The sequence below is a fragment of the Ranitomeya variabilis genome, chromosome 2 (genome assembly GCF_051348905.1).
Source record: "Ranitomeya variabilis isolate aRanVar5 chromosome 2, aRanVar5.hap1, whole genome shotgun sequence".
In the NCBI taxonomy this organism is placed as follows: Eukaryota; Metazoa; Chordata; class Amphibia; order Anura; family Dendrobatidae; genus Ranitomeya; species Ranitomeya variabilis.
Window position 1 is genome coordinate 1,063,915,310 of NC_135233.1, and position 60,948 is coordinate 1,063,976,257.

The 60,948-nt window shown below is 45.5% G+C and overlaps 1 protein-coding gene and 1 long non-coding RNA gene across 2 annotated transcripts; both read left to right on the forward strand.

Moving 5' to 3' along the window:
* Positions 1 to 2: 2 nt before the first annotated feature.
* Positions 3 to 501, forward strand: LOC143810193 (uncharacterized). Its single transcript, XR_013222698.1, has 3 exons — positions 3 to 80; positions 161 to 251; positions 432 to 501. It is a non-coding gene; the product is annotated as an uncharacterized LOC143810193 (long non-coding RNA).
* Positions 502 to 29,589: 29,088 nt separating this feature from the next.
* LOC143809007 (uncharacterized) lies at positions 29,590 to 38,243 on the forward strand. Its single transcript, XM_077292187.1, has 4 exons — positions 29,590 to 29,701; positions 34,984 to 35,134; positions 35,802 to 36,435; positions 37,749 to 38,243. Exons 2-4 carry the CDS (start codon positions 35,121 to 35,123, stop codon positions 38,241 to 38,243), a joined length of 1,143 nt encoding a protein of 380 aa, XP_077148302.1. The 5' UTR covers positions 29,590 to 29,701; positions 34,984 to 35,120.
* The last annotated feature ends 22,705 nt before the right edge of the window (positions 38,244 to 60,948 follow it).

The following is a 60,948-nucleotide window of genomic DNA, read 5'->3' on the forward strand; positions in this document are numbered from 1 at the left end:
AGTGGCATCTACACAACCTGGGCTCTTACAGCTCTACTAGTGCATTTCTCCAAAGAGAGCGCACCCACCACATGCCTGGTGTAAGTATACACCTCTGTCCCCGACATATGTTGCCCATTGCGTCAGATTAATTATTTCCATGTATTGAATCCTATTTCAGTGGCTTCTACATTATTTGGGCTCAAACAGCTCTAGCATTTGTCTATAAGTGGACACACTCACTACTTGAACGGTGCAGTTTATCATCAGGGGTAATTATGCCTTTTTACTTCCTCATCACGCACCACCATTGTTATACAATCACACACTCCTCTGGCCATATTACACCTCTATCCTAGTACCCCTTCATACATGGTCCCCATAATACTACGGGGTAGCCCCCTTAAAACCGCAACATGACGTAGGACTCACTATGACTAAACTCTCACCAGGTTATCCAGATTTTGACCCAGACTGATCCAGGACGCTCGAGCATTATTCAGTGACACATTGAACACTACGGTATGTCTCTTTTCTTTTCTATAATCTGTAGCTCTTGTCTTTTTACCCATAGTCTATGAGACCTCAAATATATCTAGGAGGTCTTGTCGTTAGTACATCTATATCTCTCTCATGTCCCCTATAGATGTCCCAGTCTCATTAAAGGACCCCTTCAGAGGCCACTCTGACATGACCTCTACTCCCTACAATGCGTGATATACTGTGTATCATATATTTGTAAATATTGTAAATATTGTGTCTATACTATATGTCTTATGTATATTTGTTTTCCATCTTTTCTAGCGACACAGTGATCAAGGCCACAAGGTGGCCGAAACGTCTATACTTGTCGCCTCTTCATTTATAATAAAATACACATGATTTTGAAGCATAAATCTTGTTGCAAAGTGTGCAGTGATTAGAGACTTATATACCCTCCTGCAGGCGGACGTTGATCCGAGGTAACAGCCTCCCAGTCCAGAGAAGAGTCTTTTTGAGGAGGATTAGGAGAATAATCAGTATCAGTCACAGCTGAGACGAAACCATGCGAGTCCGTAGCACTCTCTGGCAAGGTGTTCTCAGGGAGCGCGGTAATACTGTCCCTGAGCTGGTCAGCACTACCCCTCTGCCTGGGGGGTCGCTGACGACGAATGCGCCTCTTTTTGGGGGCTCTGGTAGTTGCCCGCAGTGTCTGTTGCACGTTTTCCCCCTGCTTCCAGCAAGTCTCACTGCGGCCTGCACACTCACAACAACTGCGCTGCAGTTTCCTCTCCTCAGAGATTTCCCGCGCTTCTCTGCCCCTGCTTTCGTGCGTTTTGCTTTTTATCCTCTCCTCTCCCTGCGTCACTCTTCCTCCTGTCACATGAGCCTGACTTCCCATGCACCCCTCAAATCCGTCCCCCGGAACCCCGACTCCCGGCAACAATGGTTCCACCCGTCTGCACAGCTCACCAGGTCCCTGTCCCCTACACAGCGATACCTCATTTATATCATTTTTTTGTGTTTTGGCACTTTTATACAGTAAAAACTACTTTATATAAAAATAATTATTTTGCATCGCTTTGTTCTGACAGCTATGACCTTTTTATTTTTCTGCTGATGGAGCTTTACGGGGGCTTGTTTTTTGCAGGATAAGATGATGATCTCAGCGATACCATGATTATTTATATCCGTCTTTCTGATCGCGAGTTATTCCACTTTTTGTTCGGCGTTATGATGATAAAGCATTGTTTTTTGCCTTGTTTTTTTATGGTGTTAACTAAAGGGGTTAACTAGTGGGACAGTTTTATAGGGCGGGTCATTAGACGTGGGGATACCAAATATGTTTACTTTTATTGCTTACATTTTTTTTCTTTTAAATATTTATTTAGTGATAGAATAAATATTTTTTCATTTTTTTTTAATATTTTTACAATTATTTCAAAACATATTTTTTTTATTCATAAATATTTTTACACTGTGTCCCACTAGGGGACAATCATTTTTTTGCAAGCTGATCACTTCTATAACATGCAGACTGTCCTCAGACTACCTGACATGCACTGCAAATGACAGGATGTCTCTCAGCTCTGGAGACCCGGATGTCCTCATGACGACATCGAGTCTCCATGGCAGCGAACAAGACCCCGTGTCATGCCCCCGTGTTAGACCCTCTGCCAGCTCTGGAATGTTGTGGTCATGTTTGCTCACGGTGTGCCAGGGGTTAAAGTGCCAAAAGTGGTTCGTGACCACTCCTGGCAATTAGTGATGGGTGTCAACTGTGAGAATCTGCTGACACCCGGCTGCGATCAGCCGCGCTCCCCCTATGTTTATCCTAAATAGATAAACATATGGACAATGTAAGGTGCATGTGTTGTGCTAGATGTCATAGACATTGAACCTTGGACAAATAGATAGACATGGCATTAATATAAGGTGCAAGTGCACACAAACCTGAATAAATGGTCGCACACGCGGCAGCAAGGGACCCCGACGCGCGTTTCGCATATTGCTTCTTCAATTGGGGAGTACTGTCCATATGTTAATCTATTTAGGATCTAATGGCTAGTCAGTCAAGCACAGCACTTGCACCTTACATTTTTTTCATGTTTACTTAATTTACTTGCATAAGACTTTATTCGTGCACAACACTTCACTTGACATTCATAATTATAATTAAATACCCTTAACACTCAAATGAATTTCCTTTTCTGAATAATATTCTCTGTACAGCACTTTAGTAATGAATTATGCATACGTCCATCTTATAATTTTTTTTTCATTGGATTATAATTGTTTAATCATTTGGACAATACGTACTACAGATTGATTGAATTTTTTTGCTGTATACTTTTTCACTCAGTTTTACCTGTATGGTCCCACCGGCTTGTTTTTCATCTCTACTTTTGCTGTATGACTTTTTAAAAAATTTCCTTTCCTGTTTTTTAATTTATTACTAATATAAATTTTACCTGGCTTAGTACTTCTATTTTTCTGTATATCTTTTTTCTGATTTTCTTTGAAGTTAATCTCTATGAATTATAGCTTCCACCAATCTTTGTAGGAATTATTCATTTTACTACATAGTGTACTGGAAAACAGGAAAAAAATTCCAAGTGCAGTGAAATTGTGGAAAAAACACAATTCTGCCATTGTTTTTTGGGAATTGTTTTTACGGTGTACACTTTGTGGTAAAAGTGACCATACAATACGATTTTCCTCATCAATATGATTACAGAGATACAAAACAGTTGTTTTGTTTTATGGTGGTGAAAAAAAAAAATAAAAGTTGGCAAAATTTATTTTTGGGATTAAGTTACAATATTCTGAGGCCAGTAATACTTTTATTTTTCAGCCAATGGAGCCGTGTGATGGCTTATTTTTGCAGAGCGAGACAATATTTTCATTACAAGCATTTTGGGATAATGTGACTTTTTCATCACTTGTTACAGCTTTTTTTTGTGGAATTACGGCAACCGAAAAAACATAATTTGGTGTTCTTGAATTGTATCCATTTACAGTGTTTAACGATCGGGTCTGTTGTTTTTATATTTTGACAGATTGGACTTTTCTAAATGCGGCTATACCACATATATGCATTTTTTTTATAGTAATATCTTTATTTTCAATGGAAGAAAAATGGGGTGATACGAACTTTTAGTTTGTTTTTTTATTTTTTTCAAACAAATATATCGTTTGGCATTGTTGCCAAAATGTTTGATTTTGGTTTCATCTGACCAGAGCACCTTCTTCCACATGTTTGGTGTGTCTCCCAGATGGCTTGTTGCAAACTTTAAACAACACTTTTTATGGATATCTTTGATAAATGGCTTTCTTCTTGCCACTCTTCCATAAAGGCCAGATTTGTGCAGTGTACGACTGATTGTTGTCCTGTGGACAGACTGCAGTTCATCCAGAGTGATCATGGGCCTCTTGGCTGCATCTCTGATCAGTCTTCTCCTTGTTTGAGATGAAAGTTTAGAGGGACGGCCGGGTCTAGGTAGATTGGCAGTGGTGTGATACTCCTTCCATTTCAATATGATCTCTTGCCCAGTGCTCCTTGGGATGTTTAAAGTTTTGGAAATCAGTTTTGTTAAAGAAATGGTTAATCTTCATCCTTTTTAAATATCAGAAAAATTACAGAAAAACAAGTATTGTGCAAGATGTTATCATCCGTCTCTCCTTGTGGACAATTTCCCGGACATTCCACATAGTAGTGGTCAGAATTTCTCAGAATCGCCGATTCTATGTCTGTTTTTGTCTATCTTGGATACCAGGATGTGTATGACAACTCATTGTATAATATATCTCCTTGCCAATTTATTATGTAACTCTACATTTCCTTTTGATCTTGGGCCTTTAAAAGCCCAGCCCTAAAAATAAAGACCAGAGACTATTTGGACAGACAACGAGTGTGTGTCTCTGATTATTGCTTCATTGCGTAGGTACCTAAAGGACAGAATACCTGAGTAGGTTGGAAATCCCTTCTCTATCAACTTGGAGGCCTTCAGCAGGATAATATAATTTCTCCTTTGACATTCATCTTAGACTGAACAATTGACTGCCTCCTTCCTGAACAGAAAACCAAATCCCGGGTAAGTGAGTAGATTTATTACTCACACAGTTTTCTCTCCTGGAAAGGAGGCTTTCTAGAGTCAGCCTTTCGGGATTTCTAACGGGGAAAGCCCTCAGGTAAAAGAGTATCTGTTATTTGTTTTGTTGTCTCTTGGTTGTCTGTTTTATATGTTTAAGTGCTGTTAACAATTGTTTTTTGTTTCATTATGACGTACAATGATTTTCCATCATTTGTTTTGTCTGTACCTATAATAAGGGTTCCTGTTTGTGTGTTTGTAACGATGTCAATATTTGTTGATACTGTAAATATTGTAATAGAAGTGTCTTGATCCTGCTCTGCTATACTTGTCCTATGTTTGTTCTATTGTTTCTTTCCTTTACCACTGTTATTGTGCTTTTGGTTAGTTAATTATATTAGTTGAGTTTATTGGTGCCTTGTCAGTTGATGATTGATAAGTAGTACTGATAGAGCTGTGCTGAACTGTTCTGATTACACTGGGTTTCTGATATATTGCTGAATCTGTGTTGTGGGGTACAGAGCAGCGCTCAGTATATAAATAGCCTTCTCATTAAAAGCAGTGAGAAGATAAAACTCTCCGGTTAGTTGCTACTTGAAAAAACTTACAGGAAGGTCCTGGGTGGGAGTTTGTAGTGAAGTGGGAAAGAGCACGTGAAGACAATCTATGTGAACATAAATGCACATTTTTGTATGCAATCGCATACTCAGGAAATGAATTAGAGGATATAGTGAACCAAGTAAGAGATTCCACAAATAGATGTGATTTATGTTTTTGTCCATTGGAACTAGAGCATTTTGATAAAATGTAAAAAGAATGAGAAAGTACAGAAGTACTGTGTGTATGGATGTGATAGAAATGTCAGACAAATGCTTCCAATGTGTGCACCACATGCTGTGTGAAAAGTGTCTATGTAAAGTTCACAAGTTTAGGTGCAGAGAGTACTCTTGTCATATAGTAACTCATCCTCATGGATTGATCAGAAGCTGGGTAGATATATTAGACTCTAGATGGTATATGCCAAGGTGGAAAGATAATGTCCCGGACAAATATTATCTTATTGAACCCGGAGTGAGTTCAGGAATAGACCTTGCATATTCAGAGTCTAGTGAGGACTCAGATCTAGATGTATGAGGAGTAAGTATACAGCGCTTGTGGTTGGAACTGCATTGTTCATAGTGATCTACTTTTCCAGGACTATGCATCAGCATCAGGACAGAACAGAGTGGCGGTTTAGCTTATTGCTTTGAAAGCAGGATTGCTGGCCATCATAGACCAGTGGGATCCAGCTTATACATAACAGGGCTGAAGATAGGGGTCGCTACCTTTGACAGCTGTTATTGGGTGCTAGATTAACCAGGTCAGGATAGATTATGGATCCGAGATATAAGATAAAGGACCTGGTGGGAAATAAAGCAGATAAGGATACCGCTAATAATTCTAGAAAAGGCAGGAATGCCAAGAAATGGATGTTTGGATGCTGAGAGATGGAAGCATTTAAGTAAGAAGCATCCCACATGGATTGATAAAAATGACTATGGGATGCAAGTTGCAGTGTGGATCAGAACCTTTGAATGACATAATCCGTATTTTAATACTGAGAAGGATGATGAGAATGATAGTGATGAAGCGCATTTGAGGAGCAGGATGTGTGTAAAGAAATCTGCAGCTTCATCCACCCCTGGAACAGGCAGCCCCTCCTTTACAGACCCAGCCAGTGCAGGCACAAGCAGCCCCTCCTTCATTGAGTCAGACAGAACAGATATCGCCCTCCGCCCCTGCAGCAGGAGGGAGGGAGAGCCCTGTCCCCTCTAACATCATCTCAGCAAAGAATGAGTGTGAAAAAGGAGCAATCTCTAGTTCTAGCTTCTCTGAGTCCCCAGCCTCAAGCTCTGTGGCTAGCACAATACCTTATTTACCTAGTTTTATATCCACCCCTTCATTCCCATCTCCCATTGTGGTGCAAGCCCCGGTGATCTGCCAGCAGCCGCTTCTCCAGCAAGGGACACCATGGATGTTCATGATGGGAGGAGGGTGGATGCCGGTGCCAGGGCAAGTACAGTTAGCATATCCAGCTTGTGAGGCTTCCCCTCCGGGGTATTCAGCTACAAACCAATACCCTGGACTGCCAAAAGGATCCCCGGATAGTTTTTCCACTGCAATAAATAGTCCCCAGCAGCAGGAGGTCCTCACGGAACAGAGTGAAGATAGGTTTCACTTACAGACTACTCCTACACCTCATCCGGGTGGAAGGGAAAAAAAAAGTTGGTCCTAAGCAGAGGAGACAGCAAATAGAGGTGGATAGGAGATGACCAGTCCAGTGAAGGGTTGGTGGGGGCTACAGAAAGTAGTCCCACACACCCACAACCCCCAGTGCACGCAGGCAATCAACAGGATAGGCAGAGGGATAGAAGAGCCATGAGATTCACTATCTGGATCTGGGATAAATGTAACAAGCCACAAGATAATGGAAAAACCCAATATGACTTCTGTGCTATGACTGAGAGGGGTGACACTGCAATAGCCCTCTCTGTAATAAAACAGACCACCAGCAAACTACAGGAGATTGGAGAGGAAAACACAAAGATAGATACCACTACTTGGTATAAACCATGGAGCAGATCTGAGCAACTTGCCATGGCGAATAGTTTCCCAGACCCGTATAAAAATCCCCTTGGGTTTTTATAAAGCCATGGAGGGTACAGCTGATAGCTATGATGCTGCATGGAATGATTTGGAACCATTATGCTGCATCTCTGATAGAGTGCCGCTAGCTGAGAAAATAAAAGCAGTTCAGCTGAATGCCATAATACAGGAAATACCAGCAGACAAGAAAACTAGGGAGTCGGGACAGCAATTTCTAGCCAGATTACTTGTGGTTGCCAAAACGCAGACAGAGTAATTAGCTTCAGAATTACCAGAAGTATTTCAGGGTTCAGAGGACCCTATTGACAGATTTTATGCTAAATGTACAGCGGTGTTCACAGATCATGATTATGGCCTGAAAAATCTTAGGGAAGCTAGGTTTCTTAAAAATATGTTCCTGACAGGATAAGAGAAGACTGAGGCCAGAATGTATCTCTGCTACACTCGATCAGTCGCTTCCCATGTTTAGGAGGATAGAGGACCAGATAACAGTAGGAAAGCAAAAGAAGCAGCAAAAGCCAACCCCTGTTATGGTGAATATACCTCCGGATGTATTTAATAATGCTGTGAAAACTGCAGTGCAGGTGGCAGGTATGTATCACAGGGGAGCAGGGGGAGAGAAGAAAAGGAAAGATGGGATAGTTCACCCAGAGAAGTGTAAACAAAAATAATGGTTCCCCCCAGGATGGGAATCACTTTCACACAATTAAAACGCCTGATTGATATATTGGCGAGTCATACTGATATAAGAAAATGGATATGCCACAACGATTCATGACAGGGAAAACAGTAAAGGGTGTAGGGACAGATGGGGCAGTCCATCCCTTGCATGAACAGAACCCAAGAATGTGTGAATAGCACGTACCACAGACTTGTGTGCCCAATTGCTAGTCTCAGATACATGTCCTAAGCTTGATAGGTGCTGATATCCTGAGTGCAATGAATGCAGTTATTAATTGTTTGGAAGAAAAGTATTACTGTTACAGGCTCATTGTCTGGAGCAACCCTCTCCACTATGATGCCGCTAATTCAGCTAGATGATGAAAAACTGCAAATTAACAAAGATGAGGATATTCAGCAAATGATCGAGCAAATATCAGCTGCAGTATGGGTAAAGGATAAGAGAGATGTTGGTTTGTTAAGGATAACACAAGTATCCATCAAATTGAAGCCAGGTACTGTACCAGTGTGTATTAGACAATATTCCCTGAGCAGAGAGCAACCAGGTATGTCTAATTGAAACAGATTCTTTGCTAATCTTTTTGTACCATGAAGGATGTAAGGTTCCAAGAGATAAACAGCGAAATAAATAAAAAAAGAAATAAATAAAAAAAAAAAAAAGAGGAAAAAGTTGTTTTCTTAGCTCGCTGCATTTCACCTCAGCTGAAACACGTAACACCAGAAAGGGTAAAAGGCCATAAGCTAGGCATTGGTGCCCACTTCCATAAGCGCACTGAGAACATCCCTAGGGCTGATCGGCTATGGTAGAGAATGGATTCCCTCTGCATCACAAATCATGCACCCTCTATTTGATGTGTTGTCAATGTGAAGCAAGGGTCAGCCATACCAACTGACCACAGAAGCAAAAGAGGGGTTTAGGGACCGGAAGGAAGCCATTCTCTCAGCCCCGGCACTAGGAAATCCAAGTTATGACCTTCCTTTCCGTTTGTACTGTCATAAATCCGGGGGGACAAGTTATGGGTGTACTGTTTTAACACAAATAAGTATTTGCAATATGCAAGAGACACCAATCTCTAATGTAAATCTAGAGCTTTATGTAAATGGATCACAGTTTTTTTTATAGCACCTCATAGAGGTTGTGCAATAGTTGATCAACATGAGGTGGTAAAAAGTGAAGCTTTACCTTCTAGGATGTCTGCTCGGGAAGCTGGACTGAAAGCACTCGCTGAGGCATGTATAATGGCAGAGCATTTACTGATAGTGCCACGCATTCGGCATTTTCCATGATTGCGGTCCCATATGGAAGAGAAGAAAGTTTATTGGTTCTTCTGGTAAACCAGTTAAAAATGCTGACTTGGTTTATCAGCTCCTCAGGGCGCTAGCACTGCCAAAGAAAGTTGCAATAATCAAGGTGCAGGCTCATACTAGAGAGCGCACTAGGGAAGCCGAAGGCAACAGCAGAGCTGACCTTGCAGCAAAAGCTGCTGTGCTGTTACCTCTCCCTGCAGAAATATACACTGTACAGGTGTCCGGGGGGATGGACCTACAACTACTTCAGAGCCTGCAAGATCAGGACTCTGCACCGGAAAAAGAAGATTGGCAAAGGCACTCCTGTGTGAAGGAAGAAGATGGTTTGTGGAAAATGGATAGTAAGTACTGCCTTCCTAGGGCACTGTTCCCCATGATGTACGCTCTCTCTCATGTACTATCCCATCAGTCCAAAGACGTAATGGTAAGTCAGGTAAAAGCTAATTGGGTGACCCCAGAATTCCATTGTGCTGCTGCTAGATTCGTATAGGGATGCGCAGTCTGTGTATGCCTAAATATGGGAAAAATGCACCGCCTGACCATTGTACCTGCTCCAGCTACCTCAAATTAATTTCATACAGCTTCTAGAGGTAGGCATCTATGAATATGTGTTAGTATGTATCGACTAGGTGACATTTTTGATAGTATAACTGATTATTTATTTGATGCTCTAAATGTTGAATCAGCCTACATGAAACAGCTTATAGCTATTATTAATCATCATTCTATAGTACATAATTTTGTCACAGCCTCTCAAGGAGGCTTCTGTCAGGTGGTAGGACCTGCCTGTTGCCGCTATATAGATCCTTCCGGACTAATGAGAATTAAGGTACCTTCACACTAAACGACTTTGCAACGAGAACGACAACGATCCGTGACGTTGCAGCGTCCTGGATAGCGATATCGTTGTGTTTGACACGCAGCAGCGATCTGGATCCTGCTGTGATATCGCTGGTCGTTGCTGAAAGTCCAGAACTTTATTTGGTCGTCAGATCGGCGTGTATCGTCGTGTTTGACAGCAAAAGCAACGATGCCAGCAATGTTTTACAATGGTAACCAGGGTAAATATCGGGTTACTAAGTGCAGGGCCGCGCTTAGTAACCCGATATTTACCCTGGTTACCATTGTAAAAGTAAAAAAAAAACACTACATACTCACCCTCTGATGTCTGTCACGTCCCCCGGAGTCCGTGCTGCTGCTCAGAGCTTCCTGCACTGAATGTGTCAGTGCCGGCCGTAAAGCAAAGCACAGCGGTGACGTCACCGCTGTGCTTTAGGGCCGGCGCTTACACAGTGCAGGGAAGCTGAAGGCGAGGGACGCGACAGACACGGCAATGTAAGTATGTAGTGTTTGGGTTTTTTTACATTTACACTGGTAACCAGGGTAAACATCGGGTTACTAAGCGCGGCCCTGCGCTTAGTAACCCGATGTTTACCCTGGTTACCCGGGGACTTCGGCATCGTTGGTCGCTGGAGAGCTGTCTGTGTGACAGCTCTCCAGCGACCACACAGTGACGCTGCAGCGATCGGCATCGTTGTCGATATCGCTGCAGCATCGCTTAATGTGACGGTACCTTTACTCCTGATATAGAATAACATGAAATGATAAAGGGAAGGGGTGCGAAAAGCTAATTCACTGGATGATTTACCCCTCCCTGAATGGCTCTTATGGTTAAACCCCTTGAACCTGTTCAAAGGAATAGGTGGATGGATATCGGGTGTAATTCATGTCCTAATTCAAGCAGCTTTAGTGAAACTAATCATTGCAGTGATGATAAAGGTATTTGTTATGCAATAAAGAAAATTCTCAGTTCTAATTGTAAATGTTTTCCAGGTAAACGTAAAGCTAAAATTGATCATTACCTTGATAATAAAGCAAACCCAAGTGATGACTACCACAATAACTGCACTCCAACCTGAATGCATATTCTGCAACAAGCAAACTTCAGTAGACTTGGCGAATTGTATTTCAGAAGACCAAAGGTCTGATAAAAGACAAAGAGCCCACAGAGAACTTACAAAGACTTATTGACAATATGGACTCTATGAATTATACTAACAAACAAAAACTATATTCTATTTTCTAACATATATTTTAATATATTAACATAAATGTCTGTACTTCTATGTCATAAAAATGTATCTATATCATCCCCTTATAATAATCCCTCGATAGAAATAGGGTTAGAAGGAACAGAAGGTCTGACCCACAAGTATAATTTGAATGGATACACAGCATGTCGGTATCCCATGATATACACTGGATAAGCCATGTATTTCGTGAAGTAGGGTTATCTTGCAGACCTGAGTAACAGGAAGGGTTCAGCTAGGGCAAGGTAGATCAGATGATAAAGAGGGGAATTGTTAAAGAAATGGTTAATCTTCATCCTTTTTAAATATCAGAAAAATTACAGAAAAACAAGTATTGTGCAAGATGTTATCATCTGTCTCTCCTTGTGGACAATTTCCCGGACATTCCACATAGTAGTGGTCAGAATTTCTCAGAATCGCCGATTCTATGTCTGTTTTTGTCTATCTTGGATACCAGGATGTGTATGACAACTCATTGTATAATATATCTCCTTGCCAATTTATTATGTAACTCTACATTTCCTTTTGATCTTGGGCCTTTAAAAGCCCAGCCCTAAAAATAAAGACCAGAGACTATTTGGACAGACAACGAGCATGTGTCTCTCTGATTATTGCTTCATTGCGTAGGTACCTAAAGGACAGAATACCTGAGTAGGTTGGAAATCCCTTCTCTAACAGTTTGTATCCAAATCCAGCTTTAAACTTCACCACAACAGTATCAGGGACCTGCCTGTTGTGTTCCTTGGTCTTCATGATGCTCTTCAAACAGAACCCTGAGACTATTATGGAGCAGGTGCATTTATACGGAGACTTGATCACACACAGGTGGATTATATTTATCATCATTAGGCATTTAGGACAACATTGGATCATTCAGAGATCGACAATGAACTTCTGGAGTGAGTTTGCTGCACTGAAAGTAAAGGGGCTGAATAATATTGCACGCCCCACTTTTCAGTATTTGAATTTCCACAAAAATTTAATATTAACCAATAAATTTTCGTTCAACTTAACAATTGTGTTCCACTTGTTGATTCTTCACTAGTGTTGAGCGATACCTTCCGATATCGGAAAGTATCGGTATCGGAAAGTATCGGCCGATACCGTCAAAGTATCGGATCTAATCCGATACCGAATCCCAATGCAAGTCAATGGGACGAAAATATCGGAATTAAAATAAACCCTTTCTTAACTTGTAGGTTCATTCTACATGAAGGAAAACTAAGAATAATGTATGATGTATTGGGGGACGTGGCGGAGACATTAAAGGCACAGAGGTTTAGCCCAATCTAATAGAATAGCAGGATTTTGTTTTGTTTTTTATGACGTTCGGCGTTAGAAAGATTTTGACTGTTAATTTTTTTTTATTTTGTCAGATATTGATGTTTCACTACTTCCACGCCCTTCACCTTCTTTTTTACTTCTCCCACACTTTCTTCTTCATTATCCTCATCATCAGCTTCTTTGACATCAACTTCTTCACCTTATTCATCTTCTTCTTCATCTTCTACCTATTATTTTTTTTTGTTACATTGTTCATATTCTTTTTATTTTACTATTATCTTCTTCATATTCAACTTCTTCATCATATTCTTATTTGTGACAGGCATTCCCGTAGTTGTTATCTATAAAAGTTTGAAGATTACACCTTTCGTTCTGCCTGTCACAAAACAGTTACATTTGTCCGCGTTCAGTTTGGCCTGCAGCATCAGGCTTTATCCAGGGGCACCACGAGGAGGAACGGACTCACCCCCATACACTGCTTAGTCTTCTTCTGCTTATAATTTAGATAATATCTTTTGCTCTGATATTTAGTCTTATGCTTAATGTTCTTCTGCTCTTTTTTCTGCAGCCTCTTGTTCTTCTGCTTCTCGGTCTTCCAGGTCGTCGTCGTCTCCAGGGTCGTTGTCTCCGGGGTCGTCGTCATCGGGGTGGTCTTCAGGGTCATCGTCTCCAGGGTCGTCGTCATCTCAGTGGTTGTCGTCTCTGTTGTCGTCGTCATCTTAGGGGTGGTGTTCCGGGTCGTCGTCTTTAGGGTCTTGAACTTGGAAATGTAGCAGAAGGTACAAGTAGGCTGAGAAAATGCTGAGAAACAGCTGATGGAACTGGAACTCTGATGGCTACCCGAAGGTCCAAGAGCCAATGGAACTACCGAGGACCAGCTGACGTTACTGGAACCCGGTTACTAAGCAGGAGGTACCTGTGCTGAAAGCACTACCAAGGACCACCTGACGTTGGTGGAACTCAGATACCCAGAGGGAGGCACCTAAGCCAAAGGCTCTGCCCGGAACCAGCTGACGGTGCTGGAACCAGGATGGGGAGCAGAAGGTACAAGAGCAAAAGACACTGCTGAGAACCAGCTGACGGTACTGGAACCCGGATGGGTAGCCGAAGGTCCAAGAGCCAATGGAACTACCGAGGACCAGCTGACGTTACTGGAACCCGGTTACTAAGCAGGAGGTACCCGTGCTGAAAGCACTACCAAGGACCACCTGACGTTGGTGGAACTCAGATACCCAGAGGGAGGCACCTAAGCCAAAGGCTCTGCCCGGAACCAGCTGACGGTGCTGGAACCAGGATGGGGACCTATTCAAGCTTGTCTTCCTAGAGCCCCAACTAGCGGTGTTGGAGCAAAGGGTCAGCAGGGGGAGCAGAGTGTAGGCCGAAGCTTGCACTGGCAGCAGCTTTGGGTCTGTTGTGTCTGCGTGGCTGTTGCAGGACACGTTGCCGGCTACACAGCAGGGGAACAGCTGGCGTTGCTGAACCCCACTGACACATTGGCTGGTGTTTTTCTCTGTGCAGCTAGCAGTACCGGGCCCCAACTGGCGGTGTTAGAGCCCAGGCTCTGCAGGGGGAGCAGAGTGTAGGCCGAAGCCTAATTGAACCAATTTTAAAGGTAACCTTTAACCCCCCCTCAGGTCTTACAAAGTAGAAGAGCCACGCCTTATGCAGCAGTAGTGCTGCACAAGTCAAAGGTTGCTCTTTTAATTTTGTTCCTTGCACAAGCTGAATGAAACACGTACAACATTTTGGCCCTTATAGAGTCAATCTGTCTTGGAGGCGGGAGTTCCCTTTGTAATGAGACGCAGCACAGCTGGCAAAAAAACCAACTTGGTGCTTGGCACGGCCTCCTGAGCATCGCATTTTGCTGTACAGGAGTCTGCGTTGTTGCGTTATCCCTTGGCCATGCGCTGCCCGTCTTCTGACATCATTTCATGTCGGCTGGTGCGGTTCGCGATGCCCATGAATCCCAGCCCCGCAGTGTCTTTACAGTGTTTCACACTGCGGGGCTGGGATTCATGGCCTGGCGCAGTACATATGTTCGCCTCTCGCTCGTGTCCTTACACCTGCTGCAGACTGTGCGGCGTCAGCTGATCCCTTATCGCATGCCACGGCCATGAAGCCACACAGTCTGAGGAAGGCGGAAGGAGATGAGGGACAGGCGAACATATGCACTGCTCATGCCCATCCATCACACCCTCGCAGTCCAAATAAATAAGACACTGAGGGGCGTTGTGTGTGTCAGGGCGGCCGCAGAAGCGCAGGCAGCCAAACAATGATGCCAGAAGATGGGCAGTGCTACCAAGGGGGTTGCAGCGTGTCATTACAAAGGAAAGTCACACCTCCGGGACGGTTAAATGGTCACAGAGGACACATTTTAGACGTGTTCAGTTCCACATGTGCGAGGAGAATAAGTTTGAGCCACCTTGCACACATGCAGCATTACTGCTGTACAAGGTGGCTGTAAAACATACAAACACCTGGGGGAGAGGGGACAGGTTCCCTTCAATTTCAGTTCTTGTGTCTGCATGGCATTTCCAGGACACGTTGCCGGCTACACAGCAGGGGAACAGCTGGCGGTGCTGAACCCCACTGACACATTGGCTGGTGTTTTTCTCTGTGCAGCTAGCAGTACCGGGCCCCAACTGGCGGTGTTAGAGCCCAGGGTCAGCAGGAGGAGAGGGAGCAGAGTGTAGGCCGAAGCCTGCACTGGCGGCAGCTTTGTGTCTGCGTGGCTGTTGCAGGACACGTTGCCGGCTACACAGCAGGGGAACAGCTGGCGTTGCGGAACCCCACTGACACATTGGCTGGTGTTTTTCTCTGTGCAGCTAGCAGTACCGGGCCCCAACTGGCGGTGTTGGAGCCCAGGCTCTGCAGGGGGAGCAGAGTGTAGGCCGAAGCCTAATTGAACCAATTTTAAAGGTAACCTTTAACCCCCCCTCAGGTGTTACAAAGTAGAAGAGCCACAGCTTATGCAGCAGTAGTGCTGCATAAGTCAAAGGTTGCTCTTTTAATTTTTCTCCTTGCACACGTTGAATGAAACACGTATAACATTTATCCCTTTATACAGTCAAACAGTGTTGGAGGCGAGAGTTCCCTTCGTAATGAGACGCAGCACAGATGTCAAGAATCCCACCTTGATGCTGGGCGCAGCCTCCTGAGCGTTGTTATTTGCTGTACAGGAGTCTGCGCTGTCGTTTTATCCCTTGGCCTTGCGCTGTTAGCGCTGCCCATCTTCTGGCATCATTTGGTGTCAGGCTGGCTGCGCCTGTGCGGCCGCGCTGGCCGAGAGCCCGCCTCGCAGTGTCGTCTAATGTAATCCCACCGCGGGCCTGGGATCCGTGGCCATGAGCAGTGCATATCCTCGCCTCTCACTCCCCTCTCTCCGGCTTCTTCAGACTGTGCGGCGTCACGGCCGTGGCATGCTATTAAGGATCAGCTGACGGCGCACAGTCTGAAGAAGGCGTAGGGAGATGAGTGAGAGGCGGAGGTTCAGATATGCACTGCGCATGTCCATGGATCTCAGGCACCCAGTGGGATTAAATCAGAAGACAGTGCGAAGCGGGCTCTCGGCCAGCGCGGCCGCACAGGCGCAGCCAGTCTGACACCAAATGATGTCAGAAGATGGGCAGCGCTAAGTGTGCCTGGCCAAGGGATAACATAACAGCGCAGGCTCCGGGACGGAATCAAACACTGAGGAGCCGGGGCACGGTGCCAAGGGGGTAGGAATGACAGCTGTGCTGCGTCATATTACGAAGGAAAGTCCCACCTCCGGGACGGTTTTACGGTATCAGTGGACACATTTTATAAGTGTTAAGTTCTGCGTGTGCAAGGAGCTAAACAAAAATAGCTACCTTTTCCTTGTGCAGCATTACTGCTGCACAAGGTGGCTCTTTCAGTAACAAACGCCTTGGGGGGGGGGGGGGGGACAGGTTCCCTTACATTTCAGTTGTTGTGTCAGCGTGGCAGTCGCAGGACACATTGCCGGCTACACAGCTGGGGATCAGCTGACGTTACTGAAACCCAATAACACTGGGTCGTATGTTTTGACTGTGCAGACGGCACTTCAGAGCCTCAACTGGCGGTGTTGGAGCCCAGGAATTTAAGTTCAGGTGGTAGAAAGATGAACACAACAGGAGACCTGGATAACGTAGACAGTCACCTAATTATTTAATCAGGAAGAGGAGTGGCAAATTCCTGCGAGATCCAGGCCTTGTTCATTTTCAGGAAAGTAAGGTGGTCAACGTTATCGGAGGATAGTCGCATGCGACGGTCAGTTAGTACACCACCTGCAGCACTAAAGACGCGCTCAGATAATACACTAGCCGCAGGGCAAGCCAGCACCTCCAATGCATACTGGCTTAGCTCTGGCCATGTATCCAGCTTTGAGACCCAAAACTTGAAAGGTGAAGAGCCGTCTGGGAGTACAGCAAGAGGGCAAGACATGTAGTCTGTCACCATCTGACGGAACCGTTGCCTCCTGCTGACTGGAGCTGTCTGTGATGGTGTAGACTTTTGTGGTGGGCACAGAAAACTGTGCCACAGTTGGGCCATACTGGTCTTGCCTTGGGCAGAGGCACTGCTTCTGCTCCCTCTTTGTGCAGAGCCTCCACCACTGCTTGGATGCACTGAGCTGCTTTGTAATGCACTAGCAGCACTTCTCTCACTTGGAATGGAGAAGATGATGGAATTCACCAGTGTGTCTTGGTACTCCCGCATTTTTTCTCCCGGTTCAACGGTGTGATGAGGCTTTCTACGTTGTCCCGGTAGCGAGGATCGAGGAGGGTGAACACCCAATAATCAGACATGTTGAGAAAATGGGGGCGATGCGGCGGTCGTTTCTCAGGCACTGCAGCATGTAATCCACCATGTGCTGCAGACTGCCAACTGCCCAAGAAACGCTGTCCCCTGCTGGAGGCGTGATCTCTGCCCGCTCATCATCACCCCACCCTCGCTGTACACACTGAGTACTGGACAATTGTGTAACTCCCTCCTCTGGACGGATGTCTTCCTCCTCCATTGACTCCTCCTCATCCTCCTCACAAACTGTCCCCTGCCTACGCATTTGTGAGGAACCACGTGGCGCTGACTGTCCAGAAGATGATGGAAATGGTGAATCCTCATCCTCCACCTCTTCCACAACATCATCCCTTAGCGCTTGCAGTGATTTTTCAAGCAGGCAGATAAGGGGGACAGTCATGCTGACTAGTGCATCATCTGCACTCTCCATCCGCGTGGAATAATCGAAGGGACGCAAAACCTGGCAGACGTCATTCATAGTGGTCCACTCTGTGGTTGTGAAGTCTGAACGGCGCTGAGTGCGACTTCTTTGCGCCTGATGCAGCTGGTACTCCATTACAGCTTGCTGCTGCTCACACAACTGCTCCAACATATGTAATGTGGAATTCCACCTGGTAGGTAGGTCACATATGATGCGATGTTCCGGCAGGCGGTGTCGGTGCTGCAGAGCTGCAATGCGCGCTTTTGCCGTGCTGGAACGCCGCAAGTGAGCACACTCTAGGCGGACCTTGTGCAGCAGTGCATCAAGATCCGGATAGTCCCTCAAAAAACTCTGCACGACCAAATTGAGCACATGTGCCAGACATGGGATGTGAGTGAGGTTGCCGAGGCCCAGAGCTGCCACCAGATTTCGGCCATTATCACACACTACCATGCCTGGCTGGAGATTCGCTGGCACAAACCACACATCACTCTCCTGCTTGATGGCATTCCAGAGCTCCTGCGCTGTGTGGCTTCGATTCCCCAAAGAAATTAATTTCAAGACGGCCTGTTGACGTTTGGCCACGGCTGTGCTCATGTCGGTCGTAACAGGTAAACGTTCATCACGGGTCCATGTGGAGGTGGACTGTGACGGCTCCTGCAGCGATGATTCTGAGGAACTGGTGTAAGAGGAGGAGTCAATGCGTACAGAATGGATTCCTGCAATCCTTGGAGTGGGCAGGACACGTCCTGCGCCACTCGCATGATCTGTACCCGGCTCAACGACATTAACCCAATGGGCAGTGAGGGAAAGGTATCGCCCCTGTCCATGTTGACTGGTCCACGCATCGGTGGTGAGGTGGACCTTGCTACTGACGGCGTTCAGTAGCGCGTGTTTTATGTGTCCCTCCACATGCTTGTGCAGGGCAGGGACGGCTTGCCTGCTGAAGTAAAAGCGGCTGGGCACATTGTACTGTGGGACTGCCAATGACATCAAGTCACGGAAGCTGTCAGTCTCCACCAGCCTGAATGACAGCATTTCCAGTGACAGAAGTTTGGCAATGCATGCAGTCAGAGCCTGTGCTCGTGGGTGGTTTGACGAGAAAGGCCGCCTTTTCTCCCATGCCTGTACTACCGATGGCTGTACACTGGGCTGGGAGTGTGTGGATGACCGGGAAAGTGGTGCTGCGGGTGGAATTACAGCGGGTCTCTGGACAACAAGGCCAGAGGTTCTTCCACGGCGATCCTGGGAGGAAGCCGAACCAGCTGCGTGTGAGCTGGAGGAAGAGGCAACACGAGCTGAAGAGGTGGTATCTGCCGCTGTTGGTTGGCCTAGCTCTTCAGTGTGTCTTTCTAACTCCGCCGCGTGCCTGGTGCGCACATGTTTCCACATGTTGGAGGTATTGAGGTTGCTGACATTTTTCCCTCTTTTGACTTTGTGATGACACACCTTGCATTTGACATAGCAAATGTCATCTGCAACTGTGTCAAAAAAGGACCAGGCACTGCAAGTCTTGGGAGCGCCCTTTTTGGCTTTTGGAAGAGACATGCTCCTAACGGGTGCCAAAGCGGAGGCTGCAGGATCCGCAGTCTTCCCCCTCCCTCTCCCTCTTTGGGCCGTACGGGGAATCTCTTCCTCAGAGCTGCTCCCACCACCTTCCTGTCCCTCACGCCAAGATGGGTCAAGGACCTCATCATCTACATTACCCTCTGCCTCCAACTGCTCCTCCTGGGTAGTCTCAGCAGCAGAGCACGAACCAGAAAGTGGCACCTGAGTGTCATCAGCGGATGCGTCCTGCGATGTGGTGACCGGAGCCACTGGCCCACCCGCCTCTTCAGAGGAAGAGAGAAAAAGCTGTTGGGCATCACTGCACCCTGCCTCTTCTTCCATTTCTCCAATGCTGCTTGGCTGGCCCCCTGTTTCCAAGCCAAGAGATTCAGAGAACAGAAGTAGAGACGGCTCCTGTCCTGGGATCTCTGTCTGCCTGGGCAATTTGGCAGGTGGTGAAGAGACAGATGGCTGCTCTCCAGTGCTCTGTGTCTGAGAGGATGTGGCACTAATTGAAGTTGATGCATCAGCTGCCATCCATCCGACAACAGCTTCAATTTGTTCTTCACGCAGCAGCGGTGTACGGTGCTCTGCGACAAAGCTGCGCATGAAGGACTGTTCCCTGGTGAAAGTGGGTGCTGATGAGTCACCGGTGCCCGCAGCAGGCACAGAATCTCCACGTCCTCTCCCTGCTCCACACCCACGTGCCTTACTCACTGCCTTCTTCATCTTGGTTGACTGATAAAGATAAGCAGAAAAGTACTAACGGCTTTGTGTGCTTATTCCTGAACAGCTCCTAACAGGTATAAGAAACACTAATTTTCTAAAGAGTGGACTAGACTTTAATATGAGCTAGTGTGGCCTACACAAATGTAAAGTGGTGTCACTGGTGTGTTTGGTGAACTTTATTATTTATTTATTTTTTGGGGGCTGAACTGACAACAGAGAGAGCTGCAGTCACACGGAGACCGTGCAGACAGCCGTAAACGGCGCTGCAAGGCCCAAAAACCCTCCTCTACGTTATCCTATGTAGTGTTTTTCCACAAGTTAGCTGGAGACGGGTGGAAAGACACTAATAGGAATTTTTTGAAAAAATGAGCAGCAGACTACACTACTTGAAACAAAAGGAAAATTGATTTTACGGTATGACGCAGTGAAGAACCCTGAGCTGGAGACAACCAGGCTATGGCTGCTCACAGACTACAGGGCGAGCTGCAGTCACACGGAGACCGTGCAGACAGCCGTAAACGGCGCTGCAAGGCCCAAAAACCCTCCTCTACGTTATCCTATGTAGTGTTTTTCCACAAGTTAGCTGGAGACGGGTGGAAAGACACTAATAGGAATTTTTTGAAAAAATGAGCAGCAGACTACACTACTTGAAAAAAAAAAAAAAAAAAGAACAGTATGAGGCAATGAACCACCCTCCCTGAACTGAATACAACCAGCTATGGATGGCCTATGGCTGCACACAGACTAGAGAGTGGGCTGCACTCACACACACACACAGACCTTGCAGATCGCTGTGAAAACAGCGCTACAAGGCAAAAGCAAGGTGAATAGTAGGTGAACACAGCGGTTGCTAAATTAGCCTTTGAAAAGCACAAAGAAGCAAATCGCTATCTCTAAACTGGCCCTCGGTCAGTAAACAGCGTCCTGTCACTAACTGAATTCACAGCAGAGTGAGCACAAAATGGCGCCAGCAACTTTTAAACTGCATCATGACATCATTTCAGCAGCCAATCACAGCCTTGCCAGTAGTTTCTGGCCCTCCATGCTGAACAGGATGTGCCCACACTTGGAATCATTCTCATTGGCTGATTTCGTACAAATTTGTGCAGTTTGAATCCTGGGAACTTCCGATTCTGGTATCCGATACGCGGCAAGTATCGGATCTCGGTATCGGAATTCTGATACCGCTAAGTATCGGCCGATACCCGATACTTGCGGTATTGGAATGCTCAACACTATTCTTCACCAAAAATTTACATTTGGTATCTTTGAAGCATGATATGTGGGAAAAGGTTGAAAAGTTCCAGGGGGCCGAATACTTTCGCAAGGCACTGTAAGTAGCATTACAAAATTAAGCTTGATTTGTTATAGTATGCAAATATGAAATATATGAAGTTGGAATTGCATTACTACTCTAAAAAATTTGAAAAAAAGAAGATATAAATTGGCCAATTCACATTTACTCAGCACTCACAACAAAGGTTTCAAAGGACCACCGTAATGACAGGCATGAGTGTAATCAGCTGATCCCTGCCTGTCATGACAACCAATCGGCAAATCGCATCGGGGCATGTTAAATGCCGCTGTCAGAGAGTGACATCGGCATTTTGAACAATTGTAGGAGGAGTACTGCTCCACATGTGATTGTTTCAGGCAGGTCCTGGCTGTAATACACAGCCATCACATGCCGGATGTCTGACAGGCTCGCTGCGTGAGCCCACTCAATACACCCGCTTCTGGCATACGCCGTGCATGCAGGATGTCATGAAGGGACTAAAAACAAAGACAAGATACACTATTTAATAAAATATAGAACAGAATTAATAGGACAAGAAGAATGGAGCAGTAGTATCTGCAGGTAGCAATCAATAATTCAGTGATATTGTCATCCAACAGTGGATAATTCTGACTAGTCACAAGCTTCTAATACGTACTTAATAGCAGAGGTGTAGACCATGTGTCCCCCACCCAATGCTGCTAACGCAAATCTTCATCAGGAGGCATAAGACTGCTGTATCTCAAATTCTTAGACTCTCTTGTAACGGGTTCGCTTCCACAGGATTGGCAGATAGGTGATGTGGTACTGATATTTAAGAAAAGTAAGAAGGTGGATCTAGGCAACTACCGTCCGGTAAGCCTGACATCAGTGGTGTGTACATTTTATGAGGGCATTTTAAAAGTTGACTTGCAGAGATACATTGCAGAGAATAATATAATAACTGACAACCAGCAAGGCTTCATGAAAGATAGGTACTATCTAACCAACATGTTTCTATGAAGAGGCAAGTGCAAATTGGATTCTGGTCATGAGGCTGATGTGATTAATCTGGACTTTGCATTTGATACAAAACCACACAACAGCTTTGTACTGAAGCTCCAGAAGTCAGGACTATGGGACATTATATGCTGATGGTTAAAAATGGGTCAAAGTAAAGGTCACATAGAGTCGTTGCAAATGGAAAAGTCAGCAGTGGGGACCGCAAAGAGCTTTACTGAAAACAGAGGAGATTTCAAGGATCTGAATAAAATTTCTGCATGAGCAAAGACTTGCCAGATGACATTTAGGCTATGTGCACACGTCCGGAATTGCCGCGTAAATTTTGCAACTCCCTGCTGTGGGTATAACGCATGCGGAATTGGCATGCATTTTCTCGATAAACACTAGCAATTTACAAGCGTAATTAGCTTGCAGAATGCTAGTGTTTTCTACATAGTGTTTGACAAGTGTGACCAACTTTTTACTATTGATGCTGCCTATGCAGCATCAATAGTAAAACATCTAATGTTAAAAATAATTAAAAAAATAAAAAATCGTGATATTCTCACCTTCAGGCGGCACCCACAGCCTTCCCGCTCCTCACAATGCTCCCGTTCCCAGTAATGCCTCGCAGCAATGACCCCAGATGACGTAGCATCACGCAAGACCCCTATGTCATCACAGGACATTTGCCGTGAGGCATTACTGGGAACGGGAGCATCGTGAGGAGCGGGAACACTGCGAGGGATACCGGAAGGTGAGAATATCACAATTTTTTATTTTAATTATTTTTTTTGAACAATTATATGGTTCCCAGGGCCTGGAGGAGAGTCTCCTCTCCTCCATCCTGGGTACCAACCACACATGATCCTCTTACTTCCTGAATGGTGGGCATAGTCCCATGCAGAAAGTAAGCAAATCAATGCATTCCTATGTGTGCGGATCCCCATGATTCCGCACAGAATGAACATGCTGCGCTTTTTTCTGGAATGCGATTCCGCCGTGAAAAAAAATGCAATATGTACACAAAAATTGTATTCTAATAATAGGATGCTAAATGCAAGCATTTTTATAGCTGAAAACCACCAAAAGTGAAAAATCCTGAACTTGTGCACACAGCCTTAATGTTGATAAATGTAGAGTAATGCGCTATGGTCAGATTAATCATACTGCTGCAAATACAATAAGTGGAAATATACAGGGACTACAGAACAGGAGAAGGACTTGGGTATTCTGGTTACAAGTAAGTGGAGCAGCAGTACTCAACATCAAGCAGCAGCCGCAAAGCAAGCAAGATTTTAGGGTGTATAAAAACAGAAAATCCTGCTGTCCCATCGTATTGTTATCCCTCTATAAGTCGCTTGTGAGGTCAGAACTAGAATATGGGTCCAGTTTTGATATCTACATTTTAAAATGGATATTCGTAAGTTAGAGTCAGTTCAAAGGCGGGCACCTAGATTACTACAAGGGATCGAAGGCCTCTCATATGATGAAAGGTTGGAAAAGTTGGGCTTGTTTAGCTTAGAAAAAAAGACGCCACACAGGAGATCTCATTTACATGTGTAAATATGTGTTGTCAGTACAAAAGGACTAGTACATGACTTATTCCTTCCAAAGACCATACTAAGGACTAGGGGGCACTCATTACGGGTGGAAGAAAGGCGATAACAGTAACTAAATAGGAAAAGGTTCTCTACAGTTAGAGCAGTCAGACTGTGGAATGCTCAAGAGGAAGTAATAACAGAAACTATAACGGCATTTATAGAAAGGCTGGATGCTTTTCTCACAACAAAGGTCATTGTGGGTTATAAATAATCTAGTGGTAGAAAATGCATAACCAGAGGAGAAAGGTTGAACACGATGGAGCTATGTACTTTTGCAATCTATAAAACTACAATATATTCTATATTTATATTCTACATTACACTTTAAGAAAATGAAGGGGAATGGATAGAGGGGGAATGGATACATGTGACATCATTGCGAGCCTGCTGAGTCACAAGACGAAAGGGAGAGGGAGCGTCCTCTGACGATTTCTCCTCCATCACTGCTTTCAACTGTATCGGTAACTATGATGTCGATAAGTTAAATGCGTGAAGCAGGGGGATAAGGCTGGGCCCCTCTTACTGGCCCCATAGCGGCCACTGGATGGGGACCAATGGAGGATCAGGGGCCCTAGGCAGCTGCCTAGTCTGCCTGCTCCTAATGCCGGCCCTGGTGCCATATTATCACTCCAATGTTTTCGTGTATAGTTGAGTCACTTTGCCTTGTTTCCATGTTTCTTTCATCCATGATGATCACTTCTGAACAGATTAATCCAAACAGTAGATGGTTATAGCTAAGTCCCACTGGTTGCAGCCAGTTCTGAGCTGAAGGCACTGTTGAATGCCGTCCAATTTCGAAGAAAAGCAAACAAGATGTGTCTTTTATCTGCTACACTGAATTTACTTGGCCAACTACTGGGTCTACAGTGTCCCTTATTTCTTGGAACGTCATCAAAAAAGCTTGAAAAGCACATCTTGAAACCCCAGTCTGCTTTCAAATCTTTCAATGGTTGAGAACATGAAACTAGTGATGAATGAACATGCTCAGATAACGTCTTATCCGAGCATGCTCAGGTGTTATCCCAGTATCTTGGGCGTGCTCGTATACTATGCTTGAGCCCCCGTGGCTGCATGATATGCGGCTGTTACAAAACCTCACACATGTGGGGATTCTCTAACAAACAGGCAATCCCCACGTTTGTTCAGGCTGTCTAACAGCCTCAAGGCAGTAGCTGGGGTGTTAATTGTGCAGCCACTGTTTCTATTGCTCTGTGGGTGTTTGGAGAGGAAAGTCTCTAGACATTGCTTCAGGAGGAGCTGAGGACTTTGAGTATTGCCTGCGGGAGAATCTTGCAGGAAAAAGAACTCTATTGAACTTTATCTTTGTGTTGCTTTGCCATTAGGCCAGAAAGTCCATGTTTACTTTGTTCTACCCTGCTATGGTTTATACTGTGCTCTAATAAACCAGCAGGTGATTTACCACAAGAGGCATTCCTGTTTTTACCTTTGCAAGCGGCTGAGTGAGTCAACCACTCACAATGCTTACAAGTGGAGTGGAACAATTTGTTAACATAAAGGAAGACTAATTTTGAAATGGTTGGTAGCCTCCACCTTTTATCTGCTACCTAAAAGCCATGCAGATTTCTTCAACTCTTTAGGTAGACCTTCCATCTAAGGGACTGGGGGTGTTGTGAGCATATGTTTTGATCTTTATCTACAAAAATGTGTGGAAACTCGCCGATCCTTCATAGGAAAAACTACAGATGTCTTGCTAGTGATGCAATGTGATGCAACATGGTGTTCTTTAGGCTACGTTCACATTTGCGTTGTGCGCCGCAGCGTCGGCGACGCAACGCACAACGCAAACAAAAACACAGCAAAACGCTGCGTTTTGCGACGCATGCGTCCTTTTTTTGGTTGATTTTGGACGCAGCAAAAATGCAACTTGCTGCGTCCTCTGCGCCCGGACGCGTGCGCTCCAGTGACGCATGCGTCGCAAACGCAAGTGCAACGCATGTCCATGCGCCCCCATGTTAAATATAGGGGCGCATGACGCATGCGGCGACGCTGCGGCGCCCGACGCTGCGGCGCAGACCGCAAATGTGAACGTAGACTAAGCAAGACTTCCCACTATTTATCTAACATTAAAAAAAAAAAACAAAAAAAAAAAACCCCACATTTTATTCTTAGACGATTGCATGACATGTGCTGCACAATAACTAACAGGTCCCCATGCTCTGGAGCTGCGGTGAGTCCATGGCTAGGGGACGTATGCACCAAATGCACTGCACTTTGTTCCTGCAGCTCGAGAGCATGAGCAGATATGGAATTAAGCTGGTGATGTACACCCATATTCAATGCACATGCATGGGGACCTCATAGTCAGTGCACTGCGTGCAGTGGCGTAACTACAAAGTTATAGGCCCCGGTGCGAACTTCCAAATGGGGCCCCCCCCCCTTCCCCTAGATACGCCTCGGACTGTTGCCGTGCAGGAGGAATCTCCTGCACTTCAACATGGTGTTGGGTGCCAGCACAGCCCGCACAGTGGTATATACAGCACAGCCCACACAGGGGTATATACAGCACAGCCCACACAGGGATACATAGAGCACATCCCACACAGGGATACATAGAGCACAGCCCACACAGGGATATATAGAGCACAGCCCACACAGGGGTATATACAGCACAGCCCACACGTGACACAGGGATATATACAGGTCATAGACGCCGGTATATTTAAATTCGGCGGCGGCACTGGCGGGGGGAGGGGGAGGAACAGTGCAGCGGCTCCCATTGTCTCAGATATAGGTACAGCACCTACAATAACTCCAGACCAGAGCCGAATGATGTGACCACACAGGGGGTACACCCACAGGTCCAGGGTACTACATTACAGTGGTCACAGACCTGAGCCATTACACTCTGTGCTGGGCATAGTACAGGGCACTGATCACTCAGGAGTCACCAGTATGAAGACCCCTAGTGATCACTGTGTTACATCAATTCCAGGACACCAGCCTTCTCGTGTCACCCATTTGCAGCTCACTCTGGCCCCCAAACTGTGGAGGTGGCAGAGCAGTGAGCGAGCAGGTGACGGGATATACAGTGTGTGCCACCCAGCTCCTGTCACTGCCCGGCTGCGGACCACCTCCCCCCACTAAAACCTGAACTTTTCCCCAGCACTCACTCATAGCTGGAACAGGACGCGGTCTCGACTGCTCCCTCCGTAACACTCCGGGACTCCCGGCACTGCACTACCCTAGTCGGACATCCCCGCTCCTCACACAGTCTTCCGGTTCACCCGCCTCACTGCTGGGGGCCAACTTCTGCATCGCACAGGGACAACGACCCCACCCAGACATCACCAGCCGCGCCCACTGCCAAGGCAACGGCTCCTCCCATTGGCCCCCTATTGGCACCGGCTGTTCTGACCTGCCGGCCCCGGGCCCCTGACCTGCTGGGCCTGGTCGCAATCGCGACCGCTGCGACTGCGGTAGTTATGCCCCTGACTGCGTGGTATTTACTGGGCGATTGCCATGACATTGAGGCAGTCCAGACAATCAATCGGGCTGCGATGGGCGTGAATTTATTTGAAGAGGACCATAACTGGAAGGATAAAAACCTCCACCCCCTATGACTGAAAATGATGGTATGTGATTCAATCATCTAAGCATAAAAAGTTTTTTTTTTAATAAATAGTGGGTAGTTTTGCTTGAGAACACCATGTTAGTGATGCACATTGCATGACAAGCAAGACTTTGGGGGCAGTTTAATTGAGAAAGGATGTGACAGGTTCCCTTTAAAAAGAATAGCTCACATGTTATTTCGGAATATTAACCCCATAATAATAATAATAGTACGCCAATGTCGGACTCGCTCCCTTTGATGTGGGCTCCGGCGATGATCCCACATCTTTCCTGGCACATGTCAGCTGTTTTGAACAGATGACATGTGCCCGGAATAGCTGCAGGTGGAATCATGATCCAACCGTGGCTATTAACCCGTTAAATGCCACTGTGAAACACTGACAGCGTCATTTAACTTGTGGCTTCTGGCCATCAGGCCGGAAATCCGCCCACCGGTGACACCTGTCACTTGATCGCGGGTCACCGGTTCATTGGCATGACAACCAGAGGTCTCCTGGAGACCTCTATGGTAGTCACCGCCACATTGCTGTGAGCAGCACCCAGTGGTCAGTGCTCATAGCAAGTGAGTAATTCTGCTACATAGAGGCAATCTGATCATTGCCTCTGTGTAGCAGAGCCGATTGGATTATGGCAGCCTCTAGTCTCCCATGGAGACTATTGAAGCATGCCAAAAGTAAAAATAAAAATGGTTAAAAAAATAAAAAAAATAAAGAAATTAAAAATATAAAAGTTCAAATCACTCCCCCTTTTGCCCCAGTCACATATTTTGTATCGCCACATTCAGATCTATCAATAAAAAAGGATTACCTGATTGCTAAACGGCGTAGAAAGAAAAAAGTCAAAACCCCAGAATTAATTTTTTTGGGTCGCCGCAGCATTGCATTAAAATGCAATAACAGGCGATCAAAAGATCGTATTTGCACCAAAATGGTATCATCAAAAACGTAAGCTCAATACGCAAAAAATAAGCCCTCACCCAACCTGAGATCACGAAAAATGGCGCAATTTATTTATTTTTTTTTAACAAAACTTGAATGTTTTTTCATCACTTAGATAAAAAAGAACCTAGACATGTTTGGTGTCTAAGAACTCGTAATGACCTGGAGAATCATAATCACTGGTCAGTTTTAGCATTTAATGAACCTAGTAAGAAAGCCAAACAAAAAAACAAGTGTGGGATTGCACTTTCTTTTGCAATTTCAATGCACTTGGAATATTTTTCCTGCTTTCTAGTACACAAAATGGTAAAACCAATGGTGTCGTTCAAAAGTACAACTCGTCCCGCAAAAGCAAGCCCTCACACGGCCATATGGACCGAAAAATAAAAAAAGTTATGGTTCTGAGGAGAAGGAGAGCAAAAAAACAAAAATACCTCCGGGGGTTAAAGGGAACCTGTCACCTTGTATTTAGCTGTTAAACTGGTCCTGGTGTGCTTTTATTGCATCACTAACATGTCTTTGTAAAAATAAAAATAAAAAAAGCTCCAAGTATGGTGTTTTTTTTTTTTAAAGACCTTTTCTCTTCCACACCTTTTCTTTCAGTCATGGGTGGTGACTTTATCTTTTAAGGCCGGTTTCACACGTCAGTGGCTCCGGTACGTGAGGTGACAGTTTCCTCACGTACCGGAGACACTGACACACGTAGACACATTAAAATCAATGCTTCTGTGCAGATGTCATTGATTTTTTGCGGACCGTGTGTCCGTGTGCCAAACACGGAGACATGTCAGTGTTCGTGGGAGCGCACGGATCACATGGACCCATTAAAGTCAATGGGTCCGTGTAAAACACGTACCGCACACGGATGACGTCCGTGTGCCGTCCGTGTGCGTTTTTCAACTTTTAGGGTTAACATTTGAAGCAATTGTAGCAATTACCAGACAGGTGTCTAGACATTGATTGGGACAAAGCTAAACATAAGTCTAGACATCATTTTAGCCTCTGAGGTGAAGTTGTAAACTTATCAGAGTGCTGGCATCTCCATACTCTGCTGACTGTGGATAATATTATGGCCCCCTCGTGTGGACACAGAGCGGATAATAACTTTGGTGGAGCAACATCCTGAACTGTGGGACACACGATGCGAAGGATACCATGACAGGCTGGCGATTGAACGGGCTTGGTTTGCTGTAGCTGCGCAGCTGTACCCCAGACGTGGTTGGTCCACATATTCACCCGCAAAGCAGGCAAAGTTTGGTAAGTTTCCCCATAGGTGTTCCTTGTTGTATTAAACAGAAATTTCAGAGAAACATATGACCAAAATTCATATTGTGAATTATATATGTTAGGGTCCATGTCTTAACATCATAACCATTGGGCTTATGTGTTGTTAATATGTATATTTACATGGACCTTATCATATACACTTTACAAGATTCTTACTACTTTCCAGTATGTTCCCTGTGTTTGATTATTTTCGCATGAAGCATGCTTGTTTAGAATTGTAAAAAAATGCAGTGTGTGTTTGTGTCAGCATTTTAGTTATTTTGTGTCTCCTTTTTTTTAAAAAAGGTTTTTTGTCATGTTTGGAAAAACTAAAGAATACCTAGGTAACTGAAGGCATAGTTGTCTGGCATGTTCACAATCTGCATTTTTGGCACACAATTCCCTGCTGGTCAAAAACCTGGTACATGAGATTTGGCAAAGTGAACTGTATTCAAGCATATCTCCATAGATGTCTAACGTGATTTTCTCTTATGCTTTACAATGTTTTATGGGGTCAGATTTTGAAATTGACCGTTGGACTATATGCCAAGAGTCAAGCCCTTAAATTTAAACATCTAAAAAAGGAAAAGATACTTTATGTGAAAATATAATGTTAAACATGTAAGGATCAACATGTGCTGACTGTTTTTGTCCTAACAAAACCAGGATTTTAAAAAAAATGCAGTGTTGGATTTTAACATGTCTTGCTGGCCACACCATAGTTTGTGTCTGTGACTGATTGAAAACAAATGTTTCCACTTAATTAATGCCATCATCCACAATTATTCACACAAGGCAAGCCCTTACATATGTCTAATGGCCAATGCAACTTGTGTTAATGTTTGTGTTGTTAGACACAGACACAGTCATGCAGCCTATGTTTTGGGCAAGCGTTCATAACAGTACTCATGCTATTTATATCTTACTTGTAAACATTACAACATGGTGCAAAATGGTCACAATTATAACTCTGATTATTTATTTATTTTTTTCTAAAATTAGTTTACAGCCAGGCATGATGATCACAAGCATAATACTTTAAGGCTATGTTCACACGATCCTTTTTTTGCTGCTGTTCCACAGCGCTTTTCAGGCTGCGGATTCGCATCCTTTTTCCATGCAGGGTACAGTACAATGTTACCCTATGGAAAACAAAAACCGCTGTGCCCACTATCCTTTTTTTCTCAGGCAAATCCACGCTGATTTGCCTGCAGAAAAGAAGAAGTACCATGTCACTTCTTTCTGCGGATTCAGCTCCTGTTTTCAACAGGCACCAATAGGAAAGTGCTGTTGAAAACCCGCAGAGGAATCTGCAGAAGAAACTGCAGGAAAATCAGCAGTGCAGTTTTGCACTGCGGGTTTTCCAAATCAGGACCTGAAAAAAAAAAGGATCAAAAAAAGGATCGTGTGAACATGGCCTTAAAGTATAACACAGAGGAACACATTGTGTTGTTTAACCCCTTAGTGACAGAGCCAATTTGGTACTTAATGACCAGGCCAATTTTTACAATTCTGACCACTGTCACTTTATGAGGTTATAACTCTGGAACGCTTTATCGGATCCTGCTGATTCCTGTTTTTTCGTGACATATTGTACTTCATGTTAGTGGTAACATTTATTCGATATTACTTGCGATTATTTATGAAAAAAATGGAAATATGGCAAAAAAATTAAATTTAGCAATTTTCAAAATTTGGATTTTTATGCCCTTAAATCAGAGATATGTCACAAAAAATAGTTAATAAATAACATTTCCCACATGTCTACTTTACATCAGCACAATTTTGGAACCAAAATTATTTTTTGTTAGGGAGTTATAAGGGTTAAAAGTTGACCAGCAATTTCTCATTTTTACAACACCATTTTTTTTTTTTTAGGGACCACATCACATTTGAAGTAATTTTGAGGGGTCAATATGATAGAAAATAACCAAGTGTGACACCATTCTAAAAACTGTACCCCTCAAGGTGCTCAAAACCACATTCAAGAAGTTTATTAACCCTTTACGTGTTTCACAGGAACTGAAACAATGTGGAAGGCAAAAATGAACATTTAACTTTTTTTTGCAAACATTTTGCTTCAGAACCATTTTTTTTTTATTTTCACAAGTGTAAAAACAGAAATGTAACCATAAATGTTGTTGTGCAATTTCTCCTGAATATGCTGATACCCCATATGTGGGGCTAAACCACTGTTTGGGCGCACCGCAGAGCTTGGAAGAGAAGGAGCGCCGTTTTACTTTTTCAATGTAGAATTGGCTGGAATTGAGATTGGACGCCATGTCGCATTTGGAGAGCCCCTGATGTGCCTAAACAGTAGAAACCCCCCACAAGTGACCCCATTTTGGAAACTAGACCACTTAAGGAACTTATCTAGATGTGTGGTGAGCACTTTAAACCCCCAGGTGCTTCTCAGAAGTTTATAACTTAGAGCCGTGAAATAAAAAAATCACATTTTTTCTACAAAAATGATCTTTTTGCCCCAAAATATTTATTTTCACAAGGCTAACAGGAGAAATTAGACCATAAAAGTTGTTGTGCAATTTCTCCTGAGTACATCGATACCCCATATGTGGGGGTAAACCACTGTTTGGGCACACTGCAGAGCTTGGAAGAGAAGGAGTGCCGTTTTACTTTTTCAATGTAGAATTGGCTGGAATTGAGATTGGACGCCATGTCGCATTTGGAGAGCCCCTGATGTGCCTAAACAGTAGAAACCCCCCACAAGTGACCCCATTTTGGAAACTAGACCACTTAAGGAACTTATCTAGATGTGCGGTGAGCACTTTAAACCCCCAAGTTCTTCACAGAAATTTATAAAGTAGAGCCGTGAAAATAAAAAATCTTTTTTTTTCCTCAAAAATGATTTTTTTAGCCTGCAATTATTTATTTTCTCAAGGGTAACAGGAGAAATTGGACCCCAAAGTTTATTGTGCAATTTATGCTGACTAGGCAGATACCCCATATGTTGGGGTAAACCACTGTTTGGGCGCATGGCAGAGCTCGGAAGGGAAGGAGCGCCGTTTTGGAATGCAGACTTTGATAGAATGGTCTGCGGGCATTATGTTGCATTTGCAGAGCCCTTGATGTACCTAAACAGTAGAAACCCCCCACAAGTGACCCCATTTTGGAAACTAGACCCCCCAAGGAACTTATCTAGATGTGTGGTGAGAACTTTGAATGCCCATCTGCTTCACAGAAGTTTATAATGCAGAGTCGTGAAAATCAAAAAAAAATTTTTCCACAAGAAAGATTTTTTAGCCCCCAAGTTTTTATTTTCACAAGGGAACAAGAGAAATTAGACCCCAAGAGTTGTTGTACAATTTGTCCTGAGTACACTGATACCCCATGTGTGGGGGGGGGACCACTGTTTGGGTGCACGGCAGAGCTCGGAAGGGAGGGAGCACCATTTGACTTTTTGAGCGCAAAATTGGCTGTGGCGTTTAGAGACCCCCTGATGTACCTAAACAGTGGAAACCCCCCAAATCTAACTCCAACCCTAACCCCAACACACCCCTAAGGCTTCTTTCACACTTCAGTTGTTTGGCGTCAGTCAGCTCCGACATAGTGACGGATCCGTCACAATTGTTGAGAAAACGGTATTAACGGATCCGTTTTTTGACGGATCCGTTACTTGGGGGTTGTCTGGGAAAAGTATCTACTTTTTGGAGCATGCGCAATTGAAAAAGCGGATTGGGGCGATGGATCCGCCGAAATGACGGTAACAACGGATCCGTCGCCCATAGGCGGCCATTCTATGGAATGACGAATGCGACGGATCCGTCGCGAACCGCCATTTCGGCGCAGACAAAAAACGTTACAATGGCCGTCAATGTCTAGATGACGTCCGCCAAATCTCGACGGATCCGTCACATGGCGGATGGAACGGACGACCATCCGCCACAATCCGTCGCTAATGCATGTCTATGGGAAAATAGCGGAACCGCCAAAAAAATGGCGGATCCGCTATTTGATGAAAATGGCCGTTTCAGACTGACGCCAAAAGACTGAAGTGTGAAAGAGGCCTAACCCTAATGCCAACCCGATCCATAATCCTAATCACAACCCTAAGGATAATCGCAACCCTAACCTCAAAACAACCATAACCCTAATCAGAACCCTAAATCCAACATACCCCTAATCCTAATCTCAACCCTAACCTCAAACCTAACCCTAATCCCAATACACCCCTAATCCCAACCCTACCCTTAACCCTAATCCCAAACCTAACTGTAATCCCAAACGTAACCCTAATGCCAACCCTAATCCAAACTCTAATCCCAACCCTAACTTTCGCCCCAACCCTAACCCTAACCCTAAATTTAGCCCCAGCCCTAACCCTAAATTTAGCCCTAACCCTAAATTTAGCCCCAACCCTAACCCTAGCCCTAGCCCTAACCCTAATTTTAGCCCCAACTCTTCTCTCCTGCTGGCCGGCAGATGGCAGCAGAGGGCGGGCGCACTGCGCAAGCGCCCGCCATTTTCTTTCTATAGGAAGAAGCCGGCCGGCAGGAGAAGACACAGGAGGACCCAGGGACACCGGTAAGTATGATAGGGTCCCCGAATCCCCCTATTTCTCTGTCCTCTGATGTGCAATCACATCAGAAGACAGAGAATTACACCACTTTTTTTTTTTTCTTTTTTTTTTTGCGGTCGCCGGTAAACAGTTAATTACCGGCGATCGCAAAACAGGGGTCGGTAAAAACCGACCCCGATCATGTTCTTTGGGGTCTCGGCTACCCCCAGCAGCCGAGACCCCAAAGATCTCCCAGGTGCCGGCCGGCGGGCACACTGCGCGTGCGCCCGCCATTTTTAAGATGGCGGCGCCCATGGGGAACCACGAGGAGCACCGGGGGAGACAGGTGAGTATCGGGGGGCCATCGGGGGCGACCGGGGACCCCATTTCTCTGTCCTCCGATGTGTGATCACATCGGAGGACAGAGAAATTACATGGGAAATCGCGTTTTTTTTTTTTTTTTTTGCGATCGCCGGTAAACTGTTAATTACCGGCGATCGCAACTCGGGGGTCGGTAAAAAAAACCCCGAATCATGTTCTCTGGGGTCTCGGCTACCCCCGGTAACCGAGACCCCAGAGAAAATCCGACTCTGGGGGGCGCTATTCACTTTTTCCACAGCGCCGTTAATTAACGGCGCTGTGGTTTAAGTACCCTTAGCGGCTGCAGTTAAAAGGCGTATCGGCGGTCGTTAAGGGGGTAAGGAATATGTTGTTATTTGTGGGAATGTGACTTGTTGTGTCTCTACTTTTCCTACAGTTGATTTGGTTAAACGGCGATGGCGCTCAGCCAGGGACCAATTTAGGTGGGAATTTAATCCCCTACCCTCCACAGCAGGTGCAACAAAAAAGAGGAAATATGTTTACTACCGCAACTTAGCCTTTCTTCGCCCAATCATGGAGATAAATCAGTAAGTGTGACTGTGTATGATTGACCAAACATATTAAACTACGGTACCTTTTTTTTTGGTGTTTAATTTGTATGATCACACAACAGGGATCCACAAGTGATACAAACATCCGAGCAGGGAAAAGGGCCAGCCCAAGACGTGCTCAAAGCCCAAAGAGTTGATTAATCCATTTCCATGAAAAAGTTAAAAATTTTATGTATTAAAAGCCAATAACCTTTATTGAAACAAATCCATAAAATAGTCGAGACCAATAGTTGCTTAGGCATAGTATCACATATCATATATGTGATACTATGCCTAAGCAACTATTGTTATCGACTATTTTATGGATTTGTTTCAATAAAGGTTATTGGATTTTAATACATAAAATTTTTAACTTTTTCAGGGAAATGGATTAATCAACTCTTTATATTCAAATAACTACACTGTATTTTAACACATTTACAAAGCTTCACCATGTTACAAAATTCTGGGACAGATTTTACCCATAGTTATTTTTCCAAAGTACATTTGTGCTTCCAATAATCATCATATTTATATGTTCCATTACTAAATACAAACATGTTCAAAAATAATCCTAAAGTGTTTAAAATGTATATATTTAACAAATGTTGGTTAAAATTTGGGGAGCATTGTGAACTAAACTGTTAATGTTATTTGCTAATAGGACTGATGACAACCTTGATGACTCGGATGAATCGCCAACAGCCACATCACTGCCATGTACCTCGGCATCGGAGACCGAAGCCCCAGCAGACCCGACACCCACAACACAGCCTGATGATCAGGTGTCTGATGCTGCTGAAACCTCCACTGATGCTGGTCCTGGAAGCACACAAACAGCAGCCCCAAGCACTTCACAAACAGCAGCCCCAGCACCACAGGCAGCATCAACAGCAAATCTACCTATGTATCTAACACACACTCTCCGAGATAGGCGAAATAGGCGACAGGAACAGCCACGTATGCTGCCCGAGCTCATTGATGCTAGAGTTTTATCCATACTCCATTCCATGACACCAGAAACTGCTGTAGATAGGTTTTGTCACTCACTGTCTCCTTGCCTTGGCAAAGTTCCTGATGGACGGCAGGAACGAGTACGTGCTGCAATCTTGACCCTCATTGATGCAAGCCAAGGAGAGCAGGAACCCAACCAGGTGCTAGGGCCCATTGAACAATGGCGAGCTGCCCAACATCAAATACAGATGCCATCTGCTACCAATATAACAAATGACCAAAATGTAGGTACCCAACAAACACAGGAAAGGCCTGCACCCTCGTCCATGCTTCCACCTCCTGCTGTAAAGGCCCCATCTCACATAGCGAGATCGCTAGCGAGATCGCTGCTGAGTCACAAGTTTTGTGACGCAACAGCGACCTCAGTAGCGATCTCGCTATGTGTGACACGTACCAGCGATCAGGCCCCTGCTGCGAGATCGCTGGTTGTGTCGGAACAGCCTGGGCCGTTTTTTGATCGTTGAGGTCCCGCTGACATCGCTGAATCGGTGTGTGTGTGACACCGATCCAGCGATGTCTTCACTGGTAACCAGGGTAAACATCGGGTTACTAAGCGCAGGGCCGCGCTTAGTAACCCGATGTTTACCCTGGTTACCAGCATAAATATAAAAAAAAACAAACAGTACATACTCACCATCTGATGTCCGTCAGGTCCCTCGCCGTCTGCTTCCCACACTGACTGAGCGCCTGAAAGTGAAAGTACAGCACAGCGGTGACGTCACCGCTGCGCTCTGCTCTCACTGTACGGCGGCACTCAGTCAGAGCAGGAAGCAGACGGCAAGGGACCTGACGGACATCAGATGGTGAGTATGTACTGTTTGTTTTTTTGGTAACCAGGGTAAACATCGGGTTACTAAGCGCGGCCCTGCGCTTAGTAACCCGATGTTTACCCGGGTGCTGCAGGGGGACTTCGGCATCGTTGAAGACAGTTTCAACGATGCCGAAGTCGTTCCCCTGATCGTTGGTCGCTGGAGAGAGCTGTCTGTGTGACAGCTCCCCAGCGACCACACAGCGACAAAACAGCGACGCTGCAGCGATCAGCATCGTTGTCTGTATCGCTGCAGCGTCGCTGTGTGTGACGGGGCCTTAAGACCTCGTTATCCCCAAAGGTCTGCTCCAGTTTGGTTTCCTCCTGCCCATAGCTCCACCCATGATTATGGACAAATGTCCGATCCTACCTCTGCGCCCCATTCACGTGCCAGTAATACGGACAAATGTCCGATCCTACCTCTGTGCCCCATTCACGTGCCAGTAGCCAGCAATACGGACAAATGTCCGATCCTACCTCTGTGCCTCATTCACGTGCCAGTAGCCAGCAATACGGACAAATGTCCGATCCTACCTCTGTGCCCCATTCACGTGCCAGTAGCCAGCAATACGGACAAATGTCCGATCCTACCTCTGTGCCCCATTCACGTGCCAGTAGCCAGCAATATGGACAAATGTCCGATCCTACCTCTGTGCTCCATTCACGTGCCAGCAGTAATATTGGCAAATGTCTGATGAGACTTCTGTGCCTCATTCACGTGCCAGTAGCCATCAATATTGGCAAATGTCTGCTCCTACCTCTGTGCCTCATGCCCGTGCCACAACTCAGCAATATTGGCAAAGGTCTGATCCAAGCCACAACTACAGCCAACATTCCAAAACCCTGTCCTCCAGCATGTCTGTGGGTGATATTAGTGGTGCTCATTTTGCAATTCCACATCCCTACAATATGCCATCAAGGCAACAGACACCTATGGTCACACAATTTGGTCCGCCAAACAGTATGGCAAGAGGTGAGCCCTATAGTAGTTCACAATCATATGTGAGCCAGATTGGTCAGTCACAACCTACTTTACCTCAACCACAAAGTGATGAGGCCACATTTTTGAAAGAGACAGACCAAACGCAACCTTATACCCCATCTACATCAGGAACAGCATCACTTTTGCACACTGAACCACCTCAAACAACCACATGCCAGCCCACAGTGACTACAGGACAAATGCCCACACCCTCAAGCAGCCCTGAACGTGTCAGCGCAGAAAATACCATAGATGAATCTGTCTCCAGTCATGGTGACTTTGTGGATTTAGAAGGAACATAACTCTGTTTTGTTTGATTTTTGATGTTAAAGTTAGCTTGATTTGTCAGACACAATTGGCTGACTAAATGTGTTTGCTGAAAAATAAAAAACATTGTTCTTGTGTTAATGTCTTGTTTAGTTTTTAATGTATATGTAATTTGCACACTACCTTTATTGATATGAGCATAATCATAATGTGTAACACATTTTTCACAACCCAAAACATAAAAAAAAAACAAAAAAAAACAGTAGGTCACACTAACTCATCCATATATTGCAAATACACAATTTCCAAAAAGGATGGTGAAATTAATAAGCCATCATGGCTTCAAAATAATGGTAAAGGATGAGACGGTGGTGATGCACGCAGCTACAGTGACTCTCAGTGAGGTTTTGAAAGATGCGGCTTCTCAAAGACTCAACTGCGTTGATCTAGTTTCCATGGCAAAGTAGCTTGGTAAATGTACATTTAGATTACAGTATGTCTGAATAACATAATCTAACGGTCACACACTCTTCTTCCAAATCACACTCAATGAGGGCGGGTCTTAGTTATTTGTTTGTAGGACACAATTATGTGACAAAAGCAATACTTTCAGACATGGGATATTTCGGACAACCACAGTAAACACATTAGAATGAGGTATTAGTTATTTGTAATGGGTAGCAATGTGTTTTAGAGACACACATGTATCAGTTACCCACATCAAATGTAAGCTCGCAACCCACGTCAAGGGTCCTCATTGCCCTTCCGAGACCCTAACAAATTGTGACATAACTAAAAAAAAACAGGTTATTAAAAAAAAAAAAAAAAAGGTAACATTAGTTGTGCTCCTCCATTTGCCATTGCACACTACCCTCTGGTGTTAAAAAATAATCTGCAAAAATATTCCTCACTATAAGGGCAGACTGAGATACTTGTGGAGCATGGTCTCTATCCTCTGATAATGCCACATTAACCACTCTCCCATCATCAACATCATCCAAGGCTGGTTCTTGTTGTCTGCAGAAATTATGCAAAACAACAGTTGCCTTTATGACTGCCTGTACATTTTGGGGATGCATTTGGATTTGGGTTTCAAATATACGCCATCTTGAAGTCAAGATTCCAAAAGCACACTCAACCAATCGCCGGGCTTTCATCAGTCGAGTGTTAAAAATTATTTTCCGGTTATCCAAACCTCGACGTGGAAAGGGTCTCATAACATGCCTTGAGAGTGCAAAACCCTCATCAGCAACCATGATAAATGGTGCAGGTGGGCCTGATGCACCAGGAAGCACACATGGTTGTGGCAGATTTAAATTGGTCTCAGCAAGTCGCCGAGCTAATCTTGAAGCTCTAAAGATGCGAGCATCAGAGGCACTCCCATATGCCCCAATGTCAGCAAGAACAAAACAGTAGTTGCTGTCAGCTACAGCCAGGAGCACAACAGAAAATTTTTTTTTATAATTAAAAAAATGTGAACCAGAGTTGGGCGGCTTTTTTACACGAATGTGTTTACCATCCAGGGCACCAATGCAGTTTGGAAACTCTGTGGCTTCCATGAAACCCTGGGAAATCCGCAGCCAGTCTTGTGTGTTTGGCTGAGGCATGAGGCGACTCTTGAGCTTGTCCCAAATCACATCACAGGTTGAGCGCACAATCCCGGATATGGTTGATGTGCCAAGGAGGAACTCAAAATGAAGTGATGAATATGAGTGTCCAGTAGCCAGGAATCTGTTAACAAAACCATAGTTTGGATATGAAACAATTGCCCTCAATTGTTGGTAATTATAAAAAGGATTACATAGTGAATGTAAGCCAGCACAGATAAACCTAAAATATATGTTTGCTCAAATAAAACACACACCCATTAATGCACCACACAGGTGTCAATTATAAGGAACATTTCACAAAGTGGCCATGTTAAGAGTTTGTTTGTGGGCCATACTATTGGCTTGTTAGTAAGAAGACATATCCAAAGTGTGTGTTTGTCTTCATTTCTATGTCAAGGGTTAAACAATACATGTTTTGCAGTCCCGATTCTGGTCATTGTATAACCTAGTGACCTTGAACATTACTAACTAGAGATCTAAACACTTAACCCATTACGATGGTTTGCACGTTATTGGTGGCAATATTATGTTTAGTAACAAAAAACTAACCTCAAGGTTACGAGCAAACGCTCCTCCGGACAAATGCTGAGTCTCATGCAGGTGTCTTGTCTGAGAAGGTAAGGCCGCAAAACATGAAGTAGGTTGTCAAAGCCGGGAATGGAAAGACGACAAAAAGCAACAAACTTCACCGGGTATCTGCGCAGTTCATTATATAATTTGGCAAAATGACCATATGCCCCACGTAGCAACAGTAGAGGGTGAACCCATAGCCTCTTTTGCAGCTGTGGTTCCTCTTCAAGCATATGGTTGCAAACCCCAAAGCGACGTGAGACAAGCCATGCCAGCCACAACAACGCATCATTGGCAGTAGACATATTTGTGACACCTAAGGAGTCCTAACACACACCCCTATGATGATATGTCAGTGTGGCAAACTTTTTAGGAACTATTTGAATACATCATCACTAATGGCTCACAGCTTTGCTAGTTTAAACCCTTTAATTAATGCCTTAACCCCTCATATGGACCTTGAAAACTTTGTGTATGATACGTATGCACACGGACAGCACATGGATGGCCTACGTGAGCTCACGGACACGGATAACTCCGGTACCGATTTGTCCGGTACCGGAATTATCTGGACATGTAGGACAGCTCTAAGGCAGGGATCTTTCAGTGTTCTTTTGAAATTAGGCATGCCCACATGATTGCATTTGATTGCCATGACAGCCAGAAGTCATGGCAACCACTTTTCAAATCCAGTGCATGCGTACTACTCATCCGCTTCTCAGGCATGCGCACTGACTCTGAGGGTATGTGTCCAGTGTCCACGTTCAGGCTTGCTTCAGGCTTTGGTCAGGATTTTATGCAAGTAAAATCCTGACCAAAACTGCACCTGAAGTCACTGGCAGGCCACCTGCGGTGTGCCTGCGTGTTTTGCTCATTGTAGCAACATGCTGCGTTTTGAAAAAACGCACCGCGCATGCGTTTTCGCGGCAAAAACGCATGCGTTTTTTAACGCATAGTGGAGTCGGGATTTCATGAAATCCCCTCCACTATGCTGTAATATCTGGACGCTGCGTTTTGGACGCTGCGGAGAAACGCAGCGTCAAAAACGCAGTGTTTCCTGAACGTGGAAATCCCGACTCCACTATGCGTTAAAAAACGCATGCGTTTTTGCCGCGAAAACGCACATGCGGTGCATTTTTTCAAAACGCAGCATGTTGCTACAATGAGCAAAACACGCAGGCACACCGCAGGTGACCTGCCAGTGACCTCAGGTGCAGTTTTGGTCAGGATTTTACTTGCATAAAATCCTGACCAAAGCCTGAAGCAAGCCTGAACGTGGACACATCCCCTTAGTACGATGTGTGCAAGAGAATTATTCTAGGTTTATATCAGAGTACATTTCACCCCTGTGATATATCTCGCCTCTACTATGTGTCTGGCAGCCGCCTTACAATATGTATATTTAAAAATATATATATTTTATTTTATATTTTAGTCTCTTTAAGAAACTTGACATATGATCCCTTGAATTCTATATACTGCAATCATTTATTGGTTTATATTTTTCTGCGCTTCACTCTGCATGTATGTAACACTGCTCTAAATGAGGGGCGGGTTTAACCAAAGCAAATACAGAACATGAAAACCACCAAAAAGCGTACAGGCTAGAATAGGATTTTAAAAAAAATGTGCCTTTATTCTATAGAAGGGGCAAATGGTTACACAATATTAAAAATATAAGTACAAAAGTGCGCAAGACAGGACTACAAAGAAAGCATAAATCATATAATTATAGTCATTAGCAGCAAACTCAGAAGAATCAGTACAAAAATACCTATATACTATATTGTAAAAGAAAAAAAAAAAGAGAAGCCAGCACTGCTAATGGTCAGAACGCAATACAAATGGTGCACATGCACCTACTGAATTCTAACTGTAGTTCAAATATGAGACATTTAGCAAATAATTGATCAATTTTTTGAGCTACCCCGCCACTTCACGGCAATCTCATAATGGGGCAGTCCTACGCTACGTTTTTTATTAACGTTGTGCCATTACGGCCTCCTAGATGTATAAAAAGAGCATAAAAAGAAAGACACCATTACTAATACTATGACATGCAAGCTGTACCTGGAGACATTTTCAGAATCACCCCCTTGGTGCCAGGAAGGACAAGCGTAGGTGAAGGCCGATCAGGTCCAGTGCGGACATGTCAGATCTGGCCTCCAAGCCAGCACCAAGGTTAAAGAGTGAGACAGGTTCAGACACAGCTGCAAAATTAACTGGAGCCTGAGGCAGGGCAGGGCTGCTGTGTGTGTGAACAGCAGCCTATCAATCACAGAGAACACAGAAAGAATGGCGTACGTAACCCAGCGTGCGCGGCAACAGTGGTGGTCAGCCACTTACCAATGTAAAAGAAAAAAAAAAAGAGAAGCCAGCACTGCCAATGGTTACATTGGTAAGTGGCTGACCACCACTGTTGCCGCGCACGCTGGGTTATGTACGCCATTCTTTCTGTGTTCTCTGTGATTGATAGGCTGCTGTTCACACACACAGCAGCCCTGCCCTGCCTCAGGCTCTAGTTAATTTTGCAGCTGTGTCTGAACCTGTCTCACTCTTTAACCTTGGTGCTGGCTTGGAGGCGTGGAGGCCAGATCTGACATGTCCGCTCTGGACCTGATCGGCCTTCACCTACGCTTGTCCTTCCTGGCACCAAGGGGGTGATTCTGAAAATGTCTCCAGGTACAGCTTGCATGTCATAGTATTAGTAATGGTGTCTTTCTTTTTATGCTCTTTTTATACATCTAGGAGGCCGTAATGGCACAACGTTAATAAAAAACGTAGCGTAGGACTGCCCCATTATGAGATTGCCGTGAAGTGGTGGGGTAGCTCAAAAAATTGATCAATTATTTGCTAAATGTCTCATATTTAAACTACAGTTAGAATTCAGTAGGTGCATGTGCACCATTTGTATTGCGTTCTGACCATTGGCAGTGCTGGCTTCTCTTTTTTTTTTCTTATATACTATATTATCCAGCTATGCATACCAACTGTGCAAAGTGGCAAAAAAAATACATGATAAAGTGAAAATGTGCGTACAAAATTTAACCCCTTCAAGTCGCGACCCTTTTTCGTTTTTGCGTTTTCATTTTTCACTCCCCTCACTTATTTTTTGCGTGCCGAGCTGACGTTTTTAATAATATCACTTTTGTGCAGATACGTTCTTTTCATCGCCCGTTATTGCATTTTAATGCAATGTCGCGGCGACCAAAAAAACGTAATTCTGTCGTTTTGAATTTTTTTCTCGCTACGTTGTTTAGCGATCAGGTTAATGCTTTTTTTTATTGATCGGGCGATTATGAACACGGCAATACCAAATATGTGTAGGTTTGATTTTTTTATTGTTTTATTTAGGATGGGGCAAAAGGGGGGTGATTTAAACTTTTATGTTTTATACATTTTTTTCATATTTTTAAAAACATTTTTTTTTTACCTGTGCCATGCTTCAATAGCCTCCATGGGAGGCTAGAAGCTGGCACAACTCGATTGGCTCAGCTACATAGCAGCGATCATCAGATCGCTCCTATGTAGCTGAAATGCAGGTGTGCTGTGAGCGCCGACCACAGGGGGGCGCTCACAGCAGGTCGGCATCAGTAACCATAGAGGTCTCAAGGACCTCTATGGTTACCATCCTGACACATTGCCGACCCCCGATCATGTGACGGGGGTCGGCGATGACGTCATTTCCGGCCGCCCGGCCGGATGCGGTAGTTAAATGCCACTGTCTGCGTTTGACAGCGGCATTTAACAGGTTAATAGCGGCGGGTGAATAGCGATTTCACCCGCCGCTATTGCGCGCACATGTCAGCTGTACAAAACAGCTGACATGTCGCGATTTTGATGTGGGCTCAGCGCCGGAGCCCACATCAAAGGGGGAGACACGGCATGCGCAGTACATGTACAGCGCATGTCGTGAAAGGGTTAAGCTTTGTATTTACATGGACCTTATCATATTCACTTTACAATATTCTTAGTACTTTTCCCTTCACCATGACAGCACCGCACATGAGAGATGGCATCCGCCCCCAGGAACAGGAAACCTGCAGCAGAGATAAAAGAATGGGGCGGCCACTCTCTCCTCAGTTTGGTTTCATGTTCCTGCAGGTGGACGCCTGTGGCAGAGCTCATACCTCCGGAGGGATACCCTCTGATGATTCCGGTCCGGAGGCCGAGGTCCGCGGGGGGGACCAGCCATGCTCGGCGGCACTGCGTGCGGTGCTGTCCGGGTGAAGAAGCTGCTGTACCACGCCTTTTTTCCCCTCGCTGGACTCCCCGGCGACCGCTCTGGGCAGGAGGCAGGTCCGGGGCAGGGGGCGTGTCCTTCACTGACGCCGGCCGCCGAAGTGAAGTATGACTACTTCCGGTCGCGCCGGAAGTGACGTCACACGCCGAAGGAGCCGGTGTGCTGGACACTTCCGGGCGGAAGCTGCCCCAGAGGCGCGCACACTGCTCCTTCAAAATACTGGGAGCAACTGATTAGCCGCTGGTCCTCTACAGCACGCAGTTTGCCTGCTACAATGACCGAACCAGCGATGGATCCGGAGATGCCTGCACCCAGAATGTCTGAGGATGCGCAAGCCACCACGGTATCCGGGGTCCTGGAGGGGTGAGTGCCTTTGTAAGGCAAGATCACACACACTGATACACTATATACTGTGTCTTTTTAGGGAAGGAAAGCCACCTCCAAACAAAAAAATAGGGCTTGTCCACTATGTAAGGTGACACTCCCTAAACTATATACCAAAAGAATCTGCCGGGCCTGTATAGATAAGAGTCGCAAAAGAATCACCTTCCTTATTACAGAACATTAGGACAATAATACGGGAAGAAGTTAAATCCACAGTCAAAGAGCAGCTGAAACATCAGGCGACTAAAGAAAACCCCCCTCCCCCAGCAAGTGAACAGGGGTCGGACATAGATTCAGGGGATGAGCCGGGAGTGTTAACCCCCTCTGATGCCTCAGACTAAAGGCCCCGTCTCACACAGCGACGCTGCAGCGATACAGACAACGATGCTGATCGCTGCAGCGTCGCTGTGTGGTCGCTGGGGAGCTGTCACACAGACAGCTCTCTCCAGCGACCAACGATCAGGGGAACGACTTCGGCATCGTTGAAACTGTCTTCAACGATGCCGAAGTCCCCCTGCAGCACCCGGGTAACCAGGGTAAACATCGGGTTACTAAGTGCAGGGCCACGCTTAGTAACCCGATGTTTACCCTGGTTACCAGCGTAAATGTAAAAAAAAAAAAACACTACATACTCACCATCTGTTGCCCGTCAGGTCCCTTGGTGTCTGCTTCCTGCTCTGACTGAGCCGCCGTACAGTGAGAGCAGAGCGCAGCGGTGACGTCACTGCTGTGCTCTCATTTTACGGCGGCTCAGTCAGAGCAGGAAGCAGACGGCAAGGGACCTGACGGGCAACAGATGGTGAGTATGTACTGTTTTTTTTTTTTTTACATTTACGCTGGTAACCAGGGTAAACATCGGGTTACTAAGCGCGGCCCTGCGCTTAGTAACCCGATGTTTACCCTGGTTACCAGTGAAGACATCGCTGGATCGGTGTCGCACACACCGATTCAGCGATGTCAGCGGGACCTCAACGACCAAAAAAAGGTCCAGGCCATTCTGACACGACCAGCGATCTCGCAGCAGGGGCCTGGTCGCTGGTACGTGTCACACATAGCGAGATCGCTACTGAGGTCGCTGTTGCGTCACAAAACTTGTGACTCAGCAGCGATCTCGATAGCGATCTCGCTATGTGAGACGGGGCCTTTAGACTCCTCGGATGAGGAGTATGGCCACCCATATTTCCAGTCAGAGGATATTGGAAAATTGCTCAAACTAGTCAGAGCAACTATGGGGGTGGAAACCCCAAAGGAGCTGCGGTCAGTTCAGGATAGCATGTTCTGTAACTTGGAGGGGAAGAAGCGAAAGGTCTTTCCCTTCCATGATAATATACTTAATCTAATTAACCCCTTCCCGACCTGTGACACAGCGTATGCATCATGAAAGTCGGTGCCAATCCGACCTGTGACGCATATGCTGTGTCACAGAATGATCGCGTCCCTGAAGATCGGGTGAAGGGGTTAACTCCCATTTTACCCGATCTGCAGAGACAGGGGGAGTGGTACTTTAGCCCAGGGGGGGTGGCTTCACCCCCCCCGTGGCTACGATCGCTCTGATTGGCTGTTGAAAGTGAAACTGCCAATCAGAGCGATTTGTAATATTTCACCTATGAAAATGGTGAAATATTACAATCCAGCCATGGCCGATGCTGCAATAGCATCTGCCATGGCTGGAGACCCCGATCTGCCCCCACCCCACCCCACCGATCGCCTCCCCAGTCGTCCTTTTTGCCCCGATCTCCGTTCCGCTCCCCTCCTCCCTCCTGTCGGCTCCCCCGGTCCTCCTGTCCGCTCCCCAGGTCCTCCGATCCCCCCCCCCGTGTTCCGGTCCCACCCCCCCCATACTTACCTAGCTCCGATGTCCCTCCCGGTGTCCGGCCGTCTGCTTCATGGGCGCCGCCATCTTGGAAAATGGCGGGCGCATGCGCAGTGCGCCCGCCGAATCTGCCAGCCGGCAGATTCGTTCCTGCACATTTTGGTCGCTGTGATAAGTTCTATCACAGCAATCAAAATAAAAAAAATAGTAAATAAATCACCCCCTTTATCACCCCCATAGGTAGGGACAATAATAAAATACAGATTATATTTAGATTATATATATAGATTATAATTATTTTTGTTTTTCCATTAGGGTTAGGGTTAGGGGTACGGTTAGGGGTACGGTTAGGGGTAGGGTTGCACTTAGGGTTGCACTTAGGGTTGCACTTAGGGCTAGGGTTGCACTTAGGGTTGCACTTAGGGTTGCACTTAGGGCTAGGGTTGCACTTAGGGTTGCACTTAGGGCTAGGGTTGCACTTAGGGTTGCACTTAGGGTTGCACTTAGGGCTAGGGTTGCACTTAGGGTTGCACTTAGGGTTGCACTTAGGGTTGCACTTAGGGCTAGGGTTGCACTTAGGGTTGCACTTAGGGTTGCACTTAGGGCTAGGGTTGCACTTAGGGTTGCACTTAGGGCTAGGGTTGCACTTAGGGCTAGGGTTGCACTTAGGGTTGCACTTAGGGTTGCACTTAGGGCTAGGGTTGCACTTAGGGTTGCACGTAGGGTTGCACTTAGGGTTGCACTTAGGGCTAGGGTTGCACTTAGGGTTGCACTTAGGGCTAGGGTTGCACTTAGGGTTGCACTTAGGGCTAGGGTTGCACTTAGGGTTGCACTTAGGGTTGCACTTAGGGTTGCACTTAGGGCTAGGGTTGCACTTAGGGCTAGGGTTAGAATTAGGATTAGAATTAGGGTTAGAATTAGGGTTAGAATTAGGGTTAGGGTTGGAATTAGGGTTAGAATTAGGCTATGTGCACACGGTGCGGATTTGGCTGCGGATCCGCAGCGGATTGGTCGCTGCGGATTCGTATCAGTTTTCCATCACGTTTACAGTACCACGTAAACCTATGGAAAACCAAATCCGCTGTGCCCATGGTGCGGAAAATACAGCGCGGAAACGCTGCGTTGTATTTTCCGCAGCATGTCAATTCTTTGTGCAATTCCGCAGCGTTTTATACCTGCTCCATAATAGGAATCCGCAAGTGAAATCCACACAAAAAACACTGGAAATCCGCGGTAAATCCGCAGGTAAAGCGCAGTGCGTTTTACCTGCAGATTTTTCAAAAACTGCGGAAAAATCCACACAAATCCGCAACGTGAGCACATAGCCTTAGGGTTGGAATTAGGGGTAAGACTAGGGTTAGGGGTGTGTTGGGGTTAGGGTTGCGGTTAGAGTTGGGATTAGAGTTAGGGGTGTGTTGGGGTTAGTGTTGGAGTTAGAATTGAGGGGTTTCCACTTTTTAGGCACATCAGGGGGTCTCCAAACGCGACACGGCGCCACCATTGATTCCAGCCAATCTTGCGTTGAAAAAGTAAAATGGTGCTCTCTCCCTTCCGAGCCCCGACGTGTGCCCAAACAGTGCTTTACCCCCACATATGGGGTACCAGCGTACTCAGGAGAAACTGATCAACAACTTTTGGGGTCCAATTTCTCCTGTAACCCTTGGGAAAATAAAAAATTGCGGGCTAAAAAATTATTTTTGAGGAAAGAAAAATGATTTTTTATTTTCACGGCTCTGCGTTATAAACTTCTGTGAAGCACTTGGGGGTTCAAAGTGCTCACCACACATCTAGATAAGTTCCCTTGGGGGTTTAGTTTCCAAAATGGGGTCATTTGTGGGGAGTTTCTACTGTTTAGGCACATCAGGGGCTCTGCAAACGCAACGTGATGCCCGCAGAGCATTCCATCAAAGTCTGCATTTCAAAACGTCACTACTTCACTTCCGAGCTCCGGCATGTGCCCAAACAGTGGTTTACCCCCACATATGGGGTATCAGCATACTCAGGAGAAATTTGACCCCAAGAGTTGTTGTCCAGTTTCTCCTGTTACCCTTGGGAAAATAAAAAAATCAGGGCTAAAAAAATGTTTTTGAGGAAAGAAAATGTATTTATTATTTTCACGGCTCTGCATTATAAACTTCTGTGAAGCACTTAGGGGTTCAAAGTGCTCACCACACATCTAGATAAGTTCATTTGGGGGTCTAGTTTCCAAAATGGGGTCATTTGTGGGGGGTTTCTACTGTTTAGGCACATCAGGGGCTCTGCAAACGCAACGTGACGCCCGCAGAGCATTCCATCAAAGTCTGCATTTCAAAACGTCACTACTTCCCTTCCGAACCCCGACGTGTGCCCAAACAGTGGTTTACCCCCACATATGGGGTATCAGCGTACTCAGGAGAAACTGGACAACAATTATTGGGGTCAAATTTCCCCTGTTACCCTTGGGAAAATAAAAAATTCAGGGCTAAAAAAAATTTTTTGATAAAAGAAAAATTATTTTTTATTTTCATGGCTCTGCGTTATAAACTTCTGTGAAGCACTTGGGGGTTCAAAGTGCTCACCACACATCTAGATTAGTTCCTTGGGAGGTCTAGTTTCCAAAATGGGGTCACTTATGGGGAAGCTCCAATGTTTAGGCACACAGGGGCTCTCCAAACGCGACATGGTGTCCGCTAATGATTGGAGCTAATTTTCCATTCAAAAAGCCAAATGGCGTGCCTTCCCTTCCAAGCCCTGCCGTGCACCCAAACAGTGGTTTACCCCCACATATGGGGTATCATCGTACTCAGGACAAACTGGATAACAACATTTGGGGTCCAATTTCTCCTGTTACCCTTGGGAAAATAAAAAATTCTGGGCTAAAAATCATTTTTGAGGAAAGAAAAATTATTTTTTATTTTCAGGGCTCTGCGTTATAAACTTCTGTGAAGCACTTGTTGGTTTAAAGTGCTCACTATGCATCTAGATAAGTTCCTTGGGGGGTCTAGTTTCCAAAATGGGGTCACTTGTGGGGGAGCTCCAATGTTTAGGCACACAGGGGCTCTCCAAACGCGACATGGTGTCCGCTAACGATTGGAGCTACTTTTCCATTCAAAAAGTCAAATGGCGCGCCTTCCCTTCCAAGCCTTGCCATGCGCCCAAACAGTGGTTTACCCCCACATATGAGGTATCTGCGTACTCAGGAGAAATTGCCCAACAAATTTTAGGATCCATTTTATCCTGTCGCCCATGTGAAAATTAAAAAATTGAGGCTAAAATAATTTTTTTGTGAAAAAAAAAGTACTTTTTCATTTTTACGGATCAATTTGTGAAGCACCTGAGGGTTTAAAGAGCTCACTATGCATCTAGATAAATTCCTTGGGGGGTCTCCTTTCCAAAATGGGGTCACTTGTGGGGAAGCTCCAATGTTTAGGCACACGGGGGCTCTCCAAACGTGACATGGTGTCCGCTAACGATGGAGATAATTTTTCATTCAAAAAGTCAAATGGCGCTCCTTCACTTCCGAGACTTACCATGTGCCCAAACAGTGGTTTACCTCCACATGTGAGGTATCAGTGTACTCAGGAGAAATTGCCCAACAAATTTTAGGATCCATTTTATCCTGTTGCCCATGTGAAAATTAAAAAATTGAGGCTAAAATAATTTTTTTTGTGAAAAAAAAGTACTTTTTCATTTTTACAGATCAATTTGTGAAGCACCTGGGGGTTTAAAGTGCTCACTATGCATCTAGATAAGTTCCTTGGGGCGTCTAGTTTCCAAAATGGGGTCACTTGTGGGGGAGCTCCAATGTTTAGGCACACGGGGGCTCTCCAAACGCGACATGGTGTCCGCTAAAGATTGGAGCCAATTTTTCATTCAAAAAGTCAAATGGCGCTCCTTCCCTTCCGAGCCCTGCCGTGCGCCCAAACAGTGGTTTACCCCCACATATGAGGTATCAGCGTACTCAGAACAAATTGGACAACAACGTCCGTGGTCCAGTTTCTCCTTTTACCCTTGGGAAAATAAAAAAATTGTTGCTAAAAGATCATTTTTGTGACTAAAAAGTTAAATGTTCATTTTTTCCTTCCATGTTGCTTCTGCTGCTGTGAAACACCTGAAGGGTTAATAAACTTCTTGAATGTGGTTTTGAGCACCTTGAGGGGTGCAGTTTTTAGAATGGTGTCACTTTTGGGTATTTTCAGCCATATAGAACCCTCAAATTGACTTCAAATGTGAGGTGGTCCCTAAAAAAAATGGTTTTGTAAATTTTGTTGTAAAAATGAGAAATCACTGGTCAAATTTTAACCCTTATAACTTCCTAGCAAAAAAAAATGTTGTTTCCAAAATTGTGCTGATGTAAAGTAGACATCTGGGAAATGTTATTTTTTAACTATTTTGTGTCACATAACTCTCTGGTTTAACAGAATAAAAATTAAAAATGTGAAAATTGCAAAATTTTCAAAATTTTCGCCAAATTTCCATTTTTTTCACAAATAAACGCAGAAATTATCGACCTAAATTTACCACTAACATGAAGCCCAATATGTCACGAAAAAACAGTCTCAGAATCGCTACGATCCGTTGAAGCGTTCCCAAGTTATTACCTCATAAAGGGACACTGGTCAGAATTGCAAAAAACGGCAAGGTCATTAAGGCCAAAATAGGCTGGGTCATGAAGGGGTTAAGAAATGGAAAAAGCCCAATAAGAAGATCTCCATTCCTCAAGCCTTAAAACGCAAGTACCCCTTTGATGAAGCGGTATGTGAAAAATGGGAAAAGGCTCCTAAATTAGACGCCGCCATAGCCAGCACCTCTAAAGGGGTAGCATTGCCTTTTGAGGATATGGGTGCCCTAAAAGACCCCCTTGACAAGAAGGCAGATGCCTTTCTAAAATCAGCTTGGGAGGCATCAACATGGTCATTTAAACCCGGGGTTGCGGCCACTTGCACGGCACGTGCTATGGTCAAGTGGCTGGATGAATTAAGTGACCAAATCAAAAATAAGTGCCCACGAGAAAGACTACTGGAGGCATTGCCCTCCCTGCAAGGTGCCACAAAATTCCTGGCAGATGCATCAATTGATTCTGTCAGAGGGGCCGCACGTGCTTGTGCTTTATCCAACTCTGGGCGTAGAGCATTATGGCTGAAGAATTGGGCGGCTGACTTCCAGTCAAAAGTCAAACTCTGTGGAGTACCCTGTGAAGGGCAATATCTTTTCGGTAAAGCTCTGGACGAGATTCTTGAAAAAGCGTCTGACAAAAAGAAACGATTTCCACCTCCTTCCTTTCCTAGACGCAGATGGGAGACTTCCCGTTCGTCCTTTCGGGGATCTGGATACAGTGGGACCCGCAGCCGTTCAGATGACAGGTCCGGGGCAGACCTTGGAGAAATCGAAAAGAAAAGGGATTCCTTTTCAACAACCCCCCCCCTAAGTCTGATCCCAAACACCAATGACGCCAGAATTCCGGTGGGGGGGGAGTGTTGTGGATTCTGTTTGTGGGCTCCCTCTGGTGGTTACTGCTGGTACTGGGTGACTTTGGTGGGTTGCGGCCTTTGGTTTCCAGGCACCTGAGACTATGCAATGTGATAGAATTCAGTCCAGAAGTGAACGTCAAAATTATAGGCGGAAAAATGGTTTGTGTTTCTATTGTGGTGATTCAGCTCATGTTATATCAGCATGCTCTAAACGCACTAAAAGGGTTGATAAATCTTTTGCCATTGGTACTCTGCAGCCTAAGTTCATTTTGTCTGTGACTCTGATTTTTTCACTGTCTTCCATTTCCGTCGATGCCTATGTGGATTCAGGCGCTGCCCTGAGTCTTATGGATTGGTCATTTGCTAAACGCTGCGGTTTTAGGCTGGAACCTCTGGAAGTTCCTATTCCTCTGAAGGGAATTGACTCTACACCATTGGCTATGAATAAACCGCAGTATTGGACACAAGTGACCATGCGCATGACTCCCGTTCATCAGGAGGTGATTCGCTTCCTTGTACTTTATAATTTACATGATGTACTAGTGCTTGGTCTGCCATGGTTACAAACTCATAATCCTGTCCTGGACTGGAAAACAATGTCTGTGTTAAGCTGGGGATGTCAGGGGGTTCATGATGATGCACCTCCGATTTCAATCGCTTCATCTACTCCTTCTGAGATCCCTGCGTTTTTGTCTGACTATAGGGATGTTTTTGAGGAGCCTAAGCTCAATTCGCTCCCTCCGCATAGAGATTGTGACTGTGCTATAGAATTGATTCCTGGCAGTAAGTTCCCTAAGGGTCGTTTATTTAATCTGTCACTGCCAGAGCATACTGCTATGCGGAATTATATTAAGGAGTCCTTGGAAAAGGGACATATTCGTCCATCTTCGTCCCCTCTGGGAGCAGGTTTTTTTTTTTGTGGCAAAAAAAGATGGTTCCCTGAGGCCTTGTATAGATTATCGCCTTCTGAATAAGATTACAGTCAAGTATCAGTATCCATTGCCATTATTGACTGATTTGTTTGCTCGCATTAAGGGGGCTAGGTGGTTCACTAAGATAGATCTTCGCGGTGCGTATAATCTGGTGCGGATAAAACAGGGTGATGAGTGGAAAACCGCATTTAATACGCCTGAGGGCCATTTTGAGTATTTGGTAATGCCTTTTGGACTCTCCAATGCTCCGTCAGTCTTTCAGTCCTTTATGCACAATATTTTCCGTGAATATCTGGATAAGTTTATGATTGTGTATTTGGATGATATTTTGGTGTTTTCTGATGACTGGGAGTCTCATGTTCTACAGGTCAGGAAGGTGTTTCAGGTTCTGCGGGCCAATTCTCTGTTTGTGAAGGGCTCAAAGTGTCTCTTCGGAGTCCAGAAGATTTCTTTTTTGGGGTACATTTTTTCTCCTTCTACTATTGAGATGGATCCCGTCAAGGTTCAGGCGATTTGTGACTGGACACAACCTACATCTGTTAAGAGCCTTCAGAAGTTCTTGGGGTTTGCTAATTTTTATCGTCGGTTCATTGCTAATTTTTCCAGTATTGCTAAACCTTTGACTGATTTGACTAAAAAGGGTGCTGATGTTGCTGATTGGTCTCCTGCGGCCGTGGAGGCCTTTCAGGAACTTAAGCGCCGGTTTTCTTCTGCTCCTGTGTTGTGTCAACCAGATGTTTCACTTCCTTTTCAGGTTGAGGTTGATGCTTCCGAGATTGGAGCGGGGGCGGTTTTGTCACAGAGAAGTTCTAATGGCTCGGTGATGAAGCCATGTGCATTCTTCTCTAGAAAATTCTCGCCCGCCGAGCGCAATTATGATGTGGGTAATCGGGAGCTTTTGGCCATGAAGTGGGCATTTGAGGAGTGGCGTCATTGGCTTGAGGGTGCTAAACATCGTGTGGTGGTCTTGACTGATCACAAGAATCTCATTTACCTTGAGTCTGCCAGGCGTTTGAATCCTAGACAGGCTCGTTGGTCGTTGTTTTTTTCTCGTTTCAATTTCGTGGTTTCATACCTGCCAGGTTCAAAGAATGTGAAGGCAGATGCTCTTTCCAGGAGTTTTGTGCCTGACTCTCCTGGAGACTCTGGGCCTACTGGTATCCTTAGGGATGGGGTAATATTGTCCGCCGTATCCCCAGACTTGCGACGTGCATTGCAGGAGTTTCAGGTGGATAAACCGGATCGTTGTCCACCAGAAAGACTGTTTGTTCCGGATGATTGGACCAGTAGAGTCATCTCCGAGGTCCATTCTTCTGTGTTGGCTGGTCATCCTGGAATATTTGGTACTAGAGACTTGGTGGCCAGGTCTTTTTGGTGGCCTTCCTTGTCTAGGGATGTGCGTACCTTTGTGCAGTCTTGTGAAGTGTGTGCTCGAGCTAAGCCTTGCTGTTCTCGGGCCAGTGGGTTGTTGTTATCCTTGCCCATCCCGAAGAGGCCTTGGACGCACATTTCCATGGATTTTATTTCTGATCTCCCGGTTTCACAGAAAATGTCCGTTATCTGGGTTGTGTGTGACCGCTTTTCTAAGATGGTTCATTTGGTGCCCTTGCCTAAGTTGCCTTCCTCCTCTGAGTTGGTCCCTTTATTTTTTCAGAACGTGGTTCGTTTGCATGGGATTCCGGAGAATATCGTTTCTGACAGGGGATCCCAGTTTGTGTCTAGATTTTGGCGGACGTTTTGTGCCAAGATGGGCATTGATTTGTCTTTCTCGTCTGCATTCCATCCTCAGACGAATGGCCAGACGGAGCGAACTAATCAGACCTTGGAAACTTATTTGAGGTGTTTTGTTTCTGCTGATCAAGATGACTGGGTTGCTTTTTTGCCACTGGCCGAATTTGCTCTTAATAATCGGGCTAGTTCGGCCACGTTGGTCTCTCCTTTTTTTTGTAATTCGGGGTTTCATCCTCGTTTTTCCTCTGGTCAGGTGGAGCCTTCGGATTGTCCTGGAGTGGACGTGGTGGTGGACAGGCTACATCAGATTTGGAATCAGGTGGTGGACAATTTGAAGTTATCTCAGGAGAAGACTCAGCAGTTTGCTAATCGCCGTCGCCGCGTGGGTCCCCGACTTCTTGTTGGGGATTTGGTGTGGTTGTCTTCTCGTTTTGTCCCTATGAAGGTCTCTTCTCCTAAGTTCAAGCCTCGGTTCATCGGTCCTTATAGGATCTCGGAGATTCTTAACCCTGTATCTTTTCGTTTGGATCTCCCAGCATTGTTTGCTATTCATAATGTGTTCCATCGGTCGTTGTTGCGGAGGTATGAGGTGCCCGTTGTTCCTTCGGTTGAGCCTCCTGCTCCAGTGCTGGTGGAGGGAGAATTGGAGTATGTTGTTGAGAAGATCTTGGATTCTCGTGTTTCCAGACGCAAACTCCAGTATTTGGTTAAGTGGAAGGGTTATGGTCAGGAGGATAATTCCTGGGTGGTCGCCTCCGATGTTCATGCGACTGATTTGGTCCGCGCCTTCCATAGAGCTCACCCTGATCGCCCTGGGGGTTCTCGTGAGGGTTCGGTGACCCCTCCTCAAGGGGGGGGTACTGTTGTGGATTCTGTTTGTGGGCTCCCTCTGGTGGTTACTGCTGGTACTGGGTGACTTTGGTGGGTTGCGGCCTTTGGTTTCCACCTGTCCATCAGTGGCTGGGTGTTTCCTATTTTACCTGGCCTTTCTGTCATTTCCCTTGCCGGCTATCAATGTATTCAGATGTGCTCTGTTTGGTTCCTGCCTACCTGCTCCCAGATCTTTCAGGATAAGCTAAGTGCTGATTTTCAGTTGTTTGGTTTTTTGTCCAGCTTGCTTATTATGTCTCTATGCTAGCTGGTAGCTCTAGTGGACTGAGGTTCTCCCCATGTGCCATGAGTTGGCACATGGGTTCTTGTAATCTCAGGATGGTTTTTTTGATTAGGGTTTTTTGCTGACCGCTCAGTCCCCTTTTGTATCGTTCTGCTTTCTAGTTTACAGCGGGCCTCAATTTGCTAAAACTATATATATCATCTCTATGTGTGTGCCTTCCTCTCATTTCACCGTCAATACATGTGGGGGGCAACTATATCTTTTGGGGTTCATTCCGCTGGAGGCAAGTGAGGTCTTTATTTTCTCTGCAGTGCTAGTTAGCTCTTAGGCTGGTGCGTGGCGTCTAGAACCAACGTAGGCACGCTCCCTGGCTATCTCTAGTTGCGTTTGTCAGGCGTAGGGCAGCGGTCAGCCCAGGTTCCATCACCCTAGAGCTCGTCCATAATATATTTGTACTTTGCTTGTCCTGTGCTATCCCTAGCCATTGGGATTCATGACAGGGGAGTCTCCGATGGTTTGTCCACCACTGGCACTGCCAGCTTCCCAGTGGATAACCAACCTATTATCTGAAGGTCTGAAGCTCAAATTCTCCAACCTCCCACCAAATCGTGTGACGATGACCCAAGTGGCAGAAAAAAATCAGGCCACGCTGGAAAGAGAAGTTCATCTCCTCATACAAAAAGAGGTATTAGTAAAGGTTCCTCATCAGGAAATAGGGAAGGGGTTCTACAGCACCCTGTTCCTAATGCCAAAACCAGACGGCTCGTTGAGAGTGATATTCAACTTGAGGGCCTTAAATCGTTACATTCAAATAGAGAAATTCAAGATGGAGACTTTAAGGACGGCGATAAAAGTGCTCAGCCCAAACTGTTATATGACAGTAATCGATCTTACAGACGCTTACTACCATGTGCCAATCGCAATCCAACATCAGCAATATCTCAGACTGCTAGTAAACCTCGGAAAAACTCCTTCCCACCTACAGTATCAATGTCTTCCATTTGGGGTAGCCATAGCACCCCGTGTATTTACCAAAATTATTTCCGAAGTGGAGTCCTTCATCAGAAAAGAAGACATATTGCTGGTGCCTTATTTGGATGATTTCTTGGTGATAGCAAACAGCAAAGAAGATTGCGAGAAAGCAGTCACAACAGTTCTAGACGTGTTAACGAAATTAGGGTGGATGATAAATCTGAAGAAATCAAGACTTGTCCCAACACAGTCTCAAGAATTCCTCGGGATCCTACTAGATTCCATCAAACAGGAGTGTATCCTCCCACAGAGGAAAATACAGTCTATCCAACAGAAGGTACAACTTTTTCAGCTGCAACGGTCTATCTCTCTACGGAATGCAATGTCGCTCCTGGGAGTTCTAACGGCGACAATTCCAGCAACACGGTGGGCCCAAAGCCACACGAGAGAGTTGCAATGGCAGGTACTAGCCGAGCAAGCAAGAAATCCTTGCAATCTGAATCGGAAGATTCTCCTGTCTCCAAGGGTCCAAGACTCACTAAAATGGTGGTTAAAACCAGAAAATCTGAGCAAAGCGGTACCATGGTCATTACAAAATCCAGTAGTCCTCACCACCGATGCGAGCCCATGGGGATGGGGGAGCGCATGTGGAGGATCAAGTCCTACAAGGTCAATGGGAGCCCTCAATGACAACAGCGTCTTCCAATCTAAAAGAACTGTCAGCGGTGAGACAAGCGTTTCTTCAAATGGGAGAAAGAATACAAGGAAGGCATGTGGTGGTGTTATCCGACAACAACACAACAATAGCTTATATAAATCGCCAAGGGGGTACAAGATCACCATCCCTGATGGCAGAAGCCAAAGAACTTTTCTTGTGGGCCGAAAGCAACCTTCTCTCTCTAACCGGAACATACTTAAGAGGATCAGAGAATCAAGTTGCCGACTTCCTAAGCCGTCACCCGTTACATCAAGGGGAATGGGCCCTGAGCCAGGAAGTCTTTGGGGAAATATGTGCCAACTGGGGCGTTCCAGAAATAGACTTATTCGCCACAAAACAAAATCGGAAAGTGAAGAAGTTCTATTCTCTAAACCCAAGAGAACAACCGGAAGGGGTGGACGCGTTTCTATACCAGTGGAACTTCCATCTAGCATACGCATTTCCCCAAATACCGTTTATCACGACAGTCCTCAGGAAAATTCGGGAAGACAAGGCACGAGTAATACTCATAGCTCCCTTTTGGCCGAGAAGGGCATGGTTCACATGGCTCAGACGCATGTCTATCTCGGACCCGTGGATCCTTCCAGATACATCCCTACACCAGGGACCAGTTCAACACCCTCAAGTACACAGGTTACATCTCACCGCCTGGAACTTGAGAGGGGACCTCTACTGGCAAAAGGATTCTCAAACCCTTTAGTGACCACATTGCTTGCTAGCAGGAAAAAAGTCACCTCAGAAAAATATCAAAAAATTTGGCAAAAATTCTTGGAATTCTCGGGGCGACAGTTGTCCCAGACAAGCCAAGAAGTCCCGGTAAAAGAAATTTTAGAATTTCTCCAAAAAGGGTTGGAGAGAGGGCTATCTACTAGCACCCTGAAGGTGCATGTCTCCGCCCTGGGTGCGCTGTTTGATCACAAACTTGCTGACCACCCTTGGGTCTATAGGTTCATCCGAGCCTCCTTTACATCTAGACCCTCAAAATTATCTCCCAAGGTCGCTCCCTGGGATCTAAATTTAGTTTTAAATGCTCTAACTGTTTCCCCCTTTGAGCCTCTTGATTCTATTTCAATAAAATCTTTGACACTCAAAACTGTCCTCCTGGTTGCTCTAACCTCAGCCCGCCGTACTTGCGAGCTGCATGCTATTTCAGTAAACCCCCCTTACACTACCTTCCAGGATTACAGGGTAATTATCAAAACTGACCCGGCCTTCCTACCAAAGGTCAATTCTAAATTTCATAGGGACCAGGAAATTATCTTACCCTCATTTTGTCCTCAACCAAAATCCCAGGGAGAGCAAACCTTCCATTGTCTTGATGTCAGACGCTGCCTGCTTCAATACATAGAAGCCACAAAATCTTGGCGTCAGTCATCAGCCCTTTTTGTCCCCTTCCAGGGGACAAACAGGGGAAAAAAGGCCTCAAAGGCAACTATTGCACGGTGGTTGCATACGGCTATTTCACTTTCGTATTTCTCTTCTGGCCAAATCCCCCCACAGGGTGTTACGGCCCACTCCACGCGTGCTATTGCCACATCCTGGGCGGAAAGGGCAAACGCCTCAGTGGAACAGATTTGTAGGGCGGCAGTATGGTCCTCACCCTCTACCTTCTTCCGACATTATAGGCTAGACTTAGGTCTATCAAACTTGTCTTTCGGGAGAAAGGTGTTATCTGCTGTTGTCCCGCCCTAAGGAGTCTTCTATTTTCTCCTCTCATGTGCGGTGCTGTCATGGTGAAGGGAAAAAATGATAATTACTTACGGGTAGTGTTGAGCATTCCGATACTGCAAGTATCGGGTATCGGCCGATACTTGCTGTATCGGAATTCCGATACCGAGATCCGATATTTTTGTGATATCGGGTATCGGTATCGAAACAACATTAATGTAAAAATGTGTAAAAGAGAGAATTAAAATAAAAAATATTGCTATACTCACCTCTCCGACGCAGCCTGCACCTTACCGAGGGAAGCGGCAGCGTTCTTTGTTTAAAATTCGCGCTTTTCTTTCCTTTACGTGAGTCCCGGCTTGTGATTGGTTGCGTGCCGCCCATGTGACCGGGACGCAACCAATCACAGCAAGCCGTGACGTAATTTCAGGTCCTTCAGGATTTTAAAATTACGTTCCGGCGTTGTGATTGGTTGCGTCGCAGTCACATGGGAGACGCAACCAATCACAAGCCGTGACGTCACGGGAGGCTGGACACGCGCGCATTTTAAAATGGGCGCGTGTCCAGCCTCCCGTGACGTCCCAGCTTGTGATTGGTTGCGCCGCGGTCAACCAATCACAAGCCGGGAGGCTGGACACGCGCGCATTTTAAAATTTTAAAATGCGCGCGTGTCCAGCCTCCCGGCTTGTGATTGGTTGACCGCGGCGCAACCAATCACAAGCCGGGACGTCACGGGAGGCTGGACACGCGCCCATTTTAAAAAGCGCGCGTGTCCAGCCTCCCGTGACGTCACGGCTTGTGATTGGTTAATGGCGGCCATGTTGCCGGGACGCGGACCAATCACAGCAAGCCGTGACGTAATTTCGTCACGGCTTGCTGTGATTGGTCCGCATCCCGGCAACATGGCGCCGTGACCAATCATAAGCCGGGACGTCACTGGAGGCTGGACACGCGCGCTTTTTAAAAAGCGCGCGTGTCCAGCCTCCCGTGACGTCACGGCTTGTGATTGGTTAATGGCGGCCATGTTGCCGGGACGCGGACCAATCACAGCAAGCCGTGACGTAATTTCGTCACGGCTTGCTGTGATTGGTCCGCGTCCCGGCAACATGGCCGCCCTGACCAATCACATGCCGGGACTTCACGTAACCAAGTAAAAGCGCGAATTTTAAACAAACAACGCTGCCGGTTCCCTCGCTGAGGTCCAGGCTGCGTCGGACAGGTGAGTATAGCGATATTTTTTATTTTAATTCTTTCTTTTACACATTTATATGGATCCCAGGGCCTGAAGGAGAGTTTCCTCTCCTTCAGACCCTGGGAACCATCAGGAATACCGTCCGATACTTGAGTCCCATTGACTTGTATTGGTATCGGGTATCGGTATCGGATTGGATCCGATACTTTGCCGGTATCGGCCGATACTTTCCGATACCGATACTTTCAAGTATCGGACGGTATCGCTCAACACTACTTACGGGTAATTTGATTTTCCAGAACCATGACAGCACCGCATTAATTCCCGCCCTATCTTGGTGATG

Coding starts and splice junctions, on each gene's coding strand:
- LOC143809007 (XM_077292187.1), top strand. Junction 36,436..37,748: donor CCATGCTTCCACCTCCTGCT/GTAAAGGCCCCA, acceptor GCCACAACTCAG/CAATATTGGCAAAGGTCTGA.